This window comes from Durio zibethinus, chromosome 27 (assembly GCF_047325235.1).
Source record: "Durio zibethinus cultivar Kanyao isolate XHJ-2024 chromosome 27, ASM4732523v1, whole genome shotgun sequence".
NCBI lineage: Eukaryota > Viridiplantae > Streptophyta > Magnoliopsida > Malvales > Malvaceae > Durio > Durio zibethinus.
The window spans coordinates 253,696-325,784 of record NC_143188.1 but is presented as its reverse complement, the minus strand read 5'-3'; the positions used below and the strand labels follow the sequence as shown (position 1 = coordinate 325,784).

Below are 72,089 nucleotides of genomic sequence, written 5' to 3'. Positions count from 1 at the left end.
ACATTGGCATTTATTTGGTGCTTGTTTAGACCTTGTAATTGAGAGATACAAAAATCTTCAATTGCCAAATCAGCTTCCCTTAGTTCTGACTTTCATTTTTTCCAACAATTTGCTCCATTAGACAGTTATGGTGTAAATATTTTGAGCCTCTCATTATTCTTATTTAAAGTTGTAGTCTTCTGATTATTTGTCTAGATCATTTCTTTGTTAATATCATACGGTTTTACTTTCAGATGGTGGATAGATTGGATGAAGGAGCTATTCCGGCAGATCTTGGTCCACTGGACTATAAAGGACTTTACAAGGTAAATTATTGTGGCATATTTAATATCTAACCAAGCTCTAAGATGAATATGTGCTTATTTCTTAACTCTTTGCTTGGTTTAAGGCGGTTGGAAAGGCTCTATTCAGGGCACATGTAGAAGGTCAACTTAAGGTAAATATAACCAGGAATGTTTTACTGTTTGGTGTTGTGATCCACAAGTTCATACTGATGCGTCACATTATACAGAGTGAGATAATGTCCAAACCTGAACTATTTGTGGAGCCCGATCCAGAGCTACCTTTAGCACTTTTGGATCAAAAGGAGGTATCCTTTTTATAGTTTTACCATCTCATCCTGGTATGCCATGTAAACTTATTGTATTCTTTCTTATTTACTTGGACATTTCATGCTTCAGGCAGGTAAAAGATTGCTGCTTATTACAAACTCGGATTACCATTACACAGATAAAATGATGCAGCATTCTTTTAAGAGATTCCTTCCCAATGACATGGGCTGGCGAGATCTTTTTGACATGGTAAGTTTATATTGTGCTTGAGACCTTTTTGACATGGTAAGTATATATTGTGCTTGAGATCTTTTTGACATGGTAAGTTTATATTGTGCTACATGCTCAGTATTCTCCCCCTTTTGTCTATGACCACTAAACCCAATTGACCAACAAACCAGCATATAGCTAGAAAAAATCCAAAACGAGATTGCAACAAACCCTTTCAAGACTGACTTTAACTTGGGACCCAATTGTTGGCCCCTGCCTTACTATTGAATAAGTCTCCATTGGCTTACCTTTTGATTACTGTTTTTAGCAGAGTACTGATTTTTACATCTTTCTTCAAATCAAATTATAGAAACTGATAATCTGTGATCTCATGATCTGGAAGTTCTCAAAATGTTGCTTCTATTTTTTATCAGAGTACAAGAGCTTCAATACACTTTCTTCTGTCTTCTCCTTGCACAACTTTTGTGATTGGTTTTCTCATAAATGATGAAATTGCTTCAACAGATGGATATGTGAATGTTAGATATGATACCATAAATGTTTATTTGTGTTTTCTTGTTGTTCTGGATCTGTATAGGTGATAGTCTCAGCAAGGAAGCCAGAGTTCTTTCAAATGTCACACCCATTGTATGAAGTAGTGACTGGTGAGGGTTTAATGCGTCCATGCTTCAAGGCTCATGCAGGTTATCTATCCTTGAAGCTTATGTTTTGATCCTATTTATATTTTACCATGCAACATGTATATAGGTGAAACTGTGAGATTGAAAGAAAAACCAATTACTAATCTGTTTCATCCTGTTGCTTGGTTATCATTGATGCCGTCATATGGGAGAATTTGGGGTTGAGAAAGATAAAACCATCAAATGAATATATGCGTGGGTATTTGAAAGCTTGTAATGGCTATGTAATAGTCTTTTTTTTTCCATGGCAAAAACTTTTAGCTAAATGCTTCTTCAAATTGGTTTAAATATCTTCTCAACCAAAATTTGAGCGAGAATTTACACTCCGTGATGTATGAACATTTTAGCTTTTGATGACAGTGCTGTTTTGGCACCTCTAAACAAAGATTTAATCTTAGAAATATCTTATTTCTGTCTGTCCTGCAGTGTGCCTGAAAGAGGAAGTTATAATTCTGCTAACATGATTTGGCATTCCTATTTATTCATCTTTTATTTCTTCTGCAGGGGGTCTGTACTCTGGGGGGAGTGCTCAGATGGTTGAGAATTCCCTAAATATCCATGGAGACGAGATTCTATATGTTGGTGATCATATTTACACTGATGTTAGTCAATCCAAAGTCCATTTACGATGGCGGACTGCATTGATTTGTCGAGAATTGGAGGAAGAGGTACGAATTTGTTATTTTGTTATGCTTACTATTTTCTATTATACGTGGAAGGAGAATTTTATGTGTTTCGAAAGTTCAGTTGTTTTATTTTGTTCCTATAATTTATTGTAAGGATTTGTTTACTCAGTAGTTTATTAAGGATGAATATAATCTGAATTACAAAGTGAAGGCAAAGGGTGTCATTGAACTTGAAGTAATGTTAATTACTGAACCGTTGGTTCTGAAAATAAAGCAATTTTTGAATAGTAAATTTGGATTATGGATAATACTTAAGTGGTAATGCATTCTTTTAAATCCTCAGATGTTGAGGGCTGAAAATGGTCTCTATTTTGTGAACTACAGTATAACGCTTTAATTCATAGTCGGAGTCGTCGTGCCACTCTGATAGAGCTTATAAATCAAAAGGAGGTTGTAGGGGATCTCTTTAACCAACTACGTCTGGCTCTGCAGCGGCGAACCAAAGGACGTCCAGCTCAGGTGACTTGATCTTATTTTACAATTCCCCTTATGATTCCTTGGATGTTAGATCCCTGTTTCTTCTTCATGGTATAGTGTGATTGTATTAAGTGTAATTTCCTTTGTGAAACATTTAATGTTAGATACCTTTTTGCTCTTCATACTGCGGTCTCATCCCTATAAAGTGATGTTCTAATTTTGTATGTCAAACTAATTTATACCTGTTTTCTTATCATGAATAATCTCCCTAAGGGGCAGCAGCATCCGCACTCTCTCTGGCTTATTGCTGTATAAATTTCGTGTATTTAATCAGAATTTGTGCTCAAATTTGGCTTATTCCTATTTTTCTTCTAAACTGTTGCCATCATAAAAAGCATGCAACATGTAATGTATTCATAAACTGTTGCCAAATTTCTTCATTTAACATGTATTCAGAGAAAAATGGTGGTTATTGGGATGGTGAAATAATAAATTTGTTGATTCCTTCTCTCCATGGTTTTAGACACTTGCTGCAACTAACATGAATGACCAAGAACTGACAGAGAGCATGCAGAAACTTCTTATTGTTATGCAAAGGCTTGATGAGAAGATTGCTCCGATGTTGGAAGCAGATGGAGAGCTGTTTAATAAAAGGTAAAAAAAGGAGAGAGAACTTACATCTTTTGAGATTATTAACATGATTAGCTATGAAAGGCTTCTCTTTTATTCGAATATTTCAAAATGAGGTTATGTTGAATATATGAATGCTCATGTTCATGGAGTCGATTGGGGTTGGTTGATCATATATGTTTCTTTATTTGGGGGGGGGGGGTGGCATGCATGCTTATTTGTCTAGGATTACACGCCTTAGAGACAGGGAGTTGAGATGGTCTGAAACCTTTTGCTTTAGGTGGGGCTTTCTTTCTCGCGCAGGTCTATGGGACAAAAGCCACTTGATGCGACAAATAGAGAAGTATGTCCTTATGCCTCAAAGTCCCATCTTGATTTCTGAAATAGAAAGTTGAAAATAATTGCTTTTAACGGAATTGTAGTAATGAATTGTGATTTCAGGTATGCTGATATATATACGTCTAGAGTGTCCAATTTTCTCAATTATACGCCCTTCATGTATTTCCGGTCGCAAGAGCAGGTATTTGGAGTGTTGAATGAATTGGTAAATATATATATATATATATGTTGATGGTGAATGGTATGCGGCGCGGAACTGAATTTGAGATGTTGTTTTTGTGTTTGCAGACACTTGCACATGATTCATATTCATATTACTGTTCAGATCAGAATGGGTCTTTGGTGAACAGGGAGTGAAATTTGGACTGCTGATATGTGGTGCTTGTACTGAATTTGATGATAATGTTGTTTTTTGAAGTTAAATGAATAATTTATTTACTTTTGGTAAACAATAAATAGATGAGTAAACTTTTTGTGTTTACCTGCGTGTGAGATGAATGATGGTAACTGACTTGGTACGGTACGGTACGGTACGAACATAGTTATCATAATAAGATGGGACATTGACTGTTCAAGGCTTTAGATTGCCAACTGCTTCAATCGTTTATGTATATAGAACTAACAAAAATATTTGTAAAATATCATAAATAAAATTATAAATTACATACATATTTTTTAGTTGTATAAACTAACATTTGTGAAGGAACAAGTGAAAAAACTTAATAAATTATATAATAAATTTCAAACTTACCATAGACTCCGCTAGCGGCTTTATTATCTAAACAAAACTTCATAAATTGTCTCGAATTTTTTTTTTTTTTGGTCTTCTGAAATGAAAAGAAGAATTTTAATTCTCGTTACTTAATTTTTTATGAAAATTTAAAATTTCACTCCTTTAGAATATGGCCACATATCTTATCTAATATATCTAATATATATATATATATATATTATATAATAACATACATAAATAAATTTGTCACATGAATGTTTATGTGAATAATTTTTTTAAATGACATATAAAATAATTTTAAAAAATAATAAGATAGTTTTTTTTTAATTATAAATTAGATAATTTAAATTTATTTAAATTACAATTTAAAATCAAATCAATTTAGAGATATATTTTTTAAAATTAAAAATATGAAATATGAATTTTTTTAATAAATAATTTTAGTTGTTTATCAAATAGTCTTACTTAAAAAATGATTTAATTATAAAATCTTTCAAACATGTTTAAAAATTATAAAGATTATGTTTATTCAAAATTTTAAACAATTTTTTTTATCTTGATTTAAAAAATTATCTTTTTAAAAAATTTATATAAGATATTAAAAATTCAAGCAACTTTATATAAGATATTGAAAATTCAAGAAATTTTCATCTTAAATCTTTAAATAATAAGATTATCAAAATGATTATATTTATTTGAACTTTAATTATCAAATTTATATTGCAAATAAATGTAAAAATAATTTAATATTATCTTTATCACTTATTATATCCATTTTAAATTTTAAAAAATTAATTTAAAAATTATTTATTTAATTCTAATAGCCACTAAAGATTTTTTCTATAAATTTAAGACTACAAATGTAATGTATTATTTATTAATTTTTTTTATTTTTCAGTAATTTTTTTCAAGGTATATTCTATTACTATTACAATTTTTTATAACTTTTTTTTAAGATATATTTTATTGTTATTACAGTTTTCATTTTTATGAAAAATAATATTTTTTAAAATTTATTTTTTCTTTTTTCACATATTTTCACATATTTTTCATATTTTGTATAATAATTTAGTCAATATTACTAAAATGAAAGTATGTTAATATTTTTTTATTATTTAATTTATACTTCAATAATATATATATTTTTAAGAAAGGTATAATTTATTTTTATTTGATATAATCTTATAGATATATAAATATTATTGTAAACAAAAATATCCAAAAAAAATAATTTTTTTATTATTTTTGTAAAATTTATTTTTTAATAATAAGTCAATATATATAAAATTTATATATATTATAAAATTTAAAAATTTAAATATAATTTTAAAAAATAATATATATATTCACGTTAAATAAATAAAATTATTTCGCACGTAGCAGGATTATAATATAGATATTTGTTATATTTCAGAAATAATGCCGCTAGTGGAGTTTCTGGTAATTTCAAAATTATCTTTTAATGCCATTTAATAATTCTATTTACATCCCAATTTTTATATAAAACTCATTTTTCTCTACTCCCACATTAAATCCAATTTTTTGCTCAATAAGATAATATTGATTAGATCCAAACCAGTCCAGTCCAGCCGTAGGCAGCAAGCAGATACCGAAAATGGAATCAGATGGAGATGATGGACAGCTGCTGAGCAGAAGGGCTGAGTGGTGTGACGTGACCCCTCTCCCTCAAGATGATGGTCCCAACCCAGTAGTCCCCATAGCCTATAAGGAAGAATTCCGGGAAACAATGGACTACTTTCGAGCCATCTACCAAGCTGATGAGCGCTCCCCTCGTGCCCTCCGTCTCACTCGCCAAGCCATCCTTGTCAATCCTGGCAATTACACCGTAATATATACCTAGTTTATGTCTTGTTTCTTGTTTTTAATGATTTGATTATTGAACTCTGTATTTCTTTTTGTTCGTCGGTGAAGGTGTGGCATTTTAGGCGACAAATACTCCAGACCCTTAATGCTGATTTGTACGAGGAACTGGATTTCCTTCAAAAGATCGCCAGTTCTAATTCGAAGAACTATCAATTGTGGTTAGTGGCATTATTGCCTCATCTTACTATCTTTCATTTTCTCCTTTTTTTTTTTTATTCATACAGAAATATATGTTTTATTTTGAAATTTTAATTCAAGGGACCATGTGTCTAGGATTCTACTCATTTAGGTTAGCCCTCTGCCGACGCTGCAGATGTTGATAATGATTGATTTTTCACTTGCGTTTGTGTAAATGATGCTAACTGCATAAATGGTCTTAAGAGATCCTCTTGTTTGCAATCGGAACAGTTGGAACCGAATAAAAAGGAATTTAATTCTAAGAAGAACTCATTAACAAATCAACTCTCATGTTGTTATCCAGTATTGATTTTATAATTCAAATGAATTAGTTTGAATTTTAATGTTTTTAGTAACAAATAGGAAGAGTGAATTTACTTAGGTTCTGTTTAGTAGGCACTTTTTTTACTTTTCTTTCTCTGGTCCTGGAAGCAAAAATGTAAAAAGCACGTTTTAATGCAAAAAACAAAGTTTCTTTTTGAAGGATTATCCATATGATATGTAATTTCTTTAGATGAGAAAATGCTTGCTTCTATTTTTATATAGACTAATTATTCTCCAATTTGTTTACATTTTAATTTTTTGTCCTTTTTTTTTCCCAATATGGGGCAGGAAGGATTTGAATCAGGTTCTTTGAGTAGGGAGATACATTTACCTGTCATTGTACCAAATGTTTGGATATAATATTTGTCCATTTTTAATCAACTATAAATTTGTTTTTACCTTTTACTTAACAGCAACTTTTCAGAAAACCAAAAACCAAAAATCAAACAGCAAAAGTATCGGCCAAGCAGAGTCTTAGCTTTTCCTTAAAGTGCCTTTAACTTTGTGATGCAATTTCTTATGCACTAAATTGTAATGTGCATGTGTGTGTATTTTTTTTATATTCAAAGGGAGAAACTACTCATAAAAGTGTACAATCATTTATGAGTTTACAAACAATGCATTGTCCACTTCTTCTATGCAAATGTTTAATCAGATTTGTGACAGTAGTACTGGGATCATGACTTCAAAATATTTTCAGTAAAAAACTATGGCTTGCTGTAAAATTTGGATTTTCAAATGAATTCTGCAAAAATTTTAAGGATCTTATTTATTCCAATCATGCTCTCAATGTTTGCAATGATGTGATCCAACTTTTGCAATTCATATGCAACCATTCATATTATGTGCTAATTGTATGCTGAATTTATTATGGAAATGGTTAAAAAATCTTGATCAAATGCTAGTTGTGTCTGATTGTTTCGGATCAATATTAATGTTGTTTAAATCTATAGCAAGATCATGAACTTTCAGGTCTTTAGTCAACTTTTGGTTGGTTTGATGTTTTTTAATCTTTTTAATTTCTCTCTTACCCCATTTCACTCTTCTTACTGTAAAATTCTTAGGCATCATCGGCGGTGGGTTGTTGAGAGATTGGGAACTGATGCTAGAGCCAGGGAACTTCAACTCATTAAGAAGATACTATTGCTTGATGCCAAAAATTATCATGCCTGGTCACATAGGCAGGTTGGTTAAACTTACATTGTAGATTATAATCCAAAGAACCCTTTGAAACCTCTGTTATTTCCTGACTTTTCTTTGGTTGAGTAAGTGGCTAAGCTTCATAGCACCTATTATAATTTACATAAAAATTGAAATTAAAAAATAGGTACATTTTTCCCTCTTTGAATGCAGTGGGTGCTTCAAGCATTAGGAGGCTGGGAAGACGAACTAGATTACTGTCAGAATCTTCTTGAGGAAGATATTTTTAACAATTCTGCTTGGAATCAGGTATGGATGAATTTATTCTTCTTCTGCTTTATGGATCCCAACCATATATATGATGACAATGATACTACCAGATCATCTGTCATTGTTCTCGTCAATTTCAATCAATTACATTCTTCACATCATAATCAATATTTGTTTCCTTTCTTTCGTATTTAATAATGTCAATTTACTTCATTCATTCATTTTTTTTACCTTTTTGCAACAGAGATATTTTGTTGTAACTAGATCTCCTTTCTTGGGAGGCCTCAAAGCCATGAGAGAGTCTGAAGTTAGATACACTGTGGAAGCCATTTTGGCCAGGCCTGACAATGAGAGCCCATGGAGGTACCTCAGGGGTCTTTACAAAGACGACATTGAGGTTTGGGTTAATGATCCTCAGGTCTCATTAGTATGTTTGAAGGTAATTACCACCAAAGGCAATTATGTTTTTGCTCTGAGTATGCTTCTGGATCTTCTATGTCATGGTTTTCAACCAAGCCAAGAGTTCAGAGATGCTGTAGATGCTCTGTGGACTTCAGACACTCACCCACTAGATTCTGACCTCGGAAAAGCAATTTGTTACATCTTGGAGCACGTGGATTCTTTGAGAGCAAGCTATTGGATGTGGCGCAAAAGCAAGCTTCCCTTGGCAGCCTGATAATTGATGGAAAATGGGATGAACGGTAGTTAAACCATCTCTGCTATTTGTGAAAAATGCTTTCTATCTGTTGGCTGGTTAGTCTATGGTTCCATGATTGCATACTACGCATATTGGGTTTCATGCACTTGTTTCCTCTAGTGTGTATTCGTCAAGCATATAAAACTTCAATCAGTCTGACAAAACATTTAATTAGAGATAATGTTGTCAAGGTAAGTTAGAATTACTGAAAGGCACCTTTTGCTTTGTTGCGGTGGTCACCCTGTCCTTTAAAATAAGGTACAAAGTAGTCATCCATAGGATTGGCAATTTAACCCATCACCGACAGTTTCGACCCGACCCGTTCTTAAGTGGTCGATTTTTTTTTTTCAAAATTCGAGTTTCGGATCGGGTAAGATTATGAAACAATTGGGGTTGGGTTGGGTTTGAGTTTTAGGTAAATCCGACTTGACCCGATATTATATAAAAAATTATTTTTTAATTAATTAATTATTTATATATATATTTATATAATAATATTTTTAAATATTTATATTTAAAAAATAATATTTTATATTTTTAAAAATAATATTTTATTAATTTCGAATTAGGTACGGTTTATATAGTATTAGGTCAGGATCGAATTCGGATATAAAAAAATAAAAAAAAAATTCGGATAGAGTCGGATTTGGGTTCGAGGTTAGCAAAATTCGTCTCGAACTTGATTCGATGTCAACTCTAGTCATCCATATAATAGTATTTCAAATTTCATCATGTCATAATTCGTAATGAGTTTTGATGATTGAAGAGAATTGTTGTGCGTCTGTTAAACGGGTCAATGGAAGTTTCATCAATTTGTCATTATATTGGCTGGAAAAGATTATCGCCATTAAAAAGTGGTTGTCCTCAAACTTTAAGTTAAAGGAAATGTGTGAGTCAAATTATGTGTTTGGAGTAAAGATCATAATTAATTAAGGGATCATTCAAAGAGACATTTTGGCTTCTCTAAAGAGACAAACAAGAAGAAGATTCTTGAACGATTCTAGATGCAGAATTGCAAACCCATTGACACTCCAAATGCAAAAGGTGAAAGCTTGAGTTTTGATATGGTTCTTAAGATTTCAAAAGAACGGAAAGAATTGGTTCATATTCTTTATTCTAGTGCTGGCAGCCTTGTATATACCATGACGTGCACTAAATTAAATATCATCTTTGTAGTTGGATTGGTCAGTAGATTTCAATCAAACTCAGGATTTGCAAGCAGTCCAAAGGATATTACGTTAAAGGAACTATTATAATTGAACAGCTATTGCGGTTCAAACTTGAACCTATTGGCTATATAGCATGCTGATTATGGAGGTGATTTAGATGAGCGCAAGTCAACTTCAGGCTATGCATTTTTGCTTATTGGTGGTGTTATCTCTTGAAGCAGCAAGAGACAATCTTGCATTGCTTCATTCACTATGGAGGTAGAATTTATAGCATGTTAACCTTTTTGTTTCAGAAAAAAAAAAAAAAAAAAACCATGCATGCAGGTGCGAGGAAAAATACAATTCGCTTGAAAAAAGTGGTATTCTAGGCCTAATATAGATGCTGTTGTAGTTTTGTTTTACTGATATAAACCAACATGGTTATGGTTATATTGTTTTCGGAATTCTTAATTGTGCATTAATTACCTGAAAAATATATAGTCATGTTTGTTTTAAAAGGTAAAGGGAATAAAACTGTCTCTTAATTTATTCTTTTGCATTGACAATGTCATCTTGTATCACTAGATAATGGGATATAATTCTCTCTCAGCCTTTACTCCCATTTTCTCCTTCAAAAAAAAATCTGTTTCTTTCATTTTCCATTTCTTTGTCTCAATTTATGGCATCTATTTCTTAATTGCTTAGGTTCTTTGTGGAAAGACGAGAGAGAACATGTTAATTACAATCTGTGAAATTCCAGTATTCCATTGCAATTTGATGTTTTTCTTCTACATGCACCTCCATCTCCATCATCATCAAACGTGGTTTTGTTTGATAACTATTAACTCAAATTAATCAACTCGAGATCAGTTATGGAAGAAGTGATCTCATTACAGAACAAGACAAAACACAACTAGAAAAACACTTACTATTGGGACCGGGAAAGGGAACGGTAGATGCGCCAACCCTAGAGGCTAATAACGTAACTTTGAACCAATCATCGGTCGATTGGTGATGAGACAACTTGAACCGAAATCTATATTTGAGTATGATTAGGGTGTACGCATAGAGATACATTTACACAAGTCTGCGTTCAATGCATATTTTAAGGATCCCACTCAGAATGCAGATTTTAGTTGAGTCATTTTTCCAGTTTCATTCAAACGTGTGCTTGTAAATTGTAATTCTCTCTCTGCATCCTGCATATTTTTAATTAATCTTGATTCCAACCACAATTCAACTTGCGAGCAAAATTATTGTAAATTAACTTTCCTCATTAAATAAATCACTTTCCAAGAAAATACTTCCTCCCTTTTTTTTAATATATTTTTTAAAATGTCTTGAAATTATAACTTATTTTTTTAACATCTAAAATTCTTTTTTTTATATATTTTAAAATTATTTTTATACTTTTTGACATTAAAAATCATAAAATTTTAATTTTATAATTTTTTTTTAAATTTAATATTAAATATATTAAAATCAATTTTTTTAAAAAAAATTCTATAAAAATCAATATGCAAAAAATATTTTGGGACAAAGAGTATGTACCAAATCAATAGCACATTTAGCACCATGAATCATCAAATTAATAAATGAATGAAATAGCTACAATAAGTTCGAAAAGCACAATGGAATTATCTATTTGTGCATACCGATTACACATGTCGGTTACTTTGTTTGACGTGTCACAGCCATTACTGGGGCGTAAGGAAGAATTTTCATTTCCTATCAAGTATTCATTACTTTCCATTATTATTAGTAAATTGGCTGGTGATTGAGTAAACTACAGTTTTTGGTGGCTTGATTTCGAAACTCGTAGCCCCGCCAGGCCACCGAGGAGCTTCTTTTATCCCACAGTTGTCAAAATGTTCCTTTCTCACCTACAAAAACACAAAAAACAAAAAACGGAAATTGTCGTCCACAGTCATTAAATTTGATGATTTAATCAAATGTTTGTTGTCGTCCACAGTCATTAAATTTGCCCGATGGCCAGTCCGATGATCAGATGCTGACGGATCTCCCCACGGGTTTCACATAATACTCTGGAACCTGAACTTGACACCTTTTGTGACTTTAAGTTTTGACACACAAGCTAACAGATATATCTCAAATTCTGTTAGTGTTACACAACTTGTACCAGCAGTTCTTTCTTGCATTGCCAGTTGCAGACCCCTGGCTTTCTTCAGAATTAACTCAATTAAGCAATGCAAGGATTTTGAAGTTTGAACCCAATGAATCAGCAAGAAACACCAACAACCCTAAAACCAGCAGAGTGCAAACTTACTCCCATGCCGCACCCGCAGAGCACCACCCCTTCACGCTTAAGAGTCAACTCCAAGCCTAAAGATCAGTCAGAGAAAGCAGAAGCAAGGCCCAAAACTGTACCCCCTTATGTCAAGGACAGCACAAAAAACAGCAGGAAGTCTCCGCTGCTGAACAAGCCTAAATCTGGAGACCAACTGCAACTAGTGGGATACCATCACAAGGGTAGAGTTGTGGAACAATTTGCGCGGCCTAGGCGTTTTAGCACTAATCTTATTCCGAAGAGCGAAGAAAACACCGTCGCAACAGAGAAGAATAGTGTTGATGAGCTGAGAGAGAAGCTCAGTTGTAGTGAGGCTTTGGTTAAAGATTTGCGGGCTCAGATGCTGGGTTTGGGGGCAGAGTTGGATGGTGCACGGAGCTTGAATATAGAGCTGGAGTCTCTTAATAGAAAGCTCAACGAGGATCTTGCTGCTGCTGAAGCAAAGATAGCAGCTCTTGCAAGCCCTGATCAGGTTCAGCTGCAGGTGAGATCCTTAATGTAAGATTGTTATTTGCAATTGATAGTCCTTGTTTTTGATAAATAGTAGTAGTAGAAGTACATACTATGATTATGAAGAAAGATAGTAACTTTTTTTGAATAAATTCCTTTCAAACCCTTGTCGAATAAATTGCCTTTGTTTTCCATTCTCCTTTTAAATTTATTTGGGCACTTTTTATTCAGAAAAAAATTAGTCTTCCTGAAAAAAAAAGAAAAAAAGGTTCTGGTATTTAAAAAAATCAATTGAAAAAGAACTTGTCTCTTGAAAAATACTAGTACCGCTAGTTTAGATTTCTTACAATGTCATCTATACGCATGTATTGTATTGGAAGAAGAGGAAGTCAACTGGAGAGTACCAGAACCCCAAATTCAAGGACATTCAGAAACTCATTGCCAACAAATTAGAACACCCAAAAGTTACAAGGGAGGCAATCAAGGAGGCAAGAACAGTTACACCGCCATTAAGGGCACCTGCTTGTTTGACTCCAAAGGATACCAGCACAGAGGCAATTGCATCAGTAGTTTCCTATCTGCCACCACCTCCACCACTACTGCTGCCACTTCCACCACCACCACCACCTCCACCTCGGCCTCCTGCTAAAGCAGCTACCACACCAAAGGCTCACTCCCCTGTAGTGGGCCCCGTGCAATGTTACCAATCGTCGTTGACAAGGCAAGAAAGGAAAAAAGATCCTGCATCAGCAGCAGCAGCATGGAATCACAACAAACCCACCGTTATTAGCGTGCATAGTAGCATAGTTGGTGAAATTCAAAATCGATCAGCTCATCTGCTGGCTGTAAGCATCTAGTATTTTGAGTTAGTGATATAGAACGTTTTGGTTTGTTTCCGTTGGTTGTCTCTGAAGATTCGGCTATTATGAATTGACAAAATTTTGCTAGATAAAAGCGGATGTTGAAACAAAAGGAGAATTCATCAACAGTCTCATCCACGAAGTCTTGGCTGCAGCTTATACAGATATAGAAGATGTCCTGAAATTTGTGGATTGGCTTGATAGTGAGCTTTCATCTTTGGTAAAAGTCTCAAAGCTCTGTAGGTTGTTTGCTTTAACATTGATCTTAACTTTTATTCACGTGTCACTCTGCATAATCAGTCTTAAGTTGATTGCCAGCGTCTGTATTTCAACTATTGGTTAAGACTTATGACTGCTCCAAAGATAAAAAATAGAGGATTATGCTACAGGCTGTCCCCAGTTTTAAGACTACATGCCTAGTATATTAATTATAATATAGATAATCTCAGAATATGTGAAAAGAAATTTAAATCATGTAGTAGTTTTAGTTTGCTATTCCTTATTGTGGCAAATTATAATTGTCACAAGAAAGTATCTTCTCATATATTCTATGAAGAGAAAAAGAGAATCTGTATTATATATGTTGAATTAAAAGATGTTTCATTTTAATAAGAGAGCAGTGGTCCATGGTATTGAAGAAGTTTAAGCAACTGTATCTGCGGGTTGTCTAAGGCAACTGTACATTGGTGATGCACATGTGACTTATTTGTATTTGCTTGTATCCTATTTCTACAGGCTGATGAGCGTGCTGTGTTAAAGCATTTCAAGTGGCCAGAGAGGAAAGCTGATGCCATGCGAGAAGCTGCTATTGAATATCGTGATCTAAAATTGTTGGAAAATGAGATTTCTTCTTTTGAGGATGACACTAGCATTCCGTGTGGAGCTGCCTTGAAGAGGATGGCTGGCCTACTAGATAAGTAAGGGCAGCATAAACTGTAATCTAGTTCATAGTCTTAATTTGACATATGTGAGTTTTAGTCAGGAAACTGAATGATTCATTCACCCGTGTAATCATGCTAGGTCGGAAAGGAGCATAAAAAGGCTTATCAAACTGAGAAATTCAGTAATGCATTCTTATCAGGAGTGTAAGATTCCAACTGATTGGATGCTTGATTCAGGAATCATGTTTAAGGTAAGCTCATTATTCTTTCATGTTCATACCTTTCCCTTTTTCTTGACCACATTTTCTCCTCCTTTTTCCTTTTTTCCTTTTCTCCATTTCAGCCTAAAACATTTAGCAGAGCAGTTAAATCTAATGCATTTGATTGGGACTTGGAGACCAATGTATTTCCTAAATTCCACTCTGTTTCAAGATTCTTAGTTTACCGTAACAGTCTATATGGGTCCCTTTTTTAGTAGTGTAACTGAATCAGTGTGTTAATGGCTTCACCAGATACTTCAAGAAATTTGAACGATGGGTTGAAACCTAGGGTCATCAACTTGTCACCAACTATGATTAGTTTAGAACCGCCAGGGTGATGCATGGAATCTTTACCACCCATGTATAGTGCATGATTATATAAAGTCACATGAGATGGATTTGGTTTTCCAATTAGTAGTAATTATGCTCCAGTTTCAGGATTTTCCACACTCTTGCCTGCTTTAGGTTGAGAGGAGAAAAGAAGAGGAAAAATTAGTGGTAAATGTCCTGAAAATTTAAACTTTTCTTAGTTCCCTAGTAGCTGAAAAGTGAAATCTCTTTTTTAATGCTATATCCATGTCTGAATAATTATGCTGTGAAAATTTTCCCTTGTCCCTCTCCATGCTGTGAACATTTTTTGAAGTGTGAAAAAAAGAAAAATGTTTCAACTGATTTGAATTCTCACCTCATATGAACTGCTCTTCCTCTTTCACCATGTTACACAACAACCATTGTCAGTGAAGAATTTGTAATTTTGTAGATAAAGCAGGCTTCTATGAAGCTGGCCACAATGTACATAAAGAGAGTGGGAACGGAGCTTCAATTGGTCCGTAGCTTAGACAAGGAATCTGCTCAAGAGGCACTGCTTCATCAGGGCATGCATTTTGCATATAGGGCTAACCAGGTAATCCTTAAGTCCCCACACCCCCCCCCCCCCCCCAAAAAAAAAAAAAAAAACCAAACAAAAAAAAAAAGAGAAAAAAACCCTGCCTTCTCAAAATATAAAGAAAAAGGCAAAAAACTCCCTTTTTAGACATGTGAATTCTCAGAATATAAACAACATGAAGTTTATTAAATTAATAGAAACTTGATGTCGGAAGTGAAATGGTTGCTTTAAATAATATTAGTATGTTCCCATCTTCGGTACGAAAAACTTGTGGATTATTTTATTAGAGTTTCAAACTTGTTTTTGTCAATCAATACAAAAAGGAGATAGGAACAGCAGCTTGTTACCATTTGTCCTACTAGCACTACATAAGAACTAATGGACCAAAAGGCCAGACGTTGTTACATAAACTCAAAATTGGAATTTCAAAATGTGGTTTGTTTATGCTTACGAAAATATTCCTGCTGTGTTCGCAGTTTGCTGGAGATCTTGATTCAGAAACATTGTGTGCTTTTGAAGAGATTAGGCAGTGCATTCCAGGACACCTGGTAGGATCCAAAGAATTTTGGCCGGAACACATGGCTAGTACATAGGTTCGATTTTGTTGAAAATAAAGTGCATGAACAGTTACTTTTCCATTTTATCCTCTGTAGAACGAGAGGTGGTAGTTGTGGAAACAGATTTTTTTAACAGCTGGAACAAAAAAAACTCTTGAGATAAAAAATGTGGATGGAGGGAGACTGTCCAGCAAAATAATACAGAGTAGAAGTGAATGTGAATTCAGGTCATGTAGCATATTAATTACTCTGCAGTGAATATGAATTCAGAATATGTAGAAAAAAAATCTTGCCTTCTCAAAAATATAAAGAAAAAGGCGCTCGAATCGCATTAAGGATGGGATTTCCTAACATCTTGATCAACGTTGAATAATTAAACTGAGACAGAATCGAAGACTCATTTTGAATAAACTTGTATTTCCATTCAAATGCTAGTTATGTTAACCAAGGGTACTTTTAATAAGAAGGAAACGAACAGTTTCCTAACTAGTCAATACAGCAGTGCCATCCCATCAACGACCTCCCAAAATTGCGAAGGAAAAAAAAAAATTCTCGATAGAGGACAATTGAATCGGTCCTGTCAAGCAATCTTCAATGTACAAACTGACTTATCTGCGTAGCAGGTTAGTTTCCGAAGGGGTTATCACTTATGACAGATGTTGGAAACTACGCAGTAATTTCGCGGGCAGAGCAGAAAGGTCGTGCAGGAGCGAGTAAAGTGAGAAAACTGCATGACACCCATCCATCAAAGTGCGAGATCCCTTTGAAGCACTTAGGCCAAAACTCATCTCTTCCTGCTTAAAGAAGAAGAAGAAACAGCTATCCAAAAAAAAAAAAAAGAGTTAGGGCAGTTCATCTCTTTACCAAATTTGCCTTCCAAACTCTGATCAACCTCAGGTATGAACTTCCTAATTATATCTCACAATTTTCACCATCATCCTTTCATTAATACTATATGTTTTATTGCTAACAAGGTTGTCCTAGAGTATTTATCTCTTCATGATTCTGTATTCTCTCTCTTGCATGGAGATGCCGTTTATTTCTAACTATGTCTCTAAACCACTGTGTAATATAAACCATGGCCTAGAGTTCTAATGCTACCAGGTGTAGGGAACTAAATCAATTAATTGAAGCTGTTAAAATAATGAAAAGCCTCTGTATTATCTAAAAAACATGGCCGGGACAGGCACATGCACAGAGTCGTTATATCCTTTTGAGCAAAAGCTTTTACATACTAGATGTAAAGTTCTTCTTGTTATCATACTCTTTCCACTAAAGCTTGTCCTCATTTTTATTTTAGACCAGAACATGGGCATTAAGTTTCTTCTGACTGCTATCTGTATATGGACTTGGATAACCTCTTGGGTTCTCACTGCTTCATCTGATGGGCTAGTGCGGATAAGTCTGAAAAGGCAGCCTTTAGACCTTAAAAGAATAAATGCTGCAAGGATCATCGGAGTAGGCCTTGAAAGCAATATGAATGATCAGGAAGCAGATGTAATATATCTAAAGAATTATCTTGATACCCAATATTATGGAGAAATTGGTATAGGTTCGCCCTCTCAGAGCTTTTCTGTTGTCTTTGACACTGGCAGCTCTAATCTTTGGGTGCCATCTTCAAAATGCCTTTTTTCTGTAAGTCTCAACTTGAATATCCAGTGTGTTAACGTTGCTCAAGCCATAGGTACTACTTTGTGAAGTGTGACTTTATGCAGATTCCTTGTCATTTCCATTCAAAGTTTTGGGCAAGGCTATCCATTACTTATACCAAGATTGGTAACTTTGCTGCCTACATTATGTTTGAGAAGTTCTTCATTTTCTGCAGTTGTATGTGTGTCTTTTCTTAAAACCTTTTGGTACATTCTTCAAATCCATCCAGGGATACCTTGCAAAATCAGCTATGGCTCTGGATCTATTTATGGCTTCGTTAGCCTAGATCATGTCAAAGTTGGAGATATTGCTGTCAAAGATAAAGTGAGTTTTGATTCATATGAAATATTATGCATTATATTACTGTGTTTCAAAAAAGTTATGTCATAGCATCTACTATCCTTCAGGAGTTCATAGAGATTACAAGGGAAGGTTTTCTACCATTCCTACTTACAAAATATGATGAGATTCTTGGACTTGGGTTTCAGGAAATTTCAGTGGAATAAGCTACTCCTCCGTGGTATAATTGTTAAATGATCATATAAGTATCCTTTACTGCATCATTTTTGATGAATTTAGTCCTAGTTTTTTTTTTCCCTTTTTCCTTGTTAATTACTTGTCTATATATTTTTTTCTTTCTCCGTTTACAGTTAGCAACAGATTTTTCATAGTCCATAGCAATCTACATTCAGGTTCAATATGGTGCAACAAGGTCACGTTAGCCAGAAACTTTTCTCTTTCTGGCTAAATCGAGATTTAACATCAGAGCTAGGAGGTGAAATTGTCTTTGGAGGTCTTGACTGGAGGCACTTCGGAGGTGAGCACATTTATGTCCCGGTTACAAAAAGTGGTTATTGGCAGGTCTTTGTAGTTGGTTATTTGATCATATACTCAAGCTTCTTCTCATGATTAAGGTTGATATTTACCTATAATTTCATTGATCATTCCAGATCAAGGTGGGAGATATATTAGTAGAAAACAACTCAACAGGTAGCCTTTATCTACCTTGTTTAAACAGTAATGAAATTTTATCTAACAAAAAGTTTGTAGATCGCTATATCAGTTATAATTGGATTTAGAAAAAAAAAATTGAAAAACTGCAGCCTTGATACTTCTATCATGCAGGACTATGTAAGAGTGGCTGCGCTGCCATTGTGGATTCTGGGACACCCTTAATTGCTGGGCCACCTGTATCTGTTCATAACATTCGCGTTCTAATCAATCTAATTTCAGTTCTATTGATTTGTAAAATCTTTTCTTGGTTGTTTTCATTGTTATTGCTCTAAAGGTCTTACTAGCAATCATTTCCAGGAACTTGTGGCCCCAGATCAACCGTGCAATTGGAGCAGAAGGAACTGTAAGCTTGGAATGCAAAAATGTTGTTTTTAAGTATGGGTATTCCTTCTGGGACTCCTTAATATCTGGGGTATGTTCTTTTTCCATTCAAGATTTTCTTTTTGAATCTTAACTCTTAATTGTACGAAGGGATATATAGCTTATAATTTACCACCATCTCTGCAGGCACGGCCTGAAATTATTTGTGTTGATCTTGGGTTATGTTCATATAATGGATCTCAGCATGTGGGGTAAGGGTTCCATTCTCCTCGTCTTTCTTAACTCCGCCCACACCACCAATTTGTTTTTTTTCTTTTTTTTTTTAATCGTTTGAAACAAAAAACTTAGTCTGTAGAATGTGAGAAGAAAGAATGCTAAGAGTACAATTTATAAGCTAAAACAGTTGAGAAATATCAGCTAGCCATGACCACCATTACCTTCAAAAAATAGACCAGTATCCACTCCTAAGTAGACCTTGATGTCCTCCTAAAAAATCTCTAACAGCCTTGACTTTACCATGTCTAAATAAACTCCACTCTAACAGAAACAAATGCGTCAACCTTAGCATAATTAAAAACGACACAGTATGCACTAAACTTGAACACTCCTCCTTAGTGTCTGCTTTCAACTTATTACCTCAAAGCAATGGGATACTCCACTTTCTTGTAGATGTCAGTCATCAATTGTTTCAATCAAGCTCCTTGTGCAGCTATTGTTGCAGCACAACACTCTGCTTCTGTACTAGACAAAGCAACGTTTACTTGCTTCTAGCTACACTATGAAATTGCAGCCGATTCCATATCAAAACAATAGCCAGTTGTTGATCTTCTATCTTCGACATTACTTGCCCAATCAGAATCCACAAAGCCACTTGACAGAAAGTATCCATTCTTCTTGTATAGCAGCCCAAACTCAAGAATGCTCTTCACATTGTTAGGAATAATGACTCAAATCTCATAAGAGATCTGTTTGAGATTTGTTAGAGATTTTTTTGAGATTGATCAGATATTACTTGATGGACAAGAAAACTTACAAAAGAAAAATTCTAAGGGAAAAAAGGTTTTCAATAGACAAATTTGACTTACAGGGGAAAAATTCTAAGAAGAAAGTGATTTTTAATAGGTAATTTTGTATAGTTATAAATAAATGAAATCTTTATAGGGTTAGGTATGAGAAAAAGATATAAAAGAGTTATAAGGTTTTATAGGATAGACACCTCATAGGAGTACTAGGGCTTTATGTCTTATAAGTGTGTATGTTTGTTTGTGAGTGGACTAGAAGAGACTGAGAAAGTCCAAATAGATGTGATGTATGGGTGTATATGGGTATGTGTTTGGTTTTGTTGAAAGGGTGTATATGGATATGTGTTTGTTTGGATTGAGAATACTCCATAGGACTAGAGTAGATCGAGAAGGTCTATGGGTATTAATTGTTGAGTGGTTGATACGTTTTGATGTATGTTTGTAATTCTCTACAACTAGTGGATCTTGTTTCTCATCCAGGGATGTAAGTCAATTGGATCGAACTATGTTAAATTATTGTCTTTTGTGTGATTGATTGATTATTTGATTTCGCTTTCGCTGGTATGATTAGATTGAGGCTTTTTAGCCTAACAAGTGGGATCAGAGCTATGTTGATTTTTTAACAAATGGTATCAGAGTTACGGTAATCTCTAACAAGTGGTATCAAAGCCAAAAATTCAAATTTTGAAATGTGAAAAGAGCTAAAGGTTCAAGACGAGGGAAGAGCATGGTTTGAGATGTGGAAAGAGGTAAGCTTAGAAGAGCTCGATTCAAAGAAAAAGTGCGAGTTTGTGTTTTGAAGATCGATTTACATGAAATGTAAAGGCACGCAAGAGAAAATGATTATGGGACTTCCATTGCAGGTGTTATCCAAGCATATCTAGCATGAAAACAGATGATTGATGGAATTTGAGTCAAGATGAAGATTATTAGGAATAATGACTCAAATACTATAAGAGATCTATTTGAGATTTGTTAGAGATTTTTTTTAGATTGGCTAGATATTGCTTGATGGACAAGAAGACTTGCAAAAGAAAAATTATAAGAGAAAGATGATTCTTAATAGGCAAGTTTGATTTGCAGGAGAAGAATTTTAAGAAAAAAAAGATTCTTAATAGGCAAGTTTGTATGGTTATAAATAAGTGAAGTCAATTAAGTATGAGAAAAAGATGTAAGAGAGTTGTAGGGTTTTGTGAGATAGACATCTCATAAAAGTACTAAGGCATTACGCCTTATGGGTGTGTATGTTTGTTTGTGAGTGGACTAAATATGATTGAGAAGATCGACATAGATATGATATATGGGTGTATATGGGTATGTGTTTGATTGTGTTGAAAGGTGCATATGGATATGTATTTGTTTAAGTTGAAAATACTTCATAGGATTAGGAGATTGAGAGGGTTTATGAGTATTGATTGTTAAATGGTTGATATATTTTTATGTATATTTGTAATTCTCTATAACTAGTAGATCTTGTTTCTCATACGTGGACGTAAGTCAATTAGATCAAATCACGTTAAATTATTGTCTCTTGTGTAATTGATTGATTATTTGATTTCGTTTCTGCTGGTATGATTGGATTGAAGCTTTTTAGCCTAACAAGTGATATCAGAGTTGTATTGATTTTCTAACAAATGGTATCAGAGCAACGGTGATCCCTAACACACATATCTTAAAAATTTTTTTTCGGCATCATGATGAGGGACTCGAGGACATTTCGTCAATTGAGAGCCAACACCTACAGAGAATGACAAATCGGGTCTTGTTATGGTTAGATAAATCAAACTACCAACAGGGTTACGAAACTTGTGCACGTCCACCATTGATTTTCCTTCATCTTTTTTTAACTTTATGTGTGGTTCCATGGCAGTCCTTTTTGGCTTGGCAACTTTCATTGAAAAACGATACAATAAGGTTTGAGCGTACCTTCTCTGAGATAAGGATAAACCACCGTCCATTTCCTCAATCTCCAATCCATGAAAACATCCTGCTTTCCCTAGATTCTTCGTCTCAAATTGAATCGCCAATTCATCACATAAAATCTTGATTTAAACATAATTATCTCTAGGAATAATCATCTCGTCAACATATTATAGACACCTAATTTGGTCTAGGCCCGGATCAATTGGGCTTGGTCCAAATGGGTAAGTCTATATATATATATATATTTCTTTATTTTATTTATTTATTTATTTTTTTTTATTTTTTTGTATTTTACATTTGTATTATTATTATTATTATTATTATTATTATATATATATATTTTTTTTCTTTTATTATTATTATTATTTTATCTTGGGTATTTATGTATCTATTAATATGTATCTATTATTATTTTTTTTCTTCTTTTTTTCCCTGTTAATATTTATGTATTATCTGTTATTTAATTTTAATTTATCTGTTAATTTCTCTGATTTATTTTCGTTTGATTTTTTTCTTTTATTTTTTTGATTTATCTAACTGAAAATTGGATTGGGATTCAATCAGAAGAGTCCATGTTGGATTCAATGATTGAATCTCGATCCAAAGAGAAATTGGGATTGATCAGAAATTCTTCTGATCAATCCCTATAAAAGGGACTCTCTGGAACATAACAAAAGACACAGAAAAACAGTGAGCAAAAAGCTACTAATTTGAGAGAAAAGAGACGTATAGAAGAGTTTTTAAAGGCTAAAAGAAGGTTGAGAAGTGTTAGAATAGCTGTGGGAATCAAAAATAATTTTTTAGAGATTTTTGGCGAAAATTTTTCTGGAAATTTCTGGAAAATTTTCAGATTTCGGTGATTTTTTCGACGAAGGTTGAATTTTTCGGCGACGATTTCGGCCAACTTTGAAGTTTTCGGTGAGTTGCCCAATTTTCAGCGAAGGATCCCAGAAATCGATCAACTTTCTGATGAAATTCTGGCGAAAAACCCAGATTCCGAATAAAAATTCCAGAATTCGGTGAACATTCAACCGAAGTTCTTCGATCGTTTAGAGAGAGGCGAGAGGAAAAAAAGAGAAGAGAGAGAAGGGAGAAGGTTTCTGTCGAAAAACAGAGGGAAGAGCCTTATATATCATTCTAAAACGACGTCGTTTTTGCCTTAAGTGACCCAGAGGATCCGTCCATTTTGTCGAGATCCGAACCGACCCGAGCGTCAACCTACTTCCTGACTCGCACGTCTTCCCCCCTTCGAGCCAATAGTCGAGCCGAGCCGAGGTCCCAAGCTGCTTCTTCGAGCCGTTTCTCTTCCTTAAGCCGAGCTGAGTCGAATCGTACTCCAAGTCGCTCCAAGTTTTTTTTTTTGAATTTATTTATTTATTTGTTTATTTATTTTTTTTATTTATTAGATTAGGTTTATTTAATATTCTTTTTATCTTTATTTTATTTTTATTTTTGTTTTACTTTACTTTTTTTTATTTTGTTTTATTATTCTATTTTCTTTAAATAAAAATAAAAAAAATATTTTTGGGGAAAAGTTGAAAGTATCAATTTTCCTTAAAAATAAATTTTGAAAAAAGATTTTTTGAGAAAAGTTGAAAGTATCAATTTTTCTCGAAAATTAAAGTTTCCAAAGAATATTTTTTGGGAAAAGTTGAAAGAATCAATTTTTCTTAAAAATAAATTTTTAAAAAAAATCAATTTTTGAGAAAAAGTTGAAAGTATCAATTTTCCTTGAAAATAAAAGTTTCCAAAAAAATATTTTTGGAGAAAAGTTAAAAGTATCAATTTTTCTTAAAAATAAATTTTCAAAAAAATAAATTTTTGAGAAAAAGTTGAAAGTATCAATTTTCTTGCACAAAAACAATCATTCTTTCCTTCCTTTTTATTTTGATTTTGATTTTTCTTTAAATAATCCGACGACGGAGCCTCTGCAAGTGAAACAATAGTTTTTCTTGCATACTCTTGAGGTGAGGGAATTTTTTCAAATTTCTGCTAAAAGTATTAGAGTCAATTGAGAATAATTTTCAATAATTAATTACTTAGTAAAATTTTAAGGCTTATTGGATAACACAAAATTATGTTGGTACCATCTTTTGATGGGCATTGTGAGGGTGCTATAACCTTCCTCACACGTAACCGAACTCCCGAATCCTGTTCTGGTTAGTAGACCTGAACCTATTCTTTTAGGGACCCTTAAACTTAGGTGTTTCCTGAAAGGACAGATTCTTTAGGTGGTCAATCGCACATAGATAAAAAAGATTGGTGGCGACTCCTAAAAGTCAATGTCTAGCGATAGATCTCTGGATCTAAACGTTATGACAGCTTGGTGACTTCGCTGGAAACTTTGAGAGTCAAGCCAGCAAATAATTTGTGTTATCCAAAAGCCTAATAAAATTGAACCTTTTTGTATATATGTGTTATTATTCATTCATGTTTATTTATTTTGTTAATTATGTCATTAATATGCATGTGCATAACATGAGCTCTACACTCGAGCTCCGTCCCTCTAGGAGGGAGTAAAGTACCTATTGCTTTCGTGAGGTCTAATGCCTCCGCAGTGGTTAGCGAAATACTCTCACTTAAATTGAACATTTTCCTCTTGTAGCCTGTAATGGGTGAGGATTAGGGTGCCTTACTAGTCTGTGATGGACAAGGATGTAAGGAACAATTTGAGAACCTTTAGACTTTGACCTTAAAACCGTATATAGTGAACCTTAAGAGTGCCTAAACCTAGGATAGAGCCCTTTCTACCCAATCATAGATATACCCTGAAATTAAGACACAAAAAGGGTTTTATCTAATCATTTTGATTGTTTAACTTTGTGTATCATTTTCATTATCATATGTAACATTATGCATCAGCATCACTTTTATTTCATCCATGGAACTAACTATGTTATTTGTCTGATTGTATGCATCTGCATTATTTTCATGATCATGTTTTAACACAATCATTTGCATCCATTTCATACTAGATTTCATTCAAGAAAATATGCATTTCATTCATGCATCAAAGCATCATACATAAAGCATAGCATAACATTTTTAATCATAAGTATGATACTCAAGGTCCAAGGATAGCTCCATCTAGCGAGAACCCTACCCATCAATACAACACAAGATCCAGAGCAAGACAAATGGAGCAAAAAAATTCTCATAGATTCGAAAAGATAGAAAAAGCACAGGAGAAGATTGAAAGTGAGTTGAGCAAAATTTTGGATGCTCTTAATAAGATGAATAAGGGAAAATGAGTTGAAAAAAATACAAGCTAACAAGTTTCCCCATTGCAAGAGGTGGTTGACCCTTTATATCCTTTCGGTTTTGGCCCACCTCAAGCTCAGTCTGCTCAAGAGGTCCCATCACAACACTTTGTAAATTCAACATATCTTGAAATGCCATCAGCTTCTAACCCAGGGCAGTATAATAGCTATGTAAATCCTGTCTTCACTAAAAAGGCAACAGAACCAATTCTTGATCTAGATGATTTAAAAGAGAAGGAAAAAGAAAAGATAAGAGTGGAAGTTCAGGAAAGCTCCAAGATTAGTATGTTAGAGCAAAGGCTAAGGGCTGTGGAAGGAATTAGTTTTTATGGTTCAATTGATGCTACTGGGCTTTGTTTAGTCCCTGATATGGTCATTCATCATAAGTTCAAAGTACCAAAATTTGAAAAATATGATGGTACAAAATGCCCCAAAACTCACATCACCATGTATTACAGGAAAATGACAGGTCATGCTCATGATGAAAAATTTTTGATGCATGTTTTCCAAGATAGCCTTACTGGCTCTGCTGCCAGGTGGTATGTTCAGTTGGATAGGACCCACATTCGCTCTTGGAGCGATATGGCTCATGACTTCATCAGTCAATATCGACACATTATCGATTAGGCTCCTGATCGTTTGTCTTTACAGAATCTAGAGAAAAAGGTAAATGAGTCTTTTAAAGAATACGCCCAGAAATGGAGAGATATAGCTTCATAGGTACAACTTTCACTGACGAAGAAAGAGACCACAGTGCTATTTGTTAGCACTTTGAAACCTCTTCATTACGAAAAGATGATAAGAAATGCAATGAAAAATTTTGTTGATATAGTAATTTCGGGAGAAATTATTGAAAGTGCCATTAAGAATGGCAAGCTAGAAAGAAATGAAGCATCTAGCAAGAAAGTTTCGAAGAAAAAAGAAACTGAAGCTCAGGCTGTGAGCTTTGATAGACAGTAATTTAGAGGCTATCCACCATACTCAGAATATCTGCCATACTACCCTACTGTAAATAACATTTCCCCTCACCCATACCAACCATTTGCACAATCACCATACCCCCAAACATATCAAACTCCTTATAGACCTCAAAATACCATGTACAGTTTTAACACTCAGCCTACCCCAAGACCTCAAAATCGCCCAACTAACCCTATTGGTGGTTCACGGGAGCAACGAACTACTCGTGAGAAATCTATTTTTGACCCGATTCCAATGACCTATTCGAAATTATATAAGGAGCTCTACAATAGTCATTTGATTGCTCCAAGTAAATTGGAACCCCTCAAGCTGCTTTACCTCAAGTGGTACGATCCCACAGCATACTGTGACTACCATTATGGGATTGCTGGTCACTTTACCGAAAATTACACCACTTTGAAACACAAAGTGCAACGGTTGATCAACGATGGGATGATTTGCTTTGATACGGGAGGGGTGACTGCACCGAATGTTAGTGGCAATCCCTTACCAAATCATAATGTGAATGCTATAAGTGAAGATGAGGAGGGGCTTAATCAAGAGGAATGGGTTCGCCTTTGTCCATTAGATTATAAGCTGAATAATTAAAGTACCATCGAGATGCCTGTGACTTTTGATACTAATACAATGTAATTGTAACATCTCAATAGTTATTGCCTAAGGCGTTGGGGTAATCTTTCTTGTTTGGGCCATTCATCATTTATTATTTTTAATAAAAAAATAGGAAGGATGCATTTTCATTCATTTTTTCTTGTGTCTTCATTATTTCTATCTTTTCAAGCACATCTTGCCAACATATCCCATTTCATTCAATTTTAGGTCTTTAAATGAACATGAAGATAATCATGATAACAATCAAGAGGTTAGCTTTGATAATTTAATTAACACTGATGAACTTGACAATGAAGAGAATTTTGAAGAATATGTTATGCCTCTAGACCTAATGAGGATGATTGAACAAGAAAATAAGCCAATCGAGCCTCATCAGGAGGTAGTGGACTTAGTGAATCTGGGAAATAAAGAGAATAAGAAAGAGGTCAGAATGGGCACTTCACTTTCATCAGGAGATAGGCAACGATTGGCAGACCTTTTTTGAGAATTTGTAGATATATTTGCTTGGTCTTACCAGGATATGCCAGAGCTAAGTACAGAGATAGTGGAGCATAGATTGCCCCTAAAGTCAGAATGTAAGCCAGTTCAGCAGAAATTGAGATGGATGAAGCCCAAAATGCTGCTAAAGATTAAAGAAGAGGTGAAATAATTTGATGCAGGTTTTCTACAAGTGGCTAAGTATCCACAATGGGTAGCCAATATAGTTTCAGTTCCTAAAAAAGATGGAAAAGTACGAATGTGTGTAGACTATCGGGACTTGAATAAGGCTAGCCCAAAGGATAACTTTCTTTTGCCTCATATCGACACACTGGTAGATAACACGGCTAAGCATTCGATTTTCTCCTTTATGGATGGTTTCTCGGGGTATAATCAGATAAAAATGGCTACAGATGATATGAAAAAAATTACTTTTGTGACCATGTAGGGAACTTTTTGCTATAAAGTCATACCTTTTGGGTTAAAGAATGCAGGGGCAACATATCAAAGGTCTATGGTAACACTCTTCCATGACATGATGCACAAAGAGATTGAGGTGTATGTAAACGATATGATTACATAGTCTTGTGAGGATGAAGATCATGTCTTTAGCCTCAGAAAGTTATTTGAGAGATTGAGAAAATTTCAGCTCAAATTAAATATAGTCAAGTGCACTTTTAGGGTAAAGTCAGAGAAGTTGCTAGGCTTTGTGGTCAGTGAAAGAGGAATTGAAGTCGATCCCGATAAGATACGGGCCATCCAGAATTTGTCACCTCCCAGCACATCAAAAGAAGTTTAAGGTTTTCTGGGGAGATTGAACTACATTTGTCGATTTATCTCTCAGTTTACTTATAAATGTGATCCAATATTTAAGCTTCTCTGTAAAAACAATCCTGGGAAATGGAATGAAGAATGCCAAGAGGCATTTGATAAAATTAAGCAATATTTATCGAACCCTCAAGTATTAGTGCCATCTATTCCAGGGAAACCTTTAATCTTATACTTAACTGTATGTGAAAATTCAATGGAATGTGTGCTGGGGCAGCAAGACGAGGCTAGTCGAAAGGAGAGAGCTATTTACTATCTGAGTAAAAAGTTCACAGAATATGAATCCAAGTATTCTTTATTGAAGAAAATGTATTGTGCATTAGCATGGACTGCCAAAAAACTCAGACAGTATATGCTCTATCATACTACGTGGCTCATAGCGAAACTGGATCTCATTAAGTATATCTTTGAAAAGCCTTTTTTGTCTGGGAGAATCGTTAGATGGCAAGTAATGCTCTCGAAATATGATATTATATACGTGAGCCAAAAAGCAATAAAATGGGGCACTATAGCAGAATTTCTTACAGATCGTGCTATTGAAGAGTATGAGCTGATGAAGCTGGAATTCTTTGATGAAGACTTAATGACTATTTTCCAATTGGAGAAAGGGGAGCATGGAGAAAAATGTTGGAGAATGTACTTTGATGGAGCCGCTAATGCCTTGGGGCATGGAATTGGGGCAATTCTGATTTCTCCAGAAGAACAATACTATCCTGTAATAGCGAGATTAAATTTTAATTACATAAATAACATTGCTAAATATGAGGCATGTGTCATGGGCTTACAAGCTGCTATAGATAGAAGAGTGAAAGTACTAAAAGTGTTTAGAGACTCAGCTCTAGTTATATATCAATTGAAAGGAGAATGAGAGACGAGAGATTCAAAACTCGTTTCGTATCATAAGTATATTTTAGAGTTGACGAAATAATTTGAAGATATCCAGTTTGATCATTTACCTCGAGAAGAGAATTTGATTACTAATGCATTGGTTACTCTGGTTGCAATGATTCGAATTAATGATAATATTGACATTCAGCCTATCAAGTTAGATGTTACGGATATACCAACTTATTATTCTAATGTATAGGGAGAAGAAGATGGAAAGCCCTGGTATTATGACATCCTACAGTATATTAAGGATCAGCAGTACCCAGTGCAAGCAATAAAAAATGATAAAAGGGTCATTCGAAGATTGACTATGAGCTTTTTCTTGGATGGAGATGTCTTGTACAAAAGAAGCAAGGATCAAGTATTATTGAGGTGTGTAAATAAGATTGAAGCGAAGAAAATCATTAAAGAGGTGCATGATGGAATATGCGGGACACATACTAGTGGACATATGATGGTAAGGTAAATCATGAGAGCATGATATTACTGGTTGATGATGGAGAATGATTGCATTGATTATGCTTGTAAATGTCATAAATATCAGATATATGCTGATAAAATTCATGCTCCGTCATCTGCTTTACATGTTATGGTACCACCATGGCCATTCTCAATGTGAGGCATGGATGTCATTGGTCCAATCACCCCAAAGCTTCTAATGGGCACAGATTTATTTTTGTGATGATAGATTACTTCACAAAATGGGTAGAGGCAGCATCATATGCAAGTGTGACACACTCTGTGGTTTGTAAGTTCATAAAGAAAGAGATCATCTGTAGATATGAACTTTCAGAAAGAATTATTTCAGACAATGCCAAGAATCTAAATAGTAAGATGATGCAAGAAATATGTGCTCAATACAAGATCAAGCATCATAACTCGGTACCATACCGTCCGAAGATGAATGGGACAGTTGAGGCAGCCAATAAAAACATAAAAAGAATTTTAGAGAAGATGATCAAGACTTACAAAGATTGACATGAGAAGTTACCATTTGCATTGCATGCATATCAAACGTTAGTTTGTACCTCTACTAGGGCAACCCCATTTTCTTTGATTTATGAGATGAAAGCTGTACTACCAGTGGAAGTAGAGATCCCCTTTTTGAGAGTGTTAAAAGAAGTTGAGTTAGAAAAAGCTAAATGGATTTGACAACATTATGAGCAGTTAAATTTCATAGAAGAAAAGAGATTGACTGTACTTTGTCATGGTCAGCTATATCAAAGAAAAATGATGAAGGTTCATGATAAGAAAATTTGACCCCGTTGCTTTCGAGAAAGAGAGTTGGTCTTGAAAAAAATTCTCTCAATCCAGCACGATAGTAAAGGAAAATGGACTCCGAATTGGAAAGGGCTGTATGTGGTGAAACGGGTTTTTTCAAGTGAAGTGCTGATACTGATTGAGATGGATGGAAATGATTTACCCCATCCTATAAATTCTGATGCTGTGAAAAAATACTATGCTTGAAAAAAATGAAAAAAAATAAAAAAATAAAAAAATAAAAATGAAAAAAAAAGAAAAGTGAATGAAAAAGGATGACTCAAGGCGAAAACCCTAAAAGGGCGGTTTGAGTCATAGGGGGTTTGTCGAAGTTGAAAACCTGAAAAGATAGCTTAGATAAGGAGAATACAACATCGAATTTAAAAGTCTGCTGACATGGAGGCTAGCAAATTCGAAAGAGTTTCAAGTTGTTAAATACATCAGAGGGTTGGGTTTTCAGAAAAAAACTTTGAGATGTGTTATCATGATTATTTGATTGTTCATTTTGGACTTTGTCCCCATACCTATCCTTGTAATTCTCCCTTGGCCAAAGTTTGCCAACATTTTGTTAATAAAAGACATTCTATTTCATTCTTTGTGTCTTTTTTTATGACTATTTCTCAACCATTCATATTCCTTTCTTTCTAATACCCCACCATGGAAGAAATGTGCAAATTCATTCTTACTTTTTAAGTTTGAAATAATGATTGATGAATGAATAACAACATGAAAAGATTTTTACATTACATTGAATAATTAAGAGTGATAAAGACAAATCGAGAGGTTCAGTTCCTGATTTGAACATTGAATCTGGGAAAAGATTTCTTACAGGAAAAATGTGAGTGGAAGAGACAATTAAGAGCTACATTGGCTTGATCGTAGAAGAACAGTGTAATTGGATCTCTGAAGAATTAAAGGGCTTGATGCCTAAGAAAAGAGCTTGAGAAATTTGAGTTCCATACATTGAATAGGAATTAATTGGCCAACATTTGCATAGCATGCATTGAAATTCATATGCATTGCATAGCATACACTACTTTTAGGAAAGTATAGTGTATAAATTCAAGAAGCAGGGTGTTTCAACATCCCACATAGAAAAGATAGATATGAAGATATTTTGCAAGTTTGAGAAGAAACTTGTCAGGTAAGTTTCTAATCCTTGAAATATGATGTCTTTTGGTATCAGGGTTGATTTATAAGACCTTTGGGCATAATCTCCTGAAATTCCTTCAAACATAACTTTCAACTCCTTTGGACATGATTGCCAAGGAGTAATTTACTTTCCCAAACTGGTGGTGCCTCTGTTTAGAGGAGCAATTTACTTTCTAAAGTCGTGGTGCCTCTGTTTAGAAGAACAATTTATTTTTCAAAGTCGTGATGCCTCTGTTTAGAGGAGCAATTTATTTTCCAAAGTCGTGGTGCCCAAAGTCGTGGTGCCTCTGTTTAGAGGAGCAATTTACTTTTCCAAAGTCGTGGTGCCTCTGTTTAGAGGAGTAATTTACTTTTCAAAGTCGTGGTGCCTCTATTTAGAGGAGCAATTTACTTTTTTTCAAAGTTATTGAGCATCTGATAAGAGGAGCCATTTATGTTTCTCAAAGTCATTGAGCCTCTACCTAGAGGAGCTTTGATCAAAAACAAAAAAAATAATAAAAAATAATAAAAAGTAAAAAGGTCGAGTTGAGTCTTGATTGGGTGTCTACGTCTTTGCGCAATTTTTGTTTCAAAGAAAATGTGCAAAGAGGGGCAGCTGTAGACACTTAATTTGGTCCAAGCCTGGATCAATTGGGCCTGGTCCAAATGGGTAAGTTTATATATATATATTTTCTCTTTATTTTATTTATTTATTTATTTTTTGTTTTGTATTTTACATTTTTATTTTATTTTTATTTTTATTATTATTATTTTATATATATTTTTTCTTTATTATTATTATTATTTTTTTATCTTTGGTATTTATGCATCTATTAATATGTATATATTATTATTTTTTTTCTTTTTTTTCTGTTAATATTTATGTATTATCTGTTATTTAATTTTAATTTATCTGTTAATTTCTCTGATTTATCTGATTTATTTTTGTTTGATTTTTTTGATTTATCTGGCTGAAAATTGGATTGGGATTCAATCAGAAGAGTCCATGTTGGATTCAATGATTGAATCCCAATCCAAAGAGGAATTGGGATTGATCAGAAATTCTTTTGATCAATCCCTATAAAAGGGACCCTCTGGAACAGAACAGAAGACACAGAAAAACAGTGAGCAAAAAGTTACTGATTTGAGAGAAAATAGGCGTATAGAAGAGTTTTTGAAGGCTAAAAGAAGGTTGAGAAGTGTTAGAATAGCTGTAGGAATCGAAAATAATTTTTTAGAGATTTTTGACGAAAATTTTATTGAAAATTTTTGGAAAATTCCCAGATTTCGGTGATTTTTTGGACGAAGGTTAAATTTTTCGGTGATGATTCCGGCCAACTTTGAAATTTTCGGTGAGCTGCCCAGTTTTCGATGAAGGATCCCAAAAACCGACCAACTTTTCGATGAAATTTTGACGAAAAACCCAGATTCCAGTGAAAAATTCTAGAATCCGGTGAATATTCAACCGGAGTTCTTCGACCGTTTAAAGAGAAGCGAGAGGAAAAAGAAAGAAGAGAGAGAGAGGAGAGAAGTTTCTACTGAAAAACAGAGGGAAGAGCCTTATATACCCTATCAAAACGATGTCGTTTTTGCCTTAAGTGACCCAGAGGATCCGCACGTTTTGCCGAGATCCGACCCGACCCGAGCGTCGATCCGCTTCCTGACCCGCCCGTGTCTTTCCCCCTCCGAGCCGATAGCCAAGTCGAGGTCCCAAGCCACTTCTCCGAGCCGTTTCTCTTTCTTGAGCCGAACCGAGCCGAGCTGTACTCCGAGCCGCTCCAGGTTTTTTTTTTAATTAATTAATTAATTTGTTTATTTATTAGATTAGGTTTGTTTAATATTCTTTTTATTTTTATTTTATTTTTATTTTTGTTTTACTTTTCTTTTTTTTACTTTTCTTTTGTTTTATTATTCTATTTTCTTTAAATAAAAAAAAAATTTTTGGAGAAAAGTTGAAAGTATCAATTTTCCTTAACAATAAATTTTCAAAAAAGATTTTTTGGAAAAAGTTGAAAGTATCAATTTTTCTTGAAAATCAAAGTTTCCAAAGAATATTTTTGGGGAAAAGTTGAAAGTATCAATTTTTCTTAAAAATAAGATTTCAAAAAAAATATTTTTGAGAAAAAGTTAAAAGTATCAATTTTTCTTAAAAATAAATTTTCAAAAAAGGTTTTTTAAGAAAAATTGAAAGTATCAATTTTCCTTAAAAATAAATTTTTAAAAAAATCAATTTTTGAGGAAAAGTTGAAAGTATCAATTTTTCTTGAAAATAAAAGTTTCCAAAAAAATATTTTTGGGGAAAAGTTGAAAGTATCAATTTTCCTTAAAAATAATTTTTCAAAAAAATAAATTTTTGAAAAAAAATTGAAAGTATCAATTTTCCTCGAAATTAAAGTTTCAAAAGAATATTTTTTGAAAAAAGTTGAAAGTATCAATTTTTCTGCATAAAAACAATCATTCTTTCTTTTTTTTTTTATTTTGATTTTGATTTTGATTTTTCTTTAAATAATCCGACGATTGAGCCTCTGCAAGTGAAACAGTAGTTTTTCTTGCATACTCTTAAGGTGAGGGAATTTTTTCAATTTTCTGCTAAAAGTATTAGAGTCAATTGAGAATAATTTTCAATAATTAATTACTTGGTAAAATTTTAAGGCTTATTGGATAACACAAAATTATGCTGGTACCATCTTTTGATGAGCGTTGTGAGGGTATTATAACCTTCCTCACACATAACCGAACTTTCGAACCCTGTTCTGGTTAGTAGAGCTGAACCTATTCTTTTAGGGACCCTTAAACTTAGGTGTTCCTTGAAAGGACAGATTCTTTAAGTGGTCAATCGTACCTAGATAAAAAAGATTAGTGACGACTCCTAAAAGTTAATGTTTAGCGTTAGATCTCTGGATCTAATGACACGTATAAAAGAACCAATAAATGCATCTCTAAAATTTTCTTGATAAACAAACTTGAGTCAGAATCAGAAACTTTGAATCCACGAAAGATGAGTACTAAGAGATTTTTCCATACCGTGCATGTGGAGCTTGCTTGAGGCCGTATAGAGCTATTTTAAGCCAGCAAACATGGCGAGGAAATTCCTTGGAAACAAAACCGTGTAGCTGATTCATAAACACTTCTCTATCTAACTCTCCGTAGAGAAATGCATTTTTGTCGTCTAGTTGCCACAAATTCCACTGCTTATGGGCAGCCAAGGAGATGAGAGTTTTGACCGTTGTCATCTTAGCAACTGGGCTGAAAGTCTCTTCATAATCCAGTCCATAGTGTTGTGAGAAGCCTCAAGCAACCAACCGTGCTCTGTTTCGATCCACTGATCCATCCACCTTCTTCTTCAACTTGTAAACCCATTTGCATGTTACTAGTTCAATGTCCTTGGGATTTGGCACAAGCTCTCAAGTATTGCTCTTCATGAGTGCTGAAATTTCCTCTTGCATTGCCGCTTCCCATCTTGGGTGTCCCTAGATTCTTCAAAGCATGAAGGTTCACGAGAGTCAATTGCACCCATAAAAAAAGCACTGGGTTATGGTGGACTCATTTGCATGGACTTCATAGTCATTTTGCGAAGCTGGTTGCTTTCTTTCTCGGCTAGATGACATCACCAATAATGGCTTCCACATTTCCTAACACCTTAACATCATTGGGTCCCTGAATCTGTAATTTGTGAAACTGAAACTAAATTTTTCTGGACTCCAAAAACATGATAAACATTCTGCAAGGCAACATTGCTATTGTCTTCGGAGTGGGTTACCTTAACATTGACACTGCCCTCCCTTTCCACTGGGTGAACTAAATTATCTGCCATGACAATCACCTTCATCCTATCATGATGGTGAGCGTTTGAAAGCAACGATTCATCTCCGGTGAGATGGTGAGTGCAACCGGAGTCAAACATCCAATCGTTGTGGTAGTCAATTAACGTATTTTCATCGACAATTCTTTCAACCACCGTATTTGAAAACACGTCTCCCATTCTGTTGTCAAGGAATTTTGCTTTCTGTTTCTTTCAGTGGTCAAGTTCCCAATTTCAAGCTTCACACAACAATCTTTCTTGATATGGCCAAGCTTCCTACATCTGTAACACTTCTTTTTGTTACTGTTGATAGACGAACCATTGGTGTTGTTATTGATAGGACCTTTTCGATTTTGTCCTTTCCCTTTTGTAAAGGTAACTTCATCGATTCTTGGTACGGTGGTTTTCGCCACCTGTTTTGCTATGGCCTCTTGATTACTCAGCAAATTTTCAAACTCGACAATGCGTGGTTGGTTTGCCCATCCTTGCACCGACGTGACGAACAACATATATTTATTGGGAATATTACTCAAATCTCATAATAGGTTTATTTGAGATTTGTCAGATATTGTTTGATGGACAAGAAAACTTGCAAAAGAAGAATTCTAAAAGGAAATGATTCTTAATAGGTAAGTTTGACTTATAAGAAAAGAATTCTAAGAGGAGAGAGATTCTTAATGAACAAGTTTGTATGGTTAAAAATAGGTGAAGTCTTTACAGGGTTAAGTATGAGAAAAAGATGTAAGAGAGTTGTAAGATTTTGTGAGATAAACACCCCATAGGAGTATTGGAGCTCTACGTCTTATGGGTGTGTATGTTTGTTTGTGAGTGGACTAGAAGAGATTGAGAGGGTCCACATAGGTATGATGTATGGGAGCATATGGATATGTGTTTGGTTATGTTGAAAGAGTGCACAAGGGTTTGGGTTTGTGTTTGTTTGGGTTAAGAATACTCCATAGGACTAGAAGAGATTGAGAGTGTCTTATAAGTATTGATTGTTGAGTGAGGTTGATGATATAATGTATGTTTGTAATTCTTTACAACTAATGGATCTTGTTTCTCATCCGTGGATGTAGGTCAGTTGGATCGAACCACGCTAAATTGTTGTCTCTTGTATGTTTGATTTATTGTTTGATTTCGCTTTCGCTGATATGATTGGATTGGAGGCTTTTAACCCAACAATATTCTTTTCGAATTTCTCAAATGAGATATCTCCTCAATCCTGGTTCCTCAATTTTCTCGTTCAATTCTGAAATTTTAGCACACAAGTTCTTAACTTTTTAAAAAAATTCAGAAATAGACATGTCACCTTGGATGAGGACAGCTAGTTCGTTTTCTAGAAACTACAATGTTGCTGTATCCTTTTTCAGGAACAAGGCTTCAAGGCTGTCCCAGACTTCCTTTGGCGATTTAACATCACGAATGTGATCAATGAGTTCCTTGGTGATCAACGTTCTTAATGCAAACAGGGCCTTTCCACACTTGATCTTCCACTTCCTTCTTGCTTCGGCATTTTCTTGAGTAGCCATTGGAATTTTGTCAGCCCCAACTGTTAAATCCCATTAGTCCTGTCCTTGAAAAAGGGCTTTCATACACATGCGCCAATACTGGTAATTGGTACCTACAAGTTTCTCCATTCTGTTTTTTGAGGAAATAAATCTACTCATATCCATTTCAACAACTAAGAACCTGAAAAAAAAATTTGTTTTTCTCCAGCAAGTGAAACGTTTCCTCACTTGATAGACAAGAAAAGATAAATTATCTGATAGCTCACGAGACAGGCACTAATACCATGAAACGAAAAACTCTTGGTCTGTAGAATGTGAGAACAAAGAATGCTACTTCTCTATTCATGATCAGAGTACAATTTATAAGCTAAAACAGTTGAGAAATATCAGCTATCCATTACCACCATTGCCTTCAAAAATTAGACATAATATCTACCTTAAGGGACCATGATGTCCTCCTAAAAAATCTCTAACAGCCTTGACTTTACCAAGTCTAAATGAACTCTACTCTAAAAGAAGCAAATGCATCAACCTAAGCATAATTAAAAACGACACAGTATGCACTAAACTTTAACATTGTTAATTGGGAAACATTGGGATTGGTTATTTTGAGTTAGTACAAGGAGGAGCACTCAACGTGAATCCGTACAGCGGTGGCCTCAAGACGGTGGTCGAAAATGAAACTAGGGAAGGATCACCAATGGGTGAGACTGCTCTGTGTACTTTCTGTCAGATGATTGTTTTCTGGATTCAAGTTCAGCTAAAACAACAGAAAAGGTATTCAAACATGTGAATCAGGTGATTCTTCTTGCGAATAATAGATTTTTCTTTATCTAATATCACACCAAGGTAGCATGTGCACGGCCCCGGACTAATTAGTCTTTCTATGTCAATGTCAAAGACGTGCGAAAATCTTCCAAATCCCATCGGAAAATCATTTGTCCACTGTGATTACCTTGGAGTTCTGCCAGATGTTACATTTACCATCGGAAACAAATCATTCCCTCTAACTCCAGAACAGGTATATTCTTCAGCATTTGAACAATCCACTTCTTATTGTGGTTTGATAGTGCAGATATGTAACTTGAGCAATGTGCCGTTTCATTTTAAGTTGGCTCTATTAACATTGACAGTCTTCTACCAATCCATAGCTTGATTTCAAATATTGCTAGAATCTGAAGAATAGACAGATTTTTTTTTTACCTGCAAAGTTCCTTGTCCAATTCCTCTCTCGCTCTGTGCCTTAACACAATTTCTAATCTGTTGTTTTCCATTGGCATGTAGTATATTATTAAAGTTGAAGAAAGCTGTCATACCGTGTGTGTCAGTGGCTTTGTCGCTTTGGATGTGCCTCCTCCACGAGGTCCACTCTGGTACGATGACATTCTCTGCATTATGAGATTTACTTGAATCTTTCAATCCGTCTAATTAATGCAAGCGTCACTTACGCTGGACTGGTGTGTGCTGCAGGGTAATTGGAGATAGGTTTCTGAGCGCATACCATACAGTGTTTGACTTCGGAAATCTGCAGGTCGGATTTGCAAAGCTGCAAAATAGTGCCAAACTGGATTTCCCCTGCCTCCAATTTGCCCACGTTAATCCGCAGATTGATCACAAGGGATGCATCACTTGTTATATTCTATATACACGGTCATTCTGCTTCAAATGCCTTGTGTGAAGGTTAATATTTTACCACATCAATAAACTGCAGTCCCACTTCCTACCTAAAGTTCCCAACGTTATGTGAGTCTTTTATAGTGGTTAGATGTGTGCTTTTGTTTTGCTGTTGTCTACTCCACCGGCCAGAAGCGTTTATTGATATGGTGAGAACTAACCACCTGTAAACAAACCCTCTCCTTCCACTCCACTCACGCCAACTGCTCCAATACTGACTTCTCTATTCAAACTGCTGGCTTTGCTTTATACATTCAGGACCCATTCGTGTCATGTATGACTTGTCAAGTGTTTCTGCAATCCACCAAATTTCTCGCACTTCTTGTCTACCACGAGCTCTCTGATTCTCGCTATCTTAATCTTTAATATCTACCTGACCTCAAGTGTACCCCCTTTCAAAATAAAAGAGTAAGTTTTAATGATAGGCTATGAGAATTATTTTTCTGCTAGATGAGGAATTCACCTAGTAAACTGACCAAAAGGAAACAAAATTTTAGATCTGTCATCATAATCATGGATTCCTAGAATCCTTGTCTTAAGTTTATTTTTGTGCCACTTATCAGTTATCACTGACAGTGAGACAACCGGCGATTTGTGAGGCCCTAACTGAGAAGTCTTGGACGCCCTTGAAATGAGTGCATGTACATCACACCTCCTACGGTGGTTGCCAAAGCTCCGAGTGAACCCGAAATAGGCCATGAACTTGGATTCCTTGATTATTATATGCTTCTGATGAAGCTTAGATCATGGTTAGCACCTTTATATCCATGTTCCAAATAATTGAATTGATTGGTGACTGACGTGATTATCATCTGTGCTTTGCTGTAAAAATAAGGATTTACTTATAATAGTGTAATTTATATATATTTTTTGAAAATTTGAATTAAAATTAAATTTATGACTCATTTGAACCGATATAATATTTTTAAATGTAATAATTTTGATTCAAAAATTTTAAAAAATGTGAAAGATTTATAACACATTAATGGAACATTTTTGAAACCCGTTTGGGTTTTACTTGTCTGTCAGTGGATATGCAAGGGAAAATGCCACTCACATTTTTGTTTCTGTGTGTTTTGGCTTTTTGTTCGTGTTAACGGGTATCTTGGCTTTAGATGGTGAATTTTTAATCAGCCCTAAGTCTTTGCTTGATCGGATGCGAGTAATAACCTAATTATTAATGATTTATTGTCATTCTCGCATAATTACTTGGTTGGATCCAACATATATATATATATATATATATAGTGCATTTGAGGTCAGTGGTTGAAATTTATTAAATTTAAAAAATTACAATAACAATAAAATAGTACTAAAAATAATTAAAAGTTCCATATCTATACAAGTTTCTCCCAAATTTTAAAGCTAGGCAAGTATTCACATTAAAAATAATTTGAGGGTTAATCTTAGAAAATCTCATTATTTGTTATGAGAGATGGATTGGAAGTGAAATGGGCTGAAAATATTATGAAGAATGGACTGAAAGTGAAATCTGACCCGATGAATTTATTTGTGCTAAAAATTTAAGTCCAATGAACACTTTGTTTCATCATATTTTTTATTCAAAAAAATTTCATTTTTTAACTTTTAATTTATATATAGATTTAATTGTCCTAATTAATAAATAAAAATATTATATATTATAATAAACTAATAAATTTAAATATAATAATAATGGATTAATTTTTTGAAAATAATAGAAGTTAGATTTTTTTTTATCCAAAATATGATGAAACAAAATGTTCATAAGCCTTAAACTCTTAGCACAAATATAATCACTGGGTCTGATGTCACTTTCAGTTCATCTACCAAAACAGTTCCAGCCCATCTCCTATAACAAATTACATTTTTCAAAATTAATCCTCAAATCATTTTTAATATGAATATTTGGCTTTAAAATTTAAAAGAGGGGATAACTTTAATAGTATGTTCATTAGCTTTAAAATGAAAATCATATATACATACTATTAAATATATTTGGATCATATTTTTATTTTATATAAAATTATTATGATTTCAAATAATTAAAAATTTTTAAAAAGATTAAATATTTTACTAATTCATTATTATTTTATTTGAGAATGTACGAATTTAAATTTTTATATAACTCTTAAGTTAAAATTTTTAAAAATTTATATTTTAAAAATCACAATACAAAAATAAAATTCCTAAACAAAAATCTTACTTTCTCTTTAACTAACGCCCCCTTATATTTTTTGTTTGGAATAACCTAAGCTTTTCCGCTACTTAATGCTTGCTGCGGTGAAACATATATGATGAATAAGCTTGAGTGTAATGTATGCAGTGGTGTTTGTTAGGTTTCTAATCTCTCTTTCTTATGTTACTACTAGTCCCAGTTGTTATACTTTACTTTAAATTTGCGTCACGCTGTATTTGCACGCGGAGTTTGATGATAAAAGCAAAGTTAGTGGTGTCACATCTGAAGGTGGAACTGTCACGTGTAAAAAAATTGTTTGTGATCTTTTTTGCTTGCCAAGCAGGATAGTATTATACTAATTTTCGTTTTTTTAAAGCTTGATTTAATAGCTTTTTAGGACTGTCCCATAACAGTCATTTAATTAATGCGGCAATTTTATAGTTTTCGGGAGGACTATAGATTCGTATATTTTTTATTTGTTTTCGCCTTTTGGCCCCTGGATTTTTTTATTGGGTATTATGGTTTTCCCTGTAATATTAAAATAATATCTATTATTTATTTAATGTAATTTATATAATAAATAATATATTAATAAATTTATGAATTAAAATGTTAATTTAAGAGATTAATTTAATAATTCGATGCAATAAAATGTAAATAAGATATAATCCAATGTAATAGAAGCAATAATAACCTAATGTGGATTAAATTTGAGAGAAAAATACCAAAATCAAATTTTGTTCTAGAGGAGTAATATCAAAATTAGTTCTATATAAGCAAATAATTGTTTTCCCCAATTATGTTACATAAGGATGAAGAATTTATATAATTATTCAATTAGGGTGTATTTGATATATAATATTATGATATGATATAATAAAATGATATTAGGATTAATATTAAATTAAATTATATCATTTTACCTTATGTTTTATATATGTAAAGATTATGATAGAATAATTTATTTGTTGATCAAAATTATTTTTCTCAAAGTTTATATGATTTAAATTATTGATGTTATTTTTAAGGGTATAATTAAACATATGAGCTCAATCTCATTTATTAAAAATAATCTTCTTCACTATGAGAGAATTAAATCATTCTATACCGAAAGATGATTATTTTTTCTTATAATCTTATCCCTTTCTTTAAGTGTAAACCAAACATGATATAAATAATTATTATCATATTCTATCTATCATCTTATGTATCAAACATAATCTTAGAATATTAAATAAATTTGAAACTGATCAATAATCAAAATTGAAACTAAATTGATGCCACACTTTTAAATCTAATGGCCAGTTAGGCATCTGAGAATTTAATAAGGGTGTTCATTCATTCGGTTCGGTTAATTCGAACCAAATCATGCAAAATCAAATTAACTGAATTATGTTATTTTATTTTCATTAATCAAATCAAATTTTTTAATTTTAAAAATTAATCGATCAAAATTAATTCAGTTGGTTCGATTAATTTTTTTAATTAACCGAAAAATAAAATACATTAAGTTAAATTATATTTTAAATTCTTATTTTATCGCATTTGAAATAAATTAAATAAAATCATCCAATAAAAATATTCAAATGCCAATGTATAAATTTAAAAACTCTAATAACTTGAAATGAAATTGACAATTTAATATAATTTTAGTTTTATATATAGGTTTTATAATATTTCAGTTAATTCAATTTTTTAATCAAATTAACTAAAAATTAAAATTTTTCTAAAATTATTTTTGATAACTGATCAAAATTAATTCGATAATTGATCAATTAATGAAATTAAATCAATTCAATTGTTTAATTCAATTAAAACTAAGTTATAAACACCCTTAAAATTTAGAGTTTCAAAAAACCTAAAATACCTTAAAGCAAGAAAGGTTCCTATTAAAATTATCTCAGTAGCGTTAAAGGGTCAAAAGGTGTACTAGTAGGATATATTTATGTATTAAAAGATTAACTAACTAATAAATGGGCACGTTCAACTCTCTTTATTATGTTTAACTATTTACTGTGTTGATGCGGGATCTTTTAAAGTCTTTATCTACAAATTTAAAATTGTTTTGATGGGGAATAAGTTGTTAGAAAATTAAATAAGAGTACAAAAATAATATAAATAAATTTTGATTTTAAAAAGTGAAAAATATTTTTTTAAAGCTAATTATGTATCTATAATACAAAAAAACCTCAAAATGGTTAAACATAGGTTTAAAAGATTTAAAAGTTAATATTAATTTTGGGATTTTGAAATAAATAATTATTTAAATAATCATAATTATTTAAATTTATTCAGTAAATAGATTTATCTTTTAAATCAGTTACTTATTAACTTTCAAAATATTAATAAATTAATATTATTTTATTTTGAATAAGCTTTTATGAATAAAAACATTTATTTTATGACAAAATAAAATGTCATAATTATTTAAAATAAATAATTATTCAAATAGTTATAACTATTTGAATATGTGCAATAAACAAATTTATTTTTTAAATATTTCACTTAATAATTTTTGAAATATTAATAAATTAATATTGTTTTATTTTGAATAAACTTGTATGAATAAAAACATTTATTCCATGAGAAAATAAAAGTTCATAATTTTTTGAAATATATAATTTTTTAATTAGTCATAATTATTTGAATATATTCAGAAAATAGATTTATCTTTTAAATAATTTACATATTAATTTTTAGAATATTAATAAATTAATATTTTTTTATTTCTAATAATATTATATGAACAAAAATAATTGTTTTATTACAAAATAAAAAGTTATAATTATTTGAAATAGATAATTCTATAAAAAGTTAAAACTATTTGAACTTGTTCGGTAAAGAGATTTATTTTTAAAATTTTTTACTTATTAATTTTTAAAATATTAATAAATTAATATTATTTTATTCCAAATAAGTTTGCATGAATAGAAACAATTATTTTATAACAAAATAAAATATTATAATTAATTGAAATAGATAATTGTTAAAATAGTCAAAAATATTTAAACTTTCTCGGTAAATAGATTTATCTTTTAAATCTTTTACTTATTATTTTTTAAAATATTAATAAATTAATATTATTTTAATATAAATAAGCTTGCATGAATAGAAACAATTATTTTTTGAGAAAACAAAAGGTTCTAATTATTTGAAATAGATAATTGTTTAAATTTCATCACTATTAGAGCTTATTTGGTAAACAAATTTTTCTTTTAAATCTTTGAATTATAAATTTTTAGAATATTAATAAATTAATATTATTTTATTACTAATAAACTTGCATGAACCGAAACAATTGATTTATAATAAATAATTAATTGAAATAGATAATTTTTTAAATGGTCATAACTATTTAAATTTGTTTGGTAAACAAATTTATCTTTTAAATCTTTTGCTTATTAATTTTTGAAATATTAATAAATTAATATTATTTTATTCTAAAAAAGTTTGCATGAATAGAAAATACATGAACAGAAATAATTATTTTATGATAAAACAAAAAGACATAATTATTTGAAATAAATAATTATTCAAATGATTATAACTAATTGAAAATATTTGACAAATAGATTTATCTTTTAAATCTTTTACTTATTAATTTTTAGAATATTAATACAGACACCCCATTTTGTCCAGAAAATTTGTTGGAATTGAAATGAACCTTTAATTGTAAATTAGTCCTTGATTGAAAAGTTTTGGGCCCAATGGGATAAAAACCCAAAATTTTTTAATTTTAATTTGATTTTGATTTTTTATTTGATTTGATTTTAGGATTAATTTTACTTTTTATTCAAAGTAAAAAAAAGAAGTCAAAAGATAAAAAAAAAAAAAAGAAAAGTCTAAAACTTAAAAGAAAAACGTGTGAAGATCTTGGATTCAATTTTGAGAATTAATGATTTAATGATCTTTGGAGTTTCCTAGGGATTAATTCATTCAAAACAGAATCATAGAATTAATTCACATGAAAATCGAATCAAATCACAAAAAAAATCCTAGATTCGATTGAATTAATTTAGTTTTCGAATTGAAAGAGATTGAATCCCTATAAAAAAAAAAGTAACGGCAATCACAGGGGGACAATAAGTAATCAAGAGCAATTAGAAGCATTTAAATTTATTGGTTTTGTTTTTTGTTTTGGATTGATTTTTTTGTGGAATTTTAGGATTTATTTTGAAATTTTGTTTTTTTTTTTTTTAGATTTTGATTTGGTTTGAACTAGAGCTTTGTTTGAATTCTAGAGCTGGGGATTTTTTATTTTTTATTTTGATATTTTGGTTTGAATTTTGGATTCTAAGAATTTCCAAAGTTCTAGGGATTTTTCTGAGAATTTTTGGTTAAATTTTGGGTTGGATTTGAACTTTGGGTAATTTCTGGGTTTTGTATGAATTTTTTAGTTGAAGTTTGAATTTTTTTGCAGTTATGACGGTGGCCAGAGGAATTACGGTGGTTGGATTTTGGGTTTTTTGGCAATTATGGGTTTTCTTTGAATATTTTTATGGTCGATTGAATTGTTTGATGTCAGAATCTGAAATCACTCACCTATATTTGGGATTTTTGGCTGGTGTTTTTAGGTTTTTTAAAGAAGTCAAAGGAAAATCCAACTAAAGAGAAAAAGTTGAAGGTTGGTTTGAAGACAAAAATTGGGACTTGGCCTTTATATTAGGGCCAAAATGACACCGTTTAAAGGAGCCTGAGCTATGCAAAAACTTGAATGGATTCACACATATATCCACTCCAGACTCAATCCGATCGCAATGTTATGTTTTTATTTTTTTTGGTTATTTATTTTATTTTATTTTCCTATTTCTTATTTTTATTGCTTATTTGTTTTTTTTTTCTTTTTTTTGTTATTTACTATTTTAAATTATTGATTGATTTAATGTGATGAGAAAAAGAAAAAGAAAATTATATGTTATTTTTGCATGATACTTTTATGAATTCAGTTTTTTTCCTTTTTTTTTTCAAAAACTTGTTTTCAAAATAAATTCATGAGTTGTACTAAACTATTACAGAAATTTCATGGGTTTATTATTATTTTTTTATTTTATTATGAATTCTACTTAACTATTGAATAACTTCATAATAAGTTTTTTTAAATAAAAATAAAAATTCTCAATTTTACCAAACTATTGGAGGATTTAATTCTTGAATTAAATCTTATCAAACTATTAAAAGATTTAATGAACTTTCTTAAAATAAATTCTACAAATAATCTTTCAAATAAAATCTCATTCAACTATTGAGAGATTGGATTGAAGTTAAATCTTATCAAACTATTGAAAAATTTTATTGATTGTTTTCTAAACAAAATATATTAATGAATCCAACAACGGAGCCTCTTCAGAGTGGGACATTAGTTTCTGTGAATACTCTTAAGGTGAGAAAATTATCTTAAATTGCTACCAAATATTGGTGTAATTTTAAGATCAATTTTCAATAATTAAATTATTTAGTAAAACTATAAAGATATTTTAAGGCTTGGAAAACTTGAAATCAAACCATCATTTAGTTAGGCGCTGTGAGGGTGCTAAACATCTCTCATGCGTAATCACACTTTTGAACTTAAATATGATTTCATAGACTATAATCTACCATTTAAAGACACCTAAGTCAAGCTTGGGACTCATATTTAAAATGGGATAGATTCAATTAGATAGCCAATCACAGCTAATTAAAAAAAATTGGTGATGACTTCTTAAATTTATGTCTAGCGATAGGTTTACAGATCTATACACTATGATAATTAATAATTAATATGATTTTATTTTAGAATCAGCTTATATGAACAGAAACAATATTATATGACAAAACAAAATGTCATAATTATTTAAAATAGATAATTGTTCAAATGACCATAACTATTTAAACTTGTTTGGTAAATAGATTTATCATTTAAATCTTTTACCTATTAATTTTTGGAATAATAATAAATTAATATTATTTTATTCCAAATAAGCTTACATTAACAGAAACAATTCTTTTACAACAAAACAAAATATCATAATTATTTGAAATAGATAATTCTTCAAATGGTAATAACTATTTGAACTTATTCGATAAACAAATTTAACTTTTAAATCTTTTACTTATTAATTTTTAAAAAATTAATATATTAATATTATTTTATTGCGAATAAACTTGCATGAATAGAAATAATTGTTTTATGATTAAACAGAAGATCATAATTATTTGAAATAGATAATTATTCAAATGATCAAAATTATTTGAACTTATTTAGTAAACATATTTATTTTTCAAATCGTTTACATATTAACTTTCAAAATATTAATAAATTAATATTTCTTTATTCCAAATAAGCTTGCATGAATTAAAATAATTGTTTAATGACAAAACAAAGGTTATAATTATTTGAAATAGATAATTGTTTAAATGATCGAAAATATTTAAAATTGCTTGGTAAATAGATTTATCATTTAAATCTTTTACTTATTAATTTTTGAAATATTTTAATATTATTTATTTTAAATAATCTTGTATGAACAGAAATAACTTTTTTATGACAAAACAAAATGTCATAATTATTTGAAACATATAATTGTTTAAATAGTCATAATTATTTGAATTTATTTAGTAAACAGATTTAACTTTTAAACCTTTTACATATTAATATTTAGAATATTACTAAATTAATATTATTTTATTTTGGATATGATTGCATGAACAATAATAATTGTTTCATGATAAAATAAAAGATTGTAATTATTTGAAATATGTAACTGTTCCAATTATCATAAGTATTTGAATTTGTTTGATAAACTAATTATTTTTTTAAACTTTTACTTATTAATATTTGAAATATTAATAAATTAATATTATCTTATTCTAAATAAGCTTGCATGAACAGAAACAATTGTTTTATGATGAAATAAAAATGTCATAATTATTTGAAAAGATAATTGTTCAAATAGTCAAAACTATTTGAACTTATTCAGTAAATAGATTTATCTTTTAAATCAGTTACTTCTTAACTTTTAGAATATTAATAAATTAATATTATTTTATTTGAAATAAGTTTGTATGAATAGAAACAATTATTTTATGATGAAACAAAAAGTCAAAAATATTTAGAATTAATAATTGTTCAAATAGTCATAACTATTTGAACTTGTTCGGTAAACAGATTTATCTTTTAAATATTTTACTTATTAATTTTTAAAATATTAATAAATTAATATTATTTTATTTTGAATAAGTTTGTATAAACAGAAACAATTATTTAATGAACGAACAAAAAGGCATAATTATTTGAAATGTATAATTATAATAATTTGAACTTATTCGGTAAATAAATATATCTCTTAAACTTTTTACTTATTAATTTTTGGAATATTAATAAATTAATATTATTTTATTCCAATTAATATTAATAAATAAAGACAATTGTTTTATGACAAAACAAAATATCATAATTATTTGAAAATATAATTATTGAAATAGTAATAACCATTTGAACTTGTTCGATAAATAGATTTATCTTTTAAATCTTTTACTAGTTTATTTTGAAAAATGTAGTAAATTAACATTATTTTCTTTCGAATAAACTTGTACAAATGAAAACAATTGTGTTATGACAAAACAAAATATTATAATTATTTGAAATAGATAATTAGTCAAACAGTCATAACTAATTGAACTAGTTCGATAAACAAATTTATCTTTTAAATATTTTATTTATTAACTTTGAAAATATTAATAAATTAATATTATTTTATTCCAAATAAGTTTGCATAAACATAAACAGTTGTGTTATGATATAACAAAAGGTCATAATTGTTTAAAATAGATAATTGTTTATGTTAGCCTTGAATTGATCTTTATTTTGAAATGATAAAACATTAGGCTAAATAAGCTTGAAAAAGATTTTGAAAATGATATATTTAGTACATGTTCTTAAGTTTTATATTTTGGTACTAAATAAATAAAATGTTTTTCAAAGTGTAAACAAACCTTTCTTTGTTTTCATATTTCTCAAACCAAATCTATCTTTAAAGATTATTTATTTGAGTTTAAATGGAAGTCCAATTGTTGATTTTAAAGTGAACTTATTCATTTTGGACTCAATACAATTTTGATAATATTGGTTTTGAGAAATAGATTAACTTAAGAAAGTTATTTTACAAGAACTAAATTTTCCAACATTGAATTTGCTTTATTTTTTTGTATTAATTCACAAAGCTTTAATATTTGAATTTTATGTGATTGGATAGCTCTTTGAGTCTACTTTCTAATGGATCAAACAAAATCAAAATCCAAATTTTTTAAGAAAAGATTTTGAATTTTTACTAGACATTTTGCAGTTGTCTAAAAACTACACAATATAGTTCATCAATTTATTGTTATTTACATCATATTTTGATATTGATTTTAATTTTCCATTCAATTATTTTCAAATAATTATTTGGGAAGAATTTGGAGAAATCCAATTCACTCCCTTCTTGGATTACCATTTCACTTAAAAAGCTAACAGTTTAAATAGTCATAACTATTTGAATTTGTTCGATAAATAGATTTATGTCTTAAATCTTTTACTTATTAATTTTTGAAATATTAATAAATTAATATGATTTTATTTTGAATAAGTTTGTATAAACAGAAACAATTATTTTGTGACAAAAGAAAAGGACAAAGATAATTGTTCAATTGATCAGAACTATTTAAACTTGTTCGAATAGATTTATTTTTTTAATATTTTAGTTATTAATTTTTAAAATATTAATAAATTAATATTATTATATTCTGAAGAAGTTTGTACAAATAGAAACATTTGTTTTAGGATAGATAAAAGGTTATAATTATTTGAAATAAATAATTTTTTTAAATAGTCATAACTAATTAAACTTCTTCAGTAAGAAATTTATCTTTTAAATTTTTTGCTAATTAAATTTTGAAATATTAATATATAAATATTATTTTATTATGAAAAAACTCTTATAATTAGAAATAATTGTATTATGATAAAACGAAATGTCGTAATGAATTGAAATAGGTAATTATTCAAATAATCAAAATCATTTAAACTTATTCAATAAATAGATTTATCTGTTAAATCTTTTACTTATTGACTTTTGGAATATTGATAAATTAATATTATTTTATTTCAAATAAACTTGTATGAAAAGAAACAATTATTTTATAACAAACAAAAAGTCATAATTGTTTAAAATAGATAATTGTTCAAATAGTTATAATCATTTAAACTTATTTGGAAAACATATATATATATATATATGTTAAATTTTTTTGCTTATTACTTTTCAAAATATTGATAAATTAATATTATTTTATTTTGAATAAGTTTGTATAAATAAAAACAATTATTATATAATGAAACAAAAAGTTATAACTATTTAAAATGGATAATTGTTCAAATACCCATAGCTAATTGAACTTGTTCGATAAATAATTCTTTTTTAAAATCTTTTACTTATTAATTTTTAGAATATAAACAAATTAATATTATTTGTCTCGGATAAGCTTTTATAAATAAAAATAATTATTTTATGACAAAATAAAATGTCGTAATTATTTGAAATAAATAAATGTTCAAATAATCAAAACCATTTTAACTTGTTCGGTAAATAGATTTATCTTTTAAAATTTTTACTTATTAATTTTTAGAATAATAAAAAATTATTATTATTTTATTATGAATAAATTGTACAAAGAGAAACAATTGTTCTATGACAAAATAAAAGGTCATAATTATTTAAAATAGATAATTGATCAAATAGTCATAAGTAATTAAACTTGTTCAGTAAATAGATTTATCTTTTAAATTTTTTACTTATTAATTTTTAAAATATTAATAAATTAATATTATTTGTTCTAAATAAGTTTGCACGAAGATAAACAATTGTATTATGACAAAATAAAAGGTCATAATTATTTGAAATGGATAATTTTTTTTTCAATAGTCACAACCATTTGAACTTGTTCAGGAAACAGATTTATCTTTTAAATCTTTTATTTATTAAATTTCAAAATATTAATAAATTAATATTATTTTATTCTAAATAAACTTGTATGAAGAAAAATAATTGTTTTATAACAAAATAGAAGGGCATAATTATTTAAAATAGATAATTATTCAAATTGTTATAACCGTTTGAACTTATTCAAAAAATAGATTTATCTTTTAAATTTTTTTCTCATTAATTTTTAAAATATTAATAAATGAATATTATTTATTCTGAATAAGTTTACATGAGTAGAAAATTTTTTTTATAGTAAAAACAAAAGGTTATAATTATTAGAAATAAATAAATAAATATTCAAATAGATATAGCTATTTGAAATTTTCAGTAAACATAATTATCTTTTAGATCTTGTACTTATTAATTTTCAAAATATTGATAAGTTAATATTATTTTATTTCAAATAAATTTGTATGAATAGAAATAATTGTTTTAAGATAAAAAAAAATGTCATATTTATTTGAAATAAAGAATTGATCAAATAGACATAACTATATAATTTTGTTCAGTAAATGAATTTATTTTTTGAATCTTTTACATATTAATTTTTAGAATATTAATAAATTAATAGAATTTTACTTCAAATAGGCTTGCATGAATAAAAAAAATTATTTTATGATAAAACAAAAGGTTATAATTGTTTAAAATAGATAATTGTTCAAATAAACATAAGTATTTGAACTTTTTCGAAAAGCAGATTTATCATTCAAATCTCTTACTTATTAATTTTTAAAAATTTAATAAATTAATATTATTTTATTTTGAATAAGTATGTATGAACAAAAATAATTGTTTTATGACAAAACAAAATATCATAATTATTTAAAATAAATAATTGTTGAATGAGTCATAAATATTTGAACTTACTTGGTAAACAGATTTATCTTTTAAATCTTTCACTTACTAATTTTTGGATATTAATAAATTAGTATTCTTTTTATTTTGAAGAAGCTTGCATGTGCAGAAACATTTGAACTATGACAAAGTAAAAAGCTATAATTATTTGAAATAGATAATTCTTTAAATAGTTATAATCATTTGAACTTGTTTAGTAAATAAATCAATCTCTTAAATATATTTCTTGTTGATTTTCATAACATTAGTAAATTCATATTATTTTATTTCGAATATGCTTCAATGGTAGAAATAATTGTTTTATGATGAAACAAAATGTCGTAATTATTTGAAAAAGATAATTGTCCAAATAGTTATAATCATTTGAACTTATTCAAAAATAAATTTATTTTTTAAAATTTTTACTTATTAATTTTTAAAATAGTAATATATTAATATTATTTTATTTCGAATAAGTTTATACAAATATAAACAATTATTTTATGACAAAACAAAAGAGTCATAATTATTCGAAATAGATAATTATTCAAATAGTTATAATTATTTGAACTTGTTAGGCAAACGAGACTATCTTCTGAATCTTCTACTTATTAATTTTTGGAATATTAATAAATTAATATTATTTTATTCCAAAGAAGTTTGCATAAATAGAAAAAATTGTAATATGATAATAAAAAAGGTCATACATATTTGAAATAAATGATTTTCAAATAGTCAAAATCATTTAAATTTGTTTGGTAAACAGATTTATCTCTTAAATCTTTTACTTATTAATTTTTAAAATATTAATAAATTAATATTATTTTATTCCAAATTAGCTTGTATGAATAGAAACAATTGTTGTATGACAAAATAAAAAGTCATAATTATTTGAGAAATATAATTGTTCAAATAGTTATAACTAGTTGAACTTGCGTAGAAAACAAATTTATCTTTTACATTTTTTGTTTAGTAATTTTTGAAATATTAATAAATTAATATTATTTTATTTCGAATAAGCTTGTACGAGTATAAACAATTGTTCCTTAGCTAAATAAAAGGTTATAATTATTTGAAATAGATAATTGTTCAAATAAAAATAACTACTTGAACTTATTTGGTAAAAAGATTTATTTTTTTATTTTTTACTAATTAATTTTTGAAATATTAATAATTTAATGTTATTTTATTTCAAATAAGTTTACACGAATAGAAGCGCTTGTTTTATGGCAAAACAAAATATCATAATTATTTGAAATAGATAATTGTTCAAAGAGACATAAGTATTTGAAATTTTTTGATAAACAGATTTATCTTTCAAATCTCTTTCTTATTAATTTTGAAAAACAAAAAAATTAATATTATTTTATTCCAAATATGTTTATACGAACAGAAATAATTGTTCTAAGACAAAACAAAAGATCACAATAATTTTAAATAGATAATTGTTTAATTAGGCATAACTATTTGAATTTGTTCTGTAAATAGAACTATCTTTTGAATATTTTATTCATTAATTTTTAAAATATTAATAAATTAATATTATTTTATTCCAAATGAACTTGTATGTACAGAAAAAAGTGTTCTATAAAAACAAAATGTCATAATTATTTGAAATAGATAATAGATGTATCTTTTAAATTTTTTACTTATTAATTTTTGAAATATTAATAAATTAATAGAATTTTATTTCAAATATGTTTGTATGAATAGATTTAATTGGTCTATGATAAAGAGATAATTATTTAAAATAGATAATTGTTCAAGTAGTGATAACTATTTGAACTTATTTTGTAAACAAAAATGTCTTTCGAATATTGTATTTATTAATTTTTGAAATATTAATAAATTAATATTATTTTATTTCAAAAAAAACTTGCATCAACAAAAACAATTTTATTATGATAAAACAAAAGGTCATAATAATTTGAAATAGATAATTGTTCAGACAATCAACTCCATTTGAATTTGTTAGGTAAACGGATTTATCTTTTACATATTTTACTTATTAATTTTTGAAATATTAATAAACTAATATTATTTTATTCTTAATAAGCTTTTATGAACTAAAACAATTGTTTTATGACAAAAAAATGTCATAAATATTTAAAGTAGATAATTGTTTAAATGGTTATAACTATTTGAACTTATTTCATTAAACATATTTATCTTTTAAATATTTTACTTATTATTTTTTGAAATATTAATAAGTTAATATTATTTTATTTCGAATAAACTTGTGTAAACAGAAACAATTATTTTATGATAAAATAAAAGGATATAATTATTTGGAATATATAACTATTCAAACAGTCATAGCTATTAGAGCTTTTAGGTAAATAGATTTATCTCTTAAACTTTATACTTATTAATTTTTGAAATATTATTAAATAAAATTTATTTTATTTCAATTAAAATTTTATAAATGGAAACAATTATTTTATAACAAAACAAAATGTCATAAATAATTAAAATATATAATTATTCAAATAGTCATAGCTATTTAAATTTATTCGGTAGACTTATTTATATTTTAAATCTTTTACTTTAATTTTCAAAATATTAGTAAATTAGTATTATTTTCTTTTGAGTAAGCTTGTACAAATAATAACAATTGTTTTATGAGAAAATAAAATATCATAATTATTTGAAATAGACAATTACTCATATAGTTAAACTAATTGAACTTATTTGATAAATAGATTTATCTTTTAAATATTTTATTTATTAAATTTGAAAATATTAATAAATTAATAATATTTTATTTCTAATAGGCTTACATGAACATAAACAATTGTATTATGACAAAACAATAGATCACAATTGTTTAAAACTGATAATTTTTCAAATAGTTATAACCATTTGAGTTTTTTTAGTAAACAGACTTATCTCTTAAATCCTTTACTTATTAATTTTTGAAATTTTAATAAATTAATATTATTTTATCTCAAATAAGTTTGTATAAATTGAAATAATTATTTTATGATAAAATAAACAGTCAAAGAAAATTGTTCAAATAGTCAAAAATATTTGAACTTGGTCAAACAGATTTATCTTTTAAATCTTTTACTTATTAATTTTTGAAATATTAATAAATTAATATCTTTGTATTTTGAATAAGCTTGTACAAATAGAATGATTTGTTTTATGACAAATAAAATGTTATAAATATTTGAAATAGATAATTATATAAATAATCATAACTAGTTAAACTTACTTGGTAAACAAATTTATCTTTTAAATCTTTCACTTATTAATTTTTGGAATACTTATAAATTAATATTATTTTATTATGAAGAAGTTTTCATAAACAAAAACAATTGTATTATAATAAAACAAAATGTCATAATTATTTGAAATAGATATTTGTTTAAAAAATCAAAATCATTTAAACTTGTTCAATAAATAGATTTATCTGTTAAATTTTTTACTTATTAATTTTTAAAAAATTAAAAAATTAATATTATTTTATTTTGAAGAAACTTGTATGAATAGAAACAATTATTTTAGATAGATAATTATTTTAATAGTTATAACTATTTGAACTTGTTCGAAAAGTTAATTTATCTTGTAAAGTTTACTTATTACTTTTTGAAATATTAATAAATTAATATTATTTTATTCTAAGTATGCTTGTACGAGCAAAAACAATTGTGATATGATAAAACAAAATATCATAATTATTTGAAATAAATAATTGTTTGAATAGTCATAACTAATTGTACTTGTTCGGTAAATAGATTTTTGTTTTAGATTTTTTACTTATTAATTTTTAGAATATTAACAAATTAACATTATTTTATTTTTACTAAACTTTTATAAACAGAAACAATTATTTTATTACAAAAGAAAAGGTCAAAATTTTTGGAATAAATAAATGTTCAAATGGTTATAACCATTTAAACTTGTGTGATAAACAAATTTATCTTTTACATTTTTTATTTATTATTTTTTGAAATAATAATAAAGTAATATTATTTTATTCCAAATAAGCTTGTACGAACATAAAAAATTGTTCTATGCCAAAATAAAAGGTCATAATTATTTGAACTAGATAATTATTCAAATAGACATAACTATTTGAACTTGTTTAATTGACGGATTTATTTTTTGAATATTTTATTTATTAATTTTTGAAATATTAATAATTTAATATTATTTTATTTCAAATAAGTTTGCATGAATAGAAACAATTTTTTTTTATAGTAAAACAAAAAGTCATAATTATTAGAAATAGATATTTGCTCAAATAGACATAACAATTTAAACTTTTTCGGTAAATGGATTTGTCTTTCAAATTTCTTACTATTAATTATTAAAATATTAACAAATTAATATTATTTTATTTCGAATATGTATATATGAACAGAAACAATTATTCTAAGACAAAACAAAAAGTCATAATCATTCGAAATAAATAATTATTTAATTAGGTATAATTATTTGAACTTGTTTGGTAAATGAAACTATTTTTGAATCTTTTACTTGTTAATTTTTAAAATATTGATAAATTAATATTATTTTATTTTAAGTAGGCTTGTACAAATATAAACAATTATTCTATGTCAAAATAAAATATCATAATTATTTAAAATAGATAATTTATTCAATTAGTCAAAACTATTTAAATTTAATTGGGAAACAGATTTCATTCCAAAGAAACTTGCATAAATAGAAACAATTGTATTATGACAAAGTAAAATGGTTATAATTTTTTGAAATAGATAATTGTTTAAATAGTCATAGCTATTTGAACTTGTTCGATAAACTGATTTATCTCTTAAATTTTTTACTTAATAATTTTTGAAATATAAACAATTAATATTATTTTATTTCAAATTGGTTGTATGACAGAAACAATTATTTTATGATAAAACAAAAGGTCATAATTATTTGAAAATGATAATTGTTCCAATAATTATAACCATTTTGATTTTGTTTACAAAACATATCTAGATTTAAATTTTTTACTTATAAATTTTTGAAATATTAATCAATTAATATTATTTTATTCTAAATAAAGTTGTATGAACTTAAACAAATGTTTTAGGATAAAATAAAAGGTCATAATTTTTTGAAAGATAATTGTTCATATAGTTATAACTATTTAAACTTGTTTGGAAAACAAATTCATCTTTTAAATTTTATACTTATTAATTTTAAAAATATTGATAAATTTATTTTATTTTATTTCAAATAAACTTATATGAATAGAAACAATTGTTTTATGATAAAATAAAAGTTCATAATTATTTAATATAGGTAATTATTAAACTAGTCATAACTAATTAAACTTATTTGGTAAACAGATTTATCTTTGAAATCTTTTTCTTATTAGTTTTCAAAATATTAATAAATTAATATTATTTATTTTGAATAAGCTTCCATGAACAGAAATAATAGTTTTTTGACAAAATAAAATATCATAGTTATTTGAAATAGATAATTATTCAAATAGTCATAACCATTTGAACTTAGTCGGTAAAAAAATTTATATCTTAAATCTTTTCATTTTTTTGAAATATTAATAAATTAATGTTAGTTTATTTTGAATAAGTTTGTATGAATAGAAACAATTTTTTTTATGACAAAACAAAAGGTCACGATTAATTGAAATAGATAATTATTCAAATTGTTATAACTATTTGAAATTGTTTGACAAATAGATTTATCTTTTAAATTTTTTACTTAATAATTTTTAAAATATTAATGAATTAATATTATTTATTTCATATAAGCTTGAACAAATGAAAACAATTGTTTTATGTCAAAATAAAATGTCATAATTATTTGAAATAAATAATTATTCTAGTAGCCATAACTATTTAAATTTTTTTGGTAAAGCAATTTATCTTTTAAATCTTTTATGTATGAATTTTCATAATATTAATAAATTAGTGTTATTTTATTCTGAATAAGTTTATATGAATAGAAACAATTTTTTAGAGATAAAATAAAAGAGCATAATTATTTGAAATAGATAATTATTCAAATAGACAATAATTTGAACTTGTTTGATAAATAGATTTATTTTTTAAATCTTTTACTTATTAACTTTTGAAATAATAATAAATTAATATTATTTTATTTTGAATAAGCTTACATTAACAGAAACAATTTTTTTCTGACAAAATAAAATGTCATAATTATTTGAAATAGATAATTATTCAAATACGTATAGCTATTTGAACTTATTGAGTAGATAGAACTATCTTTTGAATCTTTTACTTATTAATTTTTGAAATATTAATAAATTAATATTAGTTTATTTTACATAACTTTGTATGAATAGAAACAGTTTTTTTATGACAAAACAAAATGTCATATTTATTTTAAATAGATAATTATTCAATTAATCATAATTATTTGAACTTGTTCAGTAAGCAACTTTATCTTTTAAAACTTTTACTTATTAATTTTTGAAATATTAATAAATTAACATTATTTTATTCTAAAGAAGCTTGTGGGAATAGAAATAATTGTATTATGACAAAACAAAAGGTCATAATTGTTTAATATATATAATTGTTCAAATAGTTATGATCATTTGAACTTATTTGATAAATATTTTTAATTTTTAAATTTTTTACTTATTATTTTTTGTAGTATTAATAAATTAATATTATTTTATTTCGAATAAGTTTGTGAGACATAAACAATTCTTTTTTGTTAAAACAAAAGGTCATAATTACTTGAAAAAGATAATTATTGAAATAATTATAACCTTTTGAATTTTTTTCAAAAAAATAGATTTATAATTTAAAATTTTTACTTATTAATTTTCAAAATATTAGTAAATTATTATTATTTTATTATGAATGAGTTTGTATAAACATAAACAATTGTTTTATAACAAAACAAAATGTCATAAATATTTAAAATAGATAATTGTTGAAATAGTCATAACTATTAGAACTTGTTTGACAAATGGAACTATCTTTTGATTCTTTTACTTATTAATTTTTGAAATATTAATAAATTAATATTATTTATTTCGAAGAAACTTGAATCAACAAAAAAAATTGTATTATTAGAAAACAAAAGATCATAATTATTTGAAATATATAATTGTTTAAATAGTGAAAACCATTTGAACTTGTTTGGAAAATAGATTTGTCTCTTAAATCTTTTACTTATTAATTTTCAGAGTATAAATAAATTAATATTATTTTGTTTCGAATAAGATTGTATAAAGAAAAACATTTGTTATGAGAAAACAAAAAGTCATAATTATTTGAAATATATAATTATTCAAATAGTCATAACTAATAGAATTTATTCGGTAAACATATTTATCTTTTAAATCTTTTACTTATTAATTTTTGGAATATTGATAAATTAATATTATTTTATTTTGTATAAGTTTTTATAAACAGAAATAATTGTTTTATGTCAAAACAAAATGTTATAATTATTTGAAATAGATAAATGTTCAAATAGTTATAACTATTTTAATTTGTTCGGTAAACAGATTTATCTTTTAAGCCTTTTGTTTATTAATTTTGAGAATATCAATAAATTAAAATTATTTTATTATGAATAAGCTTTAACAAACAGAAACAATTATTCTATAACAAAATAAAAACTCATAATTATTTGAAACAGATAATTGTTAAAATAGTTATAACTAATTAAAATTGTTCGTTAAAGATATTTATTTTTTAAACCTTTTATTTATTAATTGTGGAAATATTAATAAATTAAAATTATTTTATTATGAATAAGCTTTAATGAACATAAAGAATTGTTCTATAACAAAACAAAAACTCATAATTATTTGAAATAGATAATTGTTAAAATAGTTATAACTAATTAAGATTATTCGGTAAACAGATGTATCTTTTAAATCTTTTACTTATAAGTTTTTGGAATATTAATAAGTTAATATTATTTATTCCAAATAAGCTTTCATGAACAGAAACACTAGTTTTTTATGATAAAACAGAAGGTCATAATTATTTAAAGCATATAATTATTCAAATAGACATAACTATTTGAACTTTTTCGGTAAATATATTTATCTTTTAAATCTTTTACCTATTAATTTTTAAAATATTAATAAATTAATACTATTTTATTCTAAATAAGCTTGTATGAATAAAAACAATTATTTTAAGACAAAACAAAATGTCATAGTTATTTAAAATAGTTAACTGTTCAAATAGACATAAATATTTTAACTTGTTCAGTAAACAGATTTATTTTTTTAAATATTTTACAAATTATTTTTTGAAATATTAATAAATTAATATTATTTTATTTCAAATAAGCTTGCATTAATAGAAACAATTGTTTTATGATAAAACAAAAGGTTATAATTATTTGAAATAGATAAATTGTTCAAATAGACATAACTATTTGAACTTTTTTAGTAAGTGGATTTATTTTTCAAATCTCTTACTTATTAATTTTTGAAATATTAACAAATTAATATTATTTTATTTCATATATGCTTATACAAACAGAAACAATTATTCTATGATAAAACAAGATGTCATAATCATTTGAAATAGGTAATTATTCAATTAGTCATAACTATTTAAACTTGTTAAGTAAATAAATTTATCTTTTAAATCTATTACTTATTAATTTTTGAAATATTAATAAATTAACATTATTTTATTTTGAAGAAGCTTGCATGAATAAAATGTTAAAACAAAAATTTATAATTATTTGAAATAATTATTTGGTTCAACTAGTCATAACCATTTGAACTTATTTAGTAAACAGATTTATCTCTTAAATCCTTTACTTATTAATTTTTGAAATATTAATAAATTAATATTATTTTATTTTGAATATACTTATATGAACATAAACAATTGTTTTACAATGAAACAAAAGGTCATAATTATTCAAAAAAATAATTGTTCAAATAGTTTTAACCATGTGAACTTGCTCAAAAAATAGGTTTATCTTTTAAAATTTTAACTTATTAATTTTCGAAGTATTTATAAATTAATATTATTTTATTTCAAATAAATTTGTAAGAATAGAAACAATTATTCTATTGCAAAATAAAAGATCATAATTATTAGAAATAGGTAATTATTCAAATAGTCATAACTAATTATACTTTTTCTGTAAATAGATTATCTTTTAAATATTTTACTTATTAAGTTTCGAAATAATAATAAATTAATATTATTTATTTCAAATAAAGTTGTATAAATAGAAATAATTATTTTATGACAAAATAAAATATTATAATTATTTGAATTAGTTAAATTTTTTAATAATCATAACCAAGTGAACTTATTTGGTAAGCCAATTTATCTTTTAAATCTTTTACTTGCTAATTTTTGAAATATTAGTAAATTAACTTTATTTTATTTTGAAGAAGCTTAAACGAATAGAAATAATTATTCTATGACAAAACAAAAGGTCATAATTATTGAAAATAGATAATTGTTTAAATAATCATCACTAATTAAACTTATTTAGTAAACAAATTTATCTTTTAAATTTTTTATTTATAAATTTTAAGAATATTAATAAATTAGATTATTTATTTTGAATAATCTTGCATGAATAGAAATAAATGTATTATGACAAAATAAAAGATCATAATTATTTTAAATAGATAATTGATCAAACAGTCATAACCTTTTGAACTTGTATGATAAAAAGATTTATTTTTTAAATCTTTTACCAACTGATTTTTGAAATATTAATAAGTTAATAGTATTTTATTCTAAATAAACTTGTATGAACAAAAATAATTTTTCTATGGCAAAATAAAATGTCATAATTATTTGAAATAGGTAATTTTTTAAATAATTAAACCCATTTGAACTTGTTAGGTAATTAGATTTATCTTTTAAATCTTTAACTTCTTAATTTTTTAAATATTAATAAATTAATATTATTTTATTTCGAATAGGTTTGTATGAATAGAGATAATTGTTTTGTGAAAAAATAAAATGTTATAATTATTTGAAATAGATAATTGTTCAAATAGTCATAACTATTTGAACTTAATCGATAAATGGATTTATCTTTTGAATATTTTACTTATTAATTTTTGAAATATTAATAAATTAATATTATTTTATTTTGAATAAACTTGTATGAATAAAAACAATTATTCTATGACAAAACAAATGGTCATAATTATTTTAAATAGATAATTGTTCAAATAGTCATAATTATTTGAACTAGTTTGGTAAATATATTTGTCTTTTAAATATTTCACTTATTAATTTTTGGAATATTCATAAATTAATATTATTTTATTGTGAATAAGCTTGTATGAAAAGAAACAAATATTTTATAAGAAAACAAATGGATTATAGATAATTATTCAAATAGTAAAAAATATTTAAACTTATTCGGTAAACAGATTTATAGTTTAAATTTTTACTTATTAATTTTTGAAATATTAATAAATTAATATTATTTTATTTTCAATCAGTTTAAATGAGTAGAAACAATTGTTGTATGACAAAATGATAGGTCAAAATACTTGAAATAGATAATTGTTCAAACAGTTATAACCATTTAAATTTGTTCGATAAATAAATTGATCTTTTTAATCTTTAACTTATTAATTTTTAAAATATTAATAAATTGATATTATTTTATTTCAAATAAGCTTGCATGAGCAGATAATAACTGTTCTATGATAAAATATTTCAAATAATTATGATTTTTTATTTCTCCATAAAACAATTGTTTACATTCATGTAAGTTTATTCAAAATAAAATAATATTAATTTATTAATATTTTTATAATTAATAATTATAAGATTTAAAATATAAATTTGTTGACCAAACATGTTCAAATAGTTATGACTTTTTGAACAATTATCTATTTCAAATAATTAACATTTTTTGTTTCCTCATAAAACATTTTTTTTCATTTTTACAAGCTTATTTGAAATAAAAAAATATTAATTTACAAGCATTCCCAAGATTAATAAGTAAAAAATTTAAAAAATAAATCTATTTACTGAACAAGTTCAAATAGTTATGACTATTTGAATAATTATCTATTTCTAATAATTAGGACCTTTTGTTTTGTCATAAAACAATTGTTTTAGTTCATGCAAGTTTATTCGAAATAAAATAATATTAATTTATTAATAAGTAAAAGATTTAAAAGATAAATCTATTTACTAAACAAGTTTAAATAGTTATGAACATTTGAAAAATTATTTATTTCTAATAATATATGACCTTTTGTTTTGTCATAAAACAATTATTTTTTTCATGCAAGCTTATTTGAAATAAAATTATATAATTTATCAACATTCAAAAATTAATAAGTAAAATATTTAAAAGATAAATCTATTTACTGAATAGGTTTAAAAAGTTATGATTATTTGAATCATTATCTATTTCTAATAATTATAACCTATTGTTTTGTTATAGAACTATTTTTTTGGTTCATACATGCTTTTTCAAAATAAAATAATATTAATTTATTAATATTTCTAAAATTAATAACTAAAATATTTAAAAGATAAATTTGTTAACCAAATAAGTTCAAATAATTGTAACTATTTGAACAATTATTTGAAATAAGTAAGACCTTTTGTTTTGTTGTAAAACAATTATTTCTATACATACAAAGTTATTCGAAATAAAATAATATTAATATATTAATATTTCAAAAAATTAGTAAGGAAAATATTTAAAAGATAAACTTATTTGAGGAATAAGTTCAAATATTTATAACTATTTCAACAATTAATTATTTCAAATATTTATGACATTTTGTTTTATGATAAAACAATTATTTTGTCATACAAGCTTATTCGGAATAAATAACTTTAATTTATTAATATTCTAAAATTAATAAAGAAATGATTTAAAAGATAAATTTATACAATGAACAAGTTCAAATAGTTATAACTATTTTAACAATTATCTATTTCAAATAACTAGGACATTTTGTTTTGTGATAGAACAATTGCCTCAATTTAGACAAGTTTATTTAGAATAAAATAATATTAATTATTAATATTCCAAAAATTAACAAATGACATAAAAGATAAATCTATTTACCAGATAAGTATAAATAGTTATTACTATTTAAACAATTATTAATTTCAAATAATTATGACATTTTGTTACGTAATAAAACAATTATTTTCATTCATGCAAGCTTATTCAGAATAAACTAATTTTATTTTATTATTATTCCAAATTTTAATAAGCAAAAGATTTAAAAGATAAATCTATTTATCAAACAAGTACAAATAATTATTATTATTTGAACAATTATCTTTTTCAAATAATTATTACCTTTTGTTTCTTTATAAAACAATTGTTTCTGTTAATACAAAATTATTTAGAATAAAATAATATTATTTTATTAATATAATAAATAATTAAAGGATTTGAAATATATATCTCTTTTTCGAATAAGATCAAATAATTATGACTATTTGAAAAATGATCAATTTCAAATAGTTATGACATTTAGTTTTGTCATAGAACAATTGTTTTTGTTCATTCAAACATATTTTCAGTAAAATATTATTAATTTACTACCATTCCACAAAGTTATAAGTAAAAGATTTAAAAGATAAATCTGTTTACTGAACAATTTTAAATATATATAACTATTTGAATAATTATTTATTTCAAATAATTGTGAGTTTTAATTTTATTATAGAATAATTGTTTTTATTCATACAAATTTGTTCAAAATAAAATAATATTAATTTATTAATAGTCTAAAAATTAATAAGTAAGAGATTTAAATAATAAATTTGTTATCAAGTAAGTTCAAATAGTTATATCTAATTAAACAATTATCTATTTTGAATAATTATGATATTTTATTCTATCATAAAACAATTGCTTCTGTTCATACAAATTCATTTGGATTTAAAAGATAAATATGTTTACCAAATAAGTTTAAATAGTTATGACTATTTGAATAATTATCTATTTCAAATTATTATGACTTTTCATTTTGTCAAAAAATAATTGTTTCTATTCATACGCGCTTGTTTGAAATAAAATAATATTAATTTATTAATATTTCAAAAATTAGTAAGAAAAAAATTTAAAAAATAAATTTGTTTACTGAACAAGTTCAAAAGTTATGATTACTTGAACAATTATCTAATTAAAAAAATTATGACTTTTTGTTTTGTCACAAAACAATTATTTCAGTTCATGCAAGCTTATTAGGAATAAAATAATATTAATTTATTAAAATTTCAAAAATTAATAAGAAAAAAATTTAAAAGATAAATTTGTTTACCGAATATGTTGAACTAGTTATGACTAACTAAACAATTATCTATTTCACATAATTATGACTTTTCGTTTTCTATAAAACAATTGTTTATGTTCATGTAAGTTTATTCGAAATAAGATAGTATTAATTTATTAATGTTTAAAAAATTAATTAGTAAATTATTTAAATATAAATTTATTTATCGAAAAAGTTCAAATAGCTATATATGACTAATCGAATAATTATCTATTTCAAATAATTATGATATTTTCTTTTGTCATAGAACTATTGTTTTTGTTCATGTAGGCTTATTCAAAATGAAATAATATTAATTTATTAATATTTCAAGAATTAATATGTAAAAGATTTAAAAATATAAATGTGTTTATTAAAAAAGTTCAAATAGTTATGACTATTTGATTAATTATTTAATTCAAATAATTATAACCTTTTGATTTGACATAGAACAATTGTTTTTATTCATGCAATCTTATACAAAACAAAATAATAGTAATTTATTAATATTCTAAAAATTAATAAGTAAAAGATTTAAAAGATAAATCTGTTTATCAGATAAGTTTAAATCATTATGATTATTTGAACAATTATCAATTTCAAATAATTCTTAACTTTTTTTTTTTCTCTGCCAAAGAAGTTTTATTGATTAGAGAAAGTTGTTACACCTATTTATCCACCATTAAACATTGATTTCCAGCATCTGCATTTTCTATACTAAAATCTCATCCTATTACAGCTAGGCATGAAATAAAGTAGGACTATCAACACCCATCCTTGTCAAGGAATTTGCAAAGCAGTTGGCCTCTCTATATGTATGAACAAATTCCACCTCTCCATTTATCTCCACCAGTTTATCTATTTCTGCAAAAATCTGCCATTGCTTCCAAGTTCTGATGTTTATGTTACTAACCCAACTAACACCTACTTTAGAATCTGACTCCATAATTAGACCACCCTTTGTCAGCCACGGTGAAGAAGAAAAAAAATGAAGTGTAGTTTTAATGGCTAATATCTCAGCCATATTGGATTCCTGTTCTCCAAGTGGACCGTAAAATAATCCTATAATATTTCGCTCATGATCTCTTAGAACTCCGCCGCACTCTACTTTTCCTAGCTTACCTCAGCAAATCCATCCATATTGAATTTTAAGAAGCTTTCACCTGGACACCTCCATTTAACTCCTTCTCTATTGTTTTGGTTATGCAATATTTCCTCCAACTCTTTTGGGCTCAGCTACCATACTGCTTCATTCACTACCGTAGCACCTTCTTTTGCCTAGAAATGAGACCTTAGCTTGATAAAAAATAAAATTGTTTGGCCATCCCAAATAATACTTTTGAAGACTGATTCATTTCTTGCTTGCCATAACCCCTAAAATGTAGCCTCACACACCGAAAGCCATATCTTTTTGGCTTCTCTATATATCGGCACCGCTTCACACTGACATAGCAAATCCTTCACTTTATTCGAAACCACCCAGTTCAATCTCGACCAATTAAATATAGGACACCATACAACCCAAGAGAAATGGCAAGTAATTAGAATGTGAACACAATCTTTATCAATACATTTGCACCACTAACACAAACACTGGTTATCGACCAATTGTTGTGTCATAGAACAAACTTATTAAAAATTCAATAATATTAATTTATTAATATTCTAAAAATGAATAAGTAAAAGATTTAATAAATAAGTCTATTTATTAAACAAGTTCAAATAATTATAACTATTCGATCAATTATCTATTTTAGCTAACAAAGACATTTTATTTTGTCATACAATAATTGTTTCTGTTCATACAAGTTTATTTGAAACAAAACAATATTAATTATTAATGTTTCAAAACTTTATAAGTAAAAGATTTAAATGATAAATCATTTTACCAAACTAGTTCAAATAAGTATAACTATTTGAATAATTATCTATTTCAAATAATTACAATATTTTGTTTTGTCATAAAATAATTATTTTTGTTCATGCAAGCTTATTTAGAATAAAGTAATATTAATTTAGTAATATTTTAAAAATTAATAAATAAAAAAATTAAAATATAAATTTGTTTATCATAGAAGTCTAAATAGTTATGACTATTTTAATAATTATTTATTCCAAATAATTATGATTTTTTTTTGTCATAAAACAATTATTTCCATTCATGCAAGATTTTTGTAATAAAATAATATCAATTTATTAATATTCTAAAAATTAATAAGTAAAAGATTTAAAAGATAAATATGTTTACCAAACATGTTCAAGTAGTTATGACTTTTTGAATAATTATCTATTTCAAATAATAATGGTTTTTTGTTTTATCATATAACAATTGTTTCTGTTGATGCAAGCTTATTTAAAATAAAATAATATTAATTTATTAATATTTTAAAAATTAATAAGTAAGAGATTTAAAAGATAAATCTATTAATAGGTTGAAATAGTTATATTTATTTGAATAATTATATATTTCAGCTAATAATGTTTCATCATCAAACAATTGTTTCAATTCTTGCAAACTTATTTGAAATAAAATAATATTAATTTATTAATATTTCAAAAATTAATAAGTAAAAGATTTAAATGATACATCATTTTACCAAACAAGTTTAAATAGTTATGACTATTTTAATAATTATATATTTCAAATAATTATGAACTTTTATTTTGTAATAAAACAATTGATTCTGTTCATGCAAGCTTATTAAGAACAAAATATTATTAATTTATTAATGTTTCAAAAATTAATAAGTAAAAGATTTTAAAACATAAATATGTTTACTAAATAAGTTCATACGATGATGACTAAATTAAAAAATTACATATTTGAAATAATTTTGACATTTTTTTTTGTTATAGAATAATTGTTTTTATTCATACAAGTTTATTCGGAATAAAATAATATTAATTTATTAATATTTCAAAAATTAAAATGTAAAAGATTTAAAAATAAAATTCTATTTACCAAACAAATTTAAATAGTGATGACTATTTGATTAATTATCTATTTCAAATAATTATAACATTTTGTTTTGTCATAGAACAATTTTTTTTATTCATACAAACTTATACAAAATAAAATAATATTAATATTTCAAAAATTAATAAATAAAAGATTTAAAAATAAATCTATTTACTGAATAAGTTCAAATCGTTAGTATTACTTGAACAATTATCTATTTCAAATAATCATAACCCTTTTGTTTTGTTATTGAACAATTGTTTCTATTCATGCAAACTTATTCAAAATTAAATAATATTAATTTATTATTATTCTGAAAATAAAGAAGTAAATGATTGATTTATTTATTAGTAATCCCAAAATTAATAAATAAATGATTTAAAAGATAAATATGCTAACTGAATAAATTCAAATAGTTATGACTATTTGAACAATTATCTATTTCAATTAATTATGACCTTTTTTTTTGTTATAAAATAATTATTTTTGTTTAGACAAGCTTATTTAGAATAAAATAATACTGATTTATTAATATTTCAAAAAATAATAAGTAAAGGATTCGAATGATGGAAAAGAGCAAGAAGTGAGGTATTCTCTTGATATTGTAAGGGTAGAGGTTGCTATCTAAGCCTTGAGAAAAAGATAGAGATTTAGTATAAGATAGGTTTGCATCTTGTAAGAATTTTTCTTCAATTAGTGGATTGAAGCCTTGGTGTGGACAACTAAGTGAGAGGATATAGGTGCCTTGTAGAGAAGGATCGAACCTCTATAAATCATTGTGTTCCTTACAATTTATTATTGTTTATATTTGATTTTAGTTCATTAATTGTTATTGTTTGCATTATATTTTCATCAAAAGTGCTTATTGTTTTAATTTTCATTCAACTATATTGAAATCATTATTTGGGAAGAATTTGGAGAAATCCAATTCACACCCCTCTTGGATCACTATCTCACCTAAAAAGCTAATAATTGGTATCAGAGCTTTGGTTTCTTTTTGTATGTTTAACCTTGAGTAAAGATCCTATGGCTCAATTTTGGTTCCAAGATGGTGAGGAAGTCCTCAAAGTTTCTATGGTTGATAAATTTGAATTTTGTGAATGGAAAATGAAGATAAAGGTGCTCATTATGGGTCAAGATTTTGGAGTATGAAATGTGATGGAAAAAGGGCTTAATACTCATTCCAAAGATGCAAAATATATGAAGTAAATAATAGATGATGCAAAGGTCAAGTGCATTCTCTATGAAGCTTTAGATGATTACAACTTCAACTTGGTCTCAAAATGCTCAACCTCAAATGAGATATGGAGAAAGTTGGATGAGCTGCATGAAAAAAAAATTTCTAACCAACATCCATCATGTCTTATGGCCATTGAAGAACCAAAGGTAACCTCTAACTCTTGTGATTTAAACTCTTACACTTTTGATGAGTTACAAGATGCTTACAATGATTTAGTAATTGAGTTTGAAAATATGCATTTGAAACATAAGAAAATGATTTCAAAATTGAAAGTTGAAAATGAATTTTTAATGAATTCAAAAAATGATTTGGAAAAGGAAAATGATAAATTGAAAATGAATTTTGAAGCTTGTCAAAAGAGAAATGAAATGCTAGAAAAAGAGAATTTAGAATTGAGAAAGAAATTTGAAGTTTTGATGAATGAAAACAAGAGCTTTTAAACAAGAGTTTAAGTAGTAAAATGATTAAATGCAATTTTTGTAATTTTCATGGTCATACTATACATACTTGTCCTATTAGGAGAAAAGTTTCATTTAGAATTAGGCAAGTATGGGTTCCAAAAGGAACAAGAGACTTGGTGACTAACTTTCAAGGACCCAAAGCAATTTGGGTACCAAAAATCAAATGAGATTGTCACTTGTAGGTGTGCTAGAGCAAAGAGCTATAATATGAGATTGAAGATTGAATATTCTAGACACATAATAGAGATGGGTAACTTCTAAACTTTTATTTGAAGAGTATTTGAATTTGGTTACCTATTCTTGATGAAATTTGTGAATGCTTGATTGATTATACAAAATTTAGTTGACATTGATTGCAAGACATATGTTGCATAATATTGAGAAAATGTGAGCTTAAATTGAATATGCGTTTATTTTGCACTTAAATATGTTTGAGATGCTTGTTGAAATTGATTATGGTGTTAAATTGCTTGAGCATAATTTTGTTGATGAATATGGGTATTAAGAGTTGACTTGACTAGTTATGAGATTTATTAGGGCCTTTTTCAAGCAAAAATGAGCTTCACAATATCAAAAACAAAAATTTTGGAAATATTAAGCTTTGAATGATTTATCATATTGTATTTTGTATAAATATATTTGTTTGAATGATTTTGGCATGATGGAAATGATTTTGTGATTTTTATGCATATTGATTTGTAATTATTGAACATGCTTATATGACCATGTTGATTAAAATTACTCAATTTGTTCTCAATGCTTGTATAGTGTGAAATATTTCTTTTAAACTTGATTGTTATAATTTAAATTGTTATAACTCTTGATTTGTGAATTGATGAACATCTTGTGCTTAAGTGATATATATATTGATTATTTGTTCATTTATGTCTTTGGTCAAGATATACGCTCAATGATGATTGGTTCAACTTGACCTTAATACTTGTAATTTGAAAGTGCTTCAATTTTTTATCTCTTGACTTTTAAAATGTTTTTAAATATACTTGCTCTTGTGCTAAATTGATTCATTAATTTTGTGAAATATATTGAAACTTGTGCTTAATTGACTTATCATTTGGTTTGGAATTAAGTATTGATGCACTAATTATGTTTAATGATATGTGTTGATTAATTCATCTATTGTTCTTGTCAAGTGTGTGCTTATATGAATATGATTGAGCTTTACTTGATATGCTTTCAATATGACTCAAGTAAATGATTGTCTTATGATGCTTATTTTTAGCCTAAGTCATTGTTGCTTATGACTTATAATTTGTGTAGACATATTTATGCTTTTGTGCTAAAATTTTTCTTTGAATATGTTTTTGATGATAAATATGTCTTCTTTGAGTTTTTAGTTTCATATGGTTTAAAATTTATTTTGACATATTCCTTGGTGATTTATTGAATATATATGAATATTGAATATGTCTATCTTATGTTCATGAATGATCTAAAAGGTTTGATTTTTGCACATTACATGAGAACTTTTGCTTTAGTGCCATTCTTGTGCTATTTGATGTTTAAATTGATATATGGCCTCTAGCTTAAGTATATATCTCCCTTGCAAACAACAACTTGTGCTTAGTGAATAAATTTTCTTTTGCCTATAATGATTTAGAATATGGAATTATTTTCTAACAATTGGTATAATTTTTATCAATTGATTTTCTTGATGCTTCTAATGAAAATCTTTTGTCAAGAATATTTTCTAAGTCTATGCTAGGAGAACTTGAAATGAGCATGAATGAGCCTACATTTTTGGAATTTCAAGTATAGCAAGCAAAACATGTCATCCTCATCAATCAAGCCCTAGTACATCAAAGATAGCTCTAATGATGTGGAATGGATGATTTAAAGCCTCACTCAACTACAATGAGTACAACAACATAGCTTGACATGGATGGAGGTAATTGTGTTAAATCTATGCTATGTGCTTATGATTTATAATGTTTAATGCATGATTTCATAAATGCTTGCTTTGATATGTGCAAAAATGAGATATTATGTTTGAATTTGTGAATACTTTACACAAATTAATCACCAAGCTACTTGATAAGATTTGTCTTAACTTTGTTAAATGCTTGGATTGATTAATATTCATGTTTAGTTCTTAAATGCTTTGATTACTAGTTTTTATTGCATGAATATTTGTTTGAATTCTTGAACATGAATATGAGTTAAATTTATTGATTTCTTTGAACATGTTCATTGATTAAGGATATTGAAATAGCATATACCATATTATGTCTAAATGTTTGTATCTTTATTGGTACATTGCTATATGTGATTTCAAATGTTTTGGCATATGCTTGTATGATTTTGATTGAAATATATATTTAGATACTTGCATATGTTTAGATTAAGTTCATTGCTATGCATTGAAATAATTTGCAATATATTTGAATAATTATACTTTTATTATTTCTTTGCTATAGCTTATATGTTCATCATGTTTGGAAAATGCTTGAATAATTTTTGTTATGACATGATGATAATTAGACCTTATTACTCATTAGTATTCATGTTTTATTAAATTCATATGAGCTGTTGGTTCTTGTTTGGATAGGATAGCTTATGAAAGATTACTTTTATCATTTATGCATGTATTGATTGAATCTTTCATTTGCTTGAAGTATGTGTGCTCTATGAAAGTTGTTGAATAAAATTGCTAACAATTGGTAACAATTGGTATCAAAATTGCTAAAGATTTTTGAACTTTCACTGATGCTTATTTATGTACCTGTCCTTGATATAGTTTATACCTTTCAT

General features: G+C 27.7%; 3 protein-coding genes and 1 pseudogene across 10 annotated transcripts in view; all 4 read left to right on the top strand.

Moving 5' to 3' along the window:
- The window catches only part of LOC111280120 (HAD-superfamily hydrolase, subfamily IG, 5'-nucleotidase), a 6,709-nt gene extending 2,694 nt beyond the window's left edge, over positions 1–4,015 (top strand). For 2 of the 6 annotated variants that reach the window (XM_022867285.2, XM_089756430.1), the window contains 11 exons: positions 234–305; positions 389–436; positions 512–589; positions 681–800; positions 1,360–1,465; positions 1,967–2,130; positions 2,473–2,607; positions 3,089–3,219; positions 3,476–3,538; positions 3,637–3,715; positions 3,823–4,015. In XM_022867285.2, coding sequence (XP_022723020.1) covers positions 234–305; positions 389–436; positions 512–589; positions 681–800; positions 1,360–1,465; positions 1,967–2,130; positions 2,473–2,607; positions 3,089–3,219; positions 3,476–3,538; positions 3,637–3,715; positions 3,823–3,891 — 1,065 coding nt within the window. In that variant the 3' untranslated portion in view covers positions 3,892–4,015. Of the gene's footprint in view, positions 1–233; positions 306–388; positions 437–511; positions 590–680; positions 801–1,359; positions 1,466–1,966; positions 2,131–2,472; positions 2,608–3,088; positions 3,220–3,475; positions 3,539–3,617; positions 3,716–3,822 lie in introns of all 6 variants that reach the window. The other 4 variants (XR_002688996.2, XR_016334695.1, XR_016334696.1 and 1 more) reach the window with 4 other exon arrangements.
- Positions 4,016–5,753: 1,738 nt separating this feature from the next.
- On the top strand, positions 5,754–8,998 carry FTA (farnesyltransferase A). The gene is made up of 5 exons (XM_022867210.2): positions 5,754–6,113; positions 6,200–6,309; positions 7,717–7,837; positions 8,006–8,101; positions 8,307–8,998. The coding sequence occupies exons 1-5, from the start codon at positions 5,883–5,885 to the stop codon at positions 8,736–8,738; spliced, it is 990 nt and encodes a 329-aa protein (XP_022722945.2). The 5' UTR covers positions 5,754–5,882; the 3' UTR covers positions 8,739–8,998.
- A 2,648-nt stretch (positions 8,999–11,646) lies between these two features.
- LOC111279191 (INCREASED PETAL GROWTH ANISOTROPY 1-like protein 2) lies at positions 11,647–16,977 on the top strand. 2 transcript variants are annotated; one of them, XM_089756076.1, is made up of 7 exons: positions 11,647–12,699; positions 13,049–13,510; positions 13,614–13,745; positions 14,261–14,442; positions 14,546–14,657; positions 15,427–15,570; positions 16,029–16,977. In XM_089756076.1, the coding sequence occupies exons 1-7, from the start codon at positions 12,142–12,144 to the stop codon at positions 16,143–16,145; spliced, it is 1,707 nt and encodes a 568-aa protein (XP_089612202.1). In that variant the 5' UTR covers positions 11,647–12,141; the 3' UTR covers positions 16,146–16,977. The 2 variants fall into 2 exon arrangements, with proteins under 2 accessions (XP_089612202.1, XP_022721846.2); XM_022866111.2 differs by having other exon boundaries at positions 11,649–12,699; positions 13,046–13,510.
- LOC111279192 (aspartic proteinase-like) lies at positions 16,868–38,778 on the top strand (annotated as a pseudogene). Its single transcript, XR_016334533.1, has 14 exons — positions 16,868–17,006; positions 17,410–17,744; positions 17,825–17,885; positions 17,989–18,083; positions 18,167–18,279; positions 18,452–18,620; positions 18,710–18,749; positions 18,885–18,970; positions 19,087–19,185; positions 19,281–19,345; positions 37,438–37,584; positions 37,688–37,807; positions 38,071–38,159; positions 38,257–38,778. The product of XR_016334533.1 is annotated as an aspartic proteinase-like (transcript).
- Positions 38,779–72,089: the final 33,311 nt, after the last annotated feature.

Bases quoted from the DNA above. Each gene is read 5' to 3' on its own strand.
- LOC111279191 (XM_022866111.2), top strand. From the start codon at position 12,142: ATGAATCAGCAAGAAACACCAACAACCCTAAAACCAGCAGAGTGCAAA. The intron at 12,700-13,045 runs GTGAGATCCTTA...TTGTATTGGAAG, and splicing joins CTGATCAGGTTCAGCTGCAG to AAGAGGAAGTCAACTGGAGA. The intron at 15,571-16,028 runs GTAATCCTTAAG...CTGTGTTCGCAG, and splicing joins TTGCATATAGGGCTAACCAG to TTTGCTGGAGATCTTGATTC.
- FTA (XM_022867210.2), top strand. From the start codon at position 5,883: ATGGAATCAGATGGAGATGATGGACAGCTGCTGAGCAGAAGGGCTGAG. The intron at 6,114-6,199 runs GTAATATATACC...TCGTCGGTGAAG, and splicing joins TCAATCCTGGCAATTACACC to GTGTGGCATTTTAGGCGACA. The intron at 7,838-8,005 runs GTTGGTTAAACT...CTTTGAATGCAG, and splicing joins ATGCCTGGTCACATAGGCAG to TGGGTGCTTCAAGCATTAGG.